Genomic DNA, 52,497 nt, shown 5'->3' with positions numbered 1-52,497 from the left:
AAACAACATTGAATGTGACACTTGTGTGTATCAGTTCAAGTTGTCACAACCAATTAACATAAAGAGGTAAAATTGTCAGAACAAGTACCAGAGTAATAAAGGTAGTAACAGTATTAGTGGTGGCACAAACGATCAAACATAGACAATATAATTGAGAAAAATATGAATTCATGAGGTGAGAAATCACAAGATAGTTAGAAAATTAGAATCTAAAGGGGGGAGGGAGAATGAATGAATGAATCTACGTTCCTGTAATAGAATGTGCGTCATGTCACTCTCAAAGTTTTCAACCAGTGACAACGATGATTGTGTGAACCTATATCAAGTAGTTTACACCCCTATAGTTTCTCCAAACCAGTTCTTCATAAGCCGTCGCACATCGAGGTATTCGGTGATTAGGCGCACGTAATACGTATCCTAACTGTCTCAATCAGTAAACGTTCATTACCTCGTCAATTGATTTTTCATTCTTGCTTAGAACCCTGCATGTAAGCTCAGATTCACCAATTGTGTGATCCTAAAATATACAAATAATGGTGTAGAGACATGTATGATCGAATATTAGTAGCCTGAAAACATCCTGTGTTTTAAAGGCCACGGAGTTAACTGGTGAACAGTATACTCGTCCTTTAGTTGGCAGGCAATAATCTCGCATACGCCACAAGTGACTGAAGCTGACAAAAATCATTTGAGATTTCTAAATTCGTGCCGAGATTTCGTCAGAATCTAATCAAAACCAGTTGATCAGACTTCCAAGATAAATGATGTGATCAGTACGCTCAACTAGTTCGCTTCCTGTCCTTATTTCAAGCGTTGATATACACTAGTCCTGATGCAACATTTTGTATTTAGATGGAAAGAACCGCATTCTGAATATGCTTTCGTTGTTTCTCAAGGTGGTTTTTTCATCTTTCCATAGTCTTCTCCCGATAGAGCTATATCATCTGTGTATTCTAAGTCAACAAGTGAGTCTCCTGGGATATTGATTCCTGAAAAGTCAGACGACAAGTGTTATCTCTAGAAGGGATGCCTATGAAAATTGGGTAAATGGATTACCCTGACGAACACCACTTGAAGCTATGAGTTCTGGTGTTAGTTCTTCATAAAGTTTAACTCGAACAGTAGTGTTAGTTTGTAGCTCGGTTTCAAGAGACCGGTAATAGCATTTCGTGGTTTAAAGTCGTTAGCATTGATTGATAAGGTGGTGAATCCTCGTCAACTTAAGTGGTTGAAACTTATGTTACGTATGCCTAAATACCGCCTTCCTCGACGAGCGATGCTTAGTAGTGTAGAAGTAGATTGGAAGAAAACCAGAGATGGTTAAACCAAAATATGACATCAGTCTGTGAATTCATTAACTTATGTTTGGAACCATGTTATTAGATCAAGACTACCTAATTTGTATATTCATGGTAAATACGTTCATTGTTTTAAGATGTTAAGTGACGTGGCTCAGATCGCCACTAACCATTAAAATGTAAAATTTTATTTATATCTTGTAAATACGTCTAACTTTTATCTTGTAATCATTATAGTACTGTCTTCCGACTTGTATACACAATAAGAGCAAGATAAAATAACCAAATAATAGATGAAGTTGAAAGAATACTTACTTTTCATATTATTTGGTAGTATATATGATACTCTATTAAATGTAATAATAAATTCCTTTCTCTTATTGATCATACTTGGTCACCAATTATGTTTTTTTTTGTTTTTACAAAAACATTCCAGTACGAACTGTTCAAGGGGATTCTGCACGTCGTTATGCAAAAATTTCTGAAAATATGAATAAAATCTTATCGAATATACAAGATCCAAATCATTCAATGAAAACAAATATGTTGCATAATTTAGAATCACGTGTTAATGCCTTGCCAACTATAACATCGGATTGTATCAGACGTGTACTACACGAAGAATTATTAAGAGTATTTTCAAATAGTAAGTAATAGTAATTTCTTTTTTTTCAACTGTTGTTGCTAGGCTCTATTACGATTTTGGAAACTCATATTGTTCATAATAGTGGGGAAATGGCACTCAGCAATATATGTTTGTGAGAAAGAGAAAAAAAAGTGAGTCGATACATCAGTAAATAAGAGAAAGAAAAAAAAACAATCACCCACAAGCACTAAAACTAGGATTGCTGGATAATCAAAATAAGTGATTGAAAGACCAAGTCTTTAAATGGATTCTATGTCATATAATTAAATAATCATATTTTTGTTACAACAAGTAGAATTAAATACTCATTGGTAGCCTTTTGACCTATATATTCAATGGTTATTTGGTTAATAATCTATTCCCATGTTAAGTCAGTTGAATATTTTGTATATAAATAATAGTTACTGTGTTATTTGGATGAATCAAATATGTATTTCGCAGTTGGAAATTGTAACAGTTATCGTTATATTTTCTCGATCCCATTATTTGTAATTGATTGAACTGCAGTCTATATATACAAAAAACCTAAGCTAACATTATTTCTATGACATTGATCGTAGTTGCTACCTTAAAAATAGTGGTTGGATATGTGTGTTATGATAACTTATTCGATCTATTTTGACTAGAACACTTGTTTCTTTAAGTCTTACCACACCTGGTAAATTGGTTAGAGGACAGTTGGACTAAAAATTTCAAACTCATCTGAAATCGTAGCCGACGTGCTGACTGTACCAAGGAGTATAGTGACATCAAAGTGTTTTCCCCAAACAGCAAGGATCTTCACTGATACTGCCTTTTCATAGTTCATAGCTGAAGGGAGGGGCTAGAGATGGATGACCCTAAAAATACCTCACTTCACCTAACCCCTATGTATATATGACTATACTGCCCATTGTTGTGTCTGTTATTTTTCCTTATCTTACAGCTGTCTTTTCATTGTTAATATTCTGTTGCCTTTTTTTTTGATTAATTAGATTTATCTCGAATTGTTGAACCATTGCAACAATCTCTATTTAATGTGTTAAAAGATCATTTATCTTCATTGCCAACAACGTTAACAGATAATGTTCAACGTACTCTACGTGAAAAGGTGAGATTTTAACTAAGAAACTAATTAATTAATCATTCAGACTTATTAATTAATTCTTTGTAACATGATATATGTGTATTGGTAATTATAATATTCAATTTATATGTATGTACAATTTCATTATATTATGATTGGTAGTCCACACATTTACATCAAATTTCATTGTGCTAATAATCTTAGATCCTTCTAGTCGAATTTGAGCTCTTCTTCGAGTATGAATAGAGGTATTATGATAATTCTTACTTCTTGCCTTACTAAACCGTGAAAGTATTTTTTGAGGTATTTGAAAATGAAAGTGAATTGGGCGCAGTCTCAAAATGCCGGGACTCTGACCTCGAATGCTCAAGAGATAGCTGTTTGAACTTGGTCACACACAACCTTTTTGTGAATAGTTTTTAGTATGTTAGCTCTGTACTCTTATGACCTTATCATCGAGGACGTACATTCATGGCCAAGATGAGATTTTCCATTTTCAAACCTCGCGTTTTCTAAACTCCCACTTCCTTGTGAGAAAAAATCACCGCTACAGATGTGTGTTCTTTAAAGAAAACAACTTACCACTCACTACTACTACTACTACTTCGCCCTTAACATTTAATTTGCTGCTTTTAGTTGTACAACTCTTTGACTAACCTCCTTGATATGATAGTGTCTAAAAGAGATAAGTGTCCTCACCAACATAGCTCGATTAATTCATTACCATATCAAGATAGCATCTATGGTTATGTGGAAGCTTACTGGTGTTAAACACATAATGGTATTCGATTAATAATAAAAATTGATGTGGTCTTTTATCTCATTGAATATGTCGTAATACCATACATCAAGCAATTCCCTCGTACATCCCAATAAGCAACATTCACGGATGGAAAAATGACTGAAGTTGGTGAATACAATATATTTATTGAACAGTCAAAATCTTGTAGATAATCTCAGCCGAATTAAACAACATAGGATTCGGAACATACAAGTTAACTAGTTGAAAACTTGATTACCTAACAACTTTTTATCCACTTTTATATACCTATATTATCTTTATATTTGGAATTATGTATCTTTGTAACAATTAATTTGTTTGTTTCTATATATATATATATATTTTTCAGAATTTCACTACACAAATTGTACGATCTGCATCTGGAATATTGTCTACGGAACTGTCTAATGCTTATCGTGATTCATTAAATAAAATTTATGTTCCAGCCTTAGAAAAATCCACTAAGAAATTATTCACAGATCTTAATAATGTTTTTCAACTTGGTACACAACAATGTATGTTTTACTTAGAAAATTTGTAAACAGTTTTTTATTATGTAAGGAATTTCATTAACCGTATATATCTTCGTTCATTCAACAGGTGAACAAGAACAGTTTAGTATGTTTTTTATGAGTTAGTCATAATGATTAAGGTAAATTTTGGTATAAATATGTTCTAGCTCAAACTATCACATCGACACAGTAAGATGAGATTAATGGGAGAAATGGATAATTAAAATAGAACACTCAAGATGTAGGAATATGCTTCTCAAGGAAGTGTTGAGAAACATGTGTATATGGATGAATATTAGAACTCATAATTTAATTGGAGATGAAAGCTACATAAATCTGTGACAATTCAACAGATTCCCAGTCATGTTGGGAAGCATAATACAATGAGACACTCCTGGAGTTCTAGTGAGAAGTAGTGACCAGTGGAGTTCAACCAGGTCTGTTGTAAGATATCAACTCACTGAAGACAATGGTGTACGGTGGTGCAAATTCGTGGATTAGTTGAAGTTAGACATTAACACCGTTGGATGCCGGCCAGCTCAGTGATCTAGTGGTTAAGTGCTCGCGCGCGAAACCAGTAGGTCCTGGGTTCAAATTCCGCGAGGTGCGGGGTCGTGGGTGCGCACTGCTGAGGAGTCCCATACTAGGACGAAACGGCCGTCCAGTGCTTTCAGGTTTTCCATGGTGGTCTAGCTTCAATTGACTCATGATTTCAACTTGTGATAATACAATGAGTTTTATCCATTTTTTAAAACTCCGGATAGTGTTTGATTTATGTGTTCATTTTAATAATTTCATCCTTCTGGTGACCCATTTGTAACACATTTCTGCGCTACATCTGTCGATGAAGATTCATAGTCTTCTGAACAACAGCTTAACCATCTTTGATTGTTACCCTACATTTTATGTCAGCGTTGATTACCTCATTTTGTTATTAATTCTAACTTTAACGGAATAACGAAGTAAACTATTTTGAGTGTGGCATTTGCCAAATATTTATTTATTTAAACACAAAAATTGGTACAAGGAGGCACCAGATAGATATGCACCGCATAAATCATTCGATTTGTGTGAGGGTTAGGATACCGCCCAGGTTCCCAGACCTAAGCAGGTGGTTTTCTTGGGGGAGGGTGCACACGTAGCCTTCGACCTAGACGTCTGTTCCACAAAGCGGTGGGGCATCGTAAGAAGATGCAGTCATATGGTAGCCGGTGACTAACGATTGGTTCATACGCCATTCGTTTCCTGAGGATTCGGGAGCCCATGTGCATCACTGGTTTGGAATCGGAGTTTTCCAACTGCCCTATGTAAACTTTCCGTGTCAATAACCTGGCAAAAGTGCCGGACATTCGCTTTCCGTCCTCTCAATTTCGTAAACAACAGTAATGGTGAGAGAAGGCAATGAGTAGGACTTCCCTGGCGGAGGCTATATACTCGCGGCCATTTGAGAGCATTTGGAGTGGGAGAGCTGACGCTCCCCACTCTCGGCCGTACCAGGACGTTTGCTAAATAACGATACTTAGTGCTCACCATTATGTGTACGTAGCTACTGTTCACTCAGGCGCACTGTTCATATGGCTGACAACTGACTAGGTAAACATTCTGATTGTTTCTTATAAATTACTCCTTTACACATGTATTTAACCTACTGTACAACATTTGGACTCCTGTATAATTTGACGAATGTAATGTGTCTAGTTTACACTGATATCAGTTCTTTGCTTTCTTTCGTTAACAAAATCTTTATTTTTACTTGTGATCCTCTAATTATTGACAAACTTTTTTTTTCTTCTATTTTTATAGATTTAAATCAAATTTCATCTCGTATTCAAACTCCATCATTTGATGCTACAAATTTTACACCTTTGATGAATCAAATATCATCTATGATAAAAGTAAGCAATGATCATAGGCCTAATTAATCTTTATTTTTAACTAATCCAGATATCTGAAAACAAAGTTTTGAGTAATGGGAGTCGCTAAAACGACATTCATAAAATGTATCCAAGCGCGTTGCATTCATCCTAAAGCTGATCTTTCAAGATCTTATCATAAATTAAATTATGTTATACAGCATTAGCAGACGTTAGCATCATTTCCACAATGCTACCACCATGTTCAAATAGTCATTCGAGTGTATCGCTTATTTAACGCACAAAGCTATTGAACATCTCAGATATCAAAGAATCGATATATGTGGGACGCTATTTTGTAGATGGTTGAGTCGGAATTTATTATCTGCTAACTATTGCCTTCGTTTTTGTAACACGTTTACTTTGACAGATTTCGCAGGCGTTACGTATAGATTTTGTAAAACTTTTTTTTAAAGAAAAGACCCATATATATATATATATATATATATATATATATATATATATATATAACACAATTTACTATAATAAGGGAGAAAACTGTCTTAACATAGCAGTATTTGATAGTCAAGATGTTTTTCGAAACTGTAAGTGAATTCATTCATTCAATCATGTCTCTATCTTTCTAGTTGATAGAAGATTACAACCATATTGATCGATTTACCATCTTTACCCATAGTGCTCTACCTCCTAACATCAGTGTTCATAACTCAATTATTGCAATATACACATAAGCAGTAATTTAAAGATATCCACTATCTGATACAAACAATTGACATACCTTTGCTTTTAAAGATCATTTCTTATATTCGTCACGTATTTCAAAAATGATTATTTTGGATTATATCCTCTTTTTGATAAACAAAAAGATATCACTCTCTTGCATTATTAGTTTTTTATATCGCTATATGGATAGGTTAATTGTTACTATAGATGATTACAAAACTATATTTAGTTAGTGTACTCATCGAACAAGTGGCCTGTATCATGCTTGTACTCCAAGTCAATGATGATAAAATTTAAACGGGATCAGGGATGCATACTGATGAACAATTCCATATTAGGATAAAACGCCATCCAGCGCTTCCAGATTTTCAGTGGTAGTCTACCATTGATCAATTCATGATCTCAATTAAAACTCAACAATCTCCACAACCGTGTACTGATAAAATTAATGAGTTATTTCTACGAGTATATCGTTGAAGAGAAATTAATGAATAACTATTGTACTAATTAATGTAACCGATACACAGTACAGGTAATGTACTACTTTATCTCCATTTGCGATGGCAGATACCTGCTAGACACCCCCCCCCAATTAATGGGGTTAAATGATACTTTCCAGTTAAATAATGTAGTTAAAATCGGATGATAGTGACCAATATAATGTTATAGAATATATATAGTGATAAGTAGGTATTCTTTTAGTGTATCATCTACTGTCAGATGTAAATACGATCATCGTTACCATCATCGATCTGATTTTTCTCCAACCCACTATTCTCTGTATCTTGACTAGCCCTTGTAAAATGCTAATCACTATACACTACAGAATTAATGTTTCCTTTCATTTTATGTGTTCTTTCTTTGTAGTATTGTTGTGTTTTCCTTTCTCTTTACCTATTTAGTCAACTCTTACTGAAACATTGAAAGAAGTTGAAAGCAAACGTGGTAATTCTTCTTCTCTTAAACTAAATCAATCATCAGATTCATATACAACTAATACTATTGATCGTAATGATCATTATTCAGATGTAGTATTCGACAATGTAAAGCATAAACAATCCAATTCAACAATGTTGGATAAAACAGCTGTGAATAAAAAATCATATAATCGTCATTTAAATAAGTCAGGTATTGTCAATACTCCTCTTGTTAGTGGTAGCAATAATAACAATAATAGTAATAATAATAATCCTAGTGTAAAGAATAAAATACAAACAACTAATGAGAGTCCATATTCATCAAATCTACTTCCACAACCACCACTATCAACATTAACAACAACAACACCAACGACATCGTCATCATCGTTGTCATCATCAATGAAGCAAGATAAATTGACACGTTTATTTCGACAAGCTCAAGTGTTGATTCATTCAGATCGTTTAGTTGATGCTTTGGAATTGGTAATGTTTAATTATTTTCATTATAATATAATATAATAATTATAATAATATTGAAAATTCAATCACTTAGATATCAGTGAATTAATTAAAGAGCTACATATTTCACATATTAAGATAATAAAATATACACTATAAAGGAGTAAGTATTCAATAGAAATACTTATCTGTCATTTGTGTACGTTAAGATCATTCGAATTGAATAAACATTGATGATTACTTCGTAATCAATTCATATGAAAGATTTCAGTCCTATAAAAGGTTAATCATAGTCTAAATTTCTTTAAGATAACGTGGCAAGGATTTGACGAAGTGAAGTTTTAGGTTCTTTATGATTTCAAATACACTTGACTGACTAATGAAAGCTAACTGGCATTGAAAGCTAGGTCAGATAGTGTTTCTTGTCAGTTGCCTTCAACTGTCTTAAATTTAATATATATATGTATAACAGATGGGTTTTGTGGATATTATAGTAATTTCAATGGTTAAGATCATGGGTCAGTTGAAGCTAGACCACCATGGAAAACCTGAAAGCACTGGACGGCCGTTTCGTCCTAGTATGGGACTCCTCAGCAGTGCGCACCCACGACCCCGCACCTCGCGGAATTCGAACCCAGGACCTACTGGTTTCGCGCGCGAGCACTTAACCACTAGATCACTGAGCTGGCCGGCATCCAACGGTGTTAATGTCTAACTTCAACTAATCCACGAATTTGCACCACCGTACACCATTGTCTTCAGTGAGTTGATATCATCTCACAACAGACCTGGTTGAACTCCACTGGTCACTACTTCTCACTAGAACTCTAGGATATACCTCGTGAAGCCAGTTATTAGTGAGCATATGTTGATCAATATCAGAAGGAGTTTTTGTAGATATTATAGTAATTTCAATGGTTGAGATTATATATATATATATATATATATATATATATATATATATATATATATATATATAACCTTTTAGGAAATAGACGATTAAATTACTGGAGATTTGTTTTAAAGGATTGGACATTGTAACCTATATTTTACTGGTATTCTCAGAGAGTTTATACAAATGTCGTGATCATCCCACTAAAGTGTATTCTTATTTAAATTGATATAAACTACTTAGTTGACATATTAATGTTAGATATCTTAATGGTTATCATCAAATGCCCTGGTACGGCCGAGAGTGGTCAAAGTCCGCTCTCCCTCTCGAAATGCTCTCACATGGCCACGCCTATATAGCGTCTGCCAGGGAAGTTCTACTCACAGCCTTCTCTCACCAGGGGTATTGTTTACAAAAATGAGAGGACGGAAAGCAAATGTCTGGCGCTTTAACCGGATTCCAAACCAATGGTGCACATGGGCTCCAGTATCCTGAAGGAACAAATTGCGTATGAACCAATTGTTGGTCACCGGCTTCCATGGGACTGCATCTCCTTACGATACTCCACTGCCTTGTGGATTAGACCTTCAGGTCGGAAGCTCCGAGTGTGGTCCCCTAAGAAAACCACCTGCTTCGGTTTGGGCACCCGGGCAGTATCACAGCCCTCACACATATCGAATGAGATTTGTGTGGCGCATATATATTTAGTACCTCCTTTTACCAATATCTATGTTAAAATAAATAAAATAAAAATTGGTTTTACTTACATCTTAATGAATGTTTTAATAATAAAATTTTGATTGGAATTTAACATACTATTTTATTGAAATCATGAATCGATCCAAGTTACGCTTACTATTAAGAACCTGGATCAGTTTATGATTTCAATCATTAGGTAATCATGGTAAATCAGCTTATGCGGTTGTTAATCTTCATCGACTGAGATGGTTGGGCCACGTATTACGTATGCCTGAATACCGATTACCACGTCGTGCAATGCTAACGGGTGTTAGATATGGTTGAAAGAAAATTAGGGACGGCCAAACCAAAAAGTGGCATCAGTGCTTGAAGACACTAACCTCTATTCTGAGCCATGTTGGTAGATGCAGACTACTTGGTTAGGGTCCGCGTAACTATCGTAACCAATGGTTGGAGACTCTTGGTGACATGGCTCAGAATCGATCACAATGGCGTCGGTGTATACACTCCCTGTCTTCCCTTAAACAAAGAGATTAAAATCACTTCACATCTTTCTTTCTACTAACTAATTCTTTCTTCCTGTATCCTCATATGCAATCTTTCTCCTATATACTACCACCATTGACTTAACCACTCCTATGAATCCGATGTTCACCTTGCTGTGCTAATGCGGTATGGCAACTTGAACCGATGCATATATGTGCCTGGTCCTACGTTGTAGCTGAGTGACTGACTTATGATTTCAATGAAATTCAAAAATCTCCACAACCCCCATACTGAGTATTATTTTATACAAGTAATGTGACAAGTGTGTATCATCATGAAAGAGCCTATTGAACTTGGGGTTAACCAAAATAATGACAAAGTTATTACAAAAAAGAAAACTTTGTTTGTTAATATACGAAACATAAACTATACACGAAGAAAAATATACTTGACGTTATTTAAATTGTCAGGAGTAGGTGTGTTCAAGTTTGTTTGTTTTTTGGTCTTGTATTACACAATTATAAATAGTTAGTCATTACAACTATAATCCAGATAAAGCATGTAATGAGGTTATCTCTATGATCTGTAAAACATAGACAACAAATATATCAGAGTTCTGTTATCATGATAGGGTATAATTGAAAATAAGAAGTATATATGTACAGCAGTGTATTTATCAGCGATAAACAATGTATCATGCAAGAAGCATTCAAAACCAGAAGAGAAGGTTAAATTAATTCATAACTAAATTCTTGCTTTCTGATTGACTAATGATAAATCTCTATAATCGTTTATCAGATTATTAAGCTTTCAATTAAGTCTAAAACATTGAATAATATTGGTTATAAATAAATGTCATAAGTACGTAAGTTACTATAGTGTTGATTAAAAGAATGAGAAGAAACATTCAGATATTAAAATTAAAAATTATGAATATCAATAAATGTAATCATGAACAATATATTTTTATATAAGCAAAGATAGATAGTGGCTCGCAGGGGAATCCAGGACGCACGTTTTGTCCTTTTTGAGACTCGTCAGCTGAATGTACCTGCATCTCAGAATTGACGTTCACTCTGGGACTCGAACCCAGTACTGTTCGCTTTAAACGCCATTACGTTATGCACTTAGCTACTGAATCCTGATAGCCACCTGCTTGTGCAATGAATTGAAGTTATATTCACTTGATGTGAATATATTTATATAATTTTAAAAAAAAAGGAGAATTGCCTTACTTTACTTTGTCCTCTGTATAACTTCAGATTTACTTATGATAAGAGTTAATATTAAACATATCAATTTATTAATTATTCCGGCTATATCTCCTGTAAGATAAATGATACAATGATCAGTAAACAGTTATTACGACTAATTGACCTCTCTATTGATCATGAAGCTACTTCCAACTTAGTGTCTAGTCAAAAGATTAAATTTGGAATAAAGATATCTTGTCTATTGTACTTTATTTATTCATAACTCAAGATACATACAATAATAATATACGACTTGAATTGTCTGACCCACATATTAACACATACACACACACACACACACATAGAAGGAAATGGCAATGCATGCAAAATTTATTTATAAGTGATTTCAAAAAACGGAGTATTAAAGGAATAATTGATCAATTAATAATAAATCTTAAAGAGTAAAATAGATAACAACGTTTATCTTGGTCGAACAAATGCTTTCAAATAGAGAAATATAGAAAATATTTATGAGAGTTCAGTATTTCTCATTATTTATTATAACACATAGATATTGGTACAAGGAAGCACCAAATACATATGCACCACACAGATCTCATTTAATGTGTGTGAGGGCTGTGATACTGCCCGGGTGCTCAGACCGAAGGGGGTGGCTTTCTTAGGGGGCCACACCCCGAGTCTTTTACCTGAAGGTCTAATCCACAGGACATTGGAGGATCGTAAGGAGATGCAGTCCCATGGAAGCCAGTGACCAGCAATTGTCTCATACGCCATTTGTTCCTTCAGGATACTGGAGCCCATGTGCACCATTGGTTTGGAATGAGTGTTTTCCAACTCCCCTAGATGGACTCTCCATGTCCACCAACCTGATTAAAACGCTGGATATTCGCTTTTCGTCCTCTCAATTTCGTAAAAAAAACACCCGTGGTAAGAGAAGGCAGTGAGTAGGACTTCCCTGGCGGAGGCTATATATGTGTGGCCATGTGAGAGCATTTCGTGAGGGAGAGCGGACTTTCCCCACTCTTGGTCATACCAGGGCATTTGGGGGCTCATTTACTCCTCTTTATGCCAATAAGGATGATGGAAATAATAATAATCTATGATTTTTAGATCATGTGTTTGGTTAGTAGACGAAAAACAATAACTAATTCTAACTGCACATTTATTGTAAATCATGTGTATTTATCCATTACGCCACAATGTTACTATTCTATAATCGATTTAGAAATTCCCTATTTAAGTACTTTCTTTGTATATAAAGTGATAGCGAGTGAAATTATGAGCCCCGAGTTTAAAACCCAGGACTGATCTTATATAACATAGTGGGTGACCGACCCGGTCTTTGCTACCGTCTAGGTTGTCTAGCAGAGTTGTCTCCATTACCCAGCTGCCATATAGAGAAATAACATGTTTGTAGATGTAGTTAATTATTAGTATAAGAAGCAGTTGTGTGTTGCCTTTATGACTGAGGAAATAGCTTTTATTAATATTATTATTTCAGTATTCAAAATGGGATAGATTGATCTCTAATACATGCATATATTTATGAGGTAATTATTGAAAACCAAAAGTCACTGAACAACTATTTCTTGCTTACATGAAAGTATTGCTTAGTAATTACACATCCACGACTCCACTAGTGACTGCTGAACCCAGGACCTCCATATTTCGCAGCAAATGCTTTTTATCCAAACTACTGGGATCTCATTCAGTGGTTTTTTTTTTATATTCATTCCTCTCTGATTTTCAGTGTTTTATTTATTTAACTAAAGTCACTTGGTGATGTAAATCTTCGATTTTAAAAATTTCCACAGCACCCTATTGTGTTTCTCGTTAATAGTTAAAAAATCTCCATAACTCAAAGGGTAACATATCAAATTGTGTAAGATGACAAATGTTCAAATCAGTTTCTTACAAGATCGATGATATATCTTGTCGACATATGTGACAAATCAACATGTTAAACTCTCTGGTTGATCAAATGATCTCTACTAATTTAGATAATGTCATATGTAAAGTTGAAGAGGTTAAACAGAACTATATTTGATATATGCCCATTAGATTTCAAGTACATTGACTGATGATACATGAACTTATTGATACATGTAAATTCTATAAATAAAAAATGTTTAATCAGACAAACAGAGATGATCATTAAAAGAAAAAAAAACAATATAATTAGCATTATTCTGAATATTGAAAGTTAATCAATATTACTACGTTTGAGATTGGTGTAAGTACAAACAGAATAGATTTAAATTTTAGTTTTATTAAAAGGGCGGCCAAACCAAAACGTGGCATCAGTCCACAAAGTCACTTACTTCTAGTCTTAATCATGTTGGTAGATGCAGACTACTTGGTTAGGGTCCGCGTGACTATCGTAACCAATGGTTGGAGACTCTTGTTGACATGGCTCAGAATCGATCGATCACAATGGCGTCGGTGTATACACTCCCTGTCTTCCCTTAAACAAAGAGATTAAAATCACTTCACATCTTTCTTTCTACTAACTAATTCTTTCTTCCTGTATCCTCATATGCAATCTTTCTTTTATATATTACCACCACTGAATTAACTACTATGAATCCGGTGTTCATCTTACCGTGCCAATTAGGTATGGCAACTTGGACCGATGCATATATGTGCCTGGTCCTACGTTGTAGCTGACTGACAGACTGACCTAGAGTCACTCAGAGTTAGTCCTCCGAAATATTGACTTTTCGCTTAACCCAGCCGGTTCAGTCCGGAACGTCAATATTAGCCTCCTTTATATGAATCATATATTTCACACATAATTGGCCTATATACAAGCCAAATAGACCACATCATACTATAAAATAGAAAATAACATTTGTACAAGATCAAGGCGAAGGTAGCTATGGTTGTGAGAGGCTGTAACTAATAAATTGGGAATAACTTAAGAATAGTAAGTCTAATCATTGTAGCCACTATGTCAAATAAAAGCTGATAATAAAAGGTATATGAGTGTACATATATTATGGTTACTCAATAGTTACCATTCACTTATTCTTCTTCCGGATATAACAATAATAAAATCGTGTTAGTAGATTGTATGAATGACACTAAATCCAATAGGTCTAGAGCAAAATAAAAACTGAATAACATTTGTACTGTATTGAGCAAGAACACCAGTGTGGACAATCGAATGTATTTGACACTAAATTACAGAGCATCTCAATAAAATCTGAGAACCACACATCCATCATATCTAACTTGACTGTTCCTGTTGCAAATATCAATCCATTGTCTCAGATTTCGTTGTTCATGCGTTTTCATACCGATTGCGTTTCATTCCCGTTCTTTCCTCATCGATCTTTTACTGAAATACATTCTACGCCTGACCACTGTCATATACTACTTGTGTGGATATAAGTAACCCACACCACAGTACTACTTTAACGGTGTCATGTCTTTCGTAAATTTTGACTATCATGCTTGATATGTCAACCTACTGACACACCTCATTACCTATATTCAGAGATTTCTATCCAATGATATCGCACACATTTCTGGTTGACTGTGAACGTTAGCCTTTTTTAAACATGTCTCTATGCGTAACCATTGCTAAACATCCCAATAGACGGTATATCCTTCTGTTATAAACTCTTTTACATCTATTAGGTGAGTATATTTTTCAGTTTATTTAGACGATCAAAGCAAAATATTAGGTAGTTCATCTAAACATCAAAACATGAACTGATATTTATATTGATACAGTCATTCATTCTTAATATCGACGCACTCGTTTCAAGTCAGTAAGTTCTATAGAGTTTAGCCAACTAGATGTTTATTTTCATGGGATACTTTTGAGAACATAGAACACTAGATATTTTTTATTTTTATCAGTTTGGAACTCTTTATCAACGCTCATCCACCATAATGTCAAATGGAAAGAAGCTCAAGATTTTTATGTCACACGACAAACGTGACTCCTCAATTATAATATAACTTCCTATTTTCAGCTTTCAGTCAGTTTGTAACAGCACGACGATAACCTTGACAATAGTTATCTTCTAGAATATTTGAACTTTATTGATCACAGATAGTCACACTTCGGGAATTGTTCGTGAAGACAGTTCTTATTGAATACATGATGATTAATTGGTAAATTGTTGAGTCTGTGGCAGTTGTTTTACTCGACGATATATTATTTCATTTTGTTTGTTTTTAGGCTTTAGTTTCTACTGACCAACCACTTCTTCTAGATATCTGTAATGATATTGATGTGAATAAACTTTTCAGTTCTGGTGATCATACAATAGGTCAAAACATTTTATTGTCTTTAATTCATCAATTAAGTTGTGGTGATTTAAGTGCTCAATTGGATTTAAAAGTCAAGTGAGTTTTCACATATGTTTATGTGTCCTATTAATTAGTATGATGATGTTGAGCTATGTTAAGCTTACAAAATGTTTATTTCATCATAGTTGGATACTACTTCAGTTGAATTAGCCTTAGTCAGTTAAGAGACACAGTGCAAGTATTTGCTGTTCCAAGTTGTTAATGTTCACATACGGTCGGTGATTAATAGATAGAAGGGAAATTAACTGGATTAAAATCATACGAATCAGAAAACCAAGTCCGCTTTTGCAAACTTTGCCTTACTTGTGATGCGCAAACGAGATATCCGTCTCTTAACTACTTTGGACCTGTGAAACGTAAATATTTGTAGGCTACTAGTATTTGTTCATAGGGGTCTCTAATGTCATTGTTCGTGTATGTTGAGATCATCAATTTAGCTATTCTGAGGTTATGAACACTAATAAGTAAGGATGGCAAATCAAGTGACGAAGTAGTTAATGTTTATGGACTGAGAACATGTACTAAGTATCCTCGACGTACGATGGTAGCTAATGTATGAGCAGTTTGGAAGGAATCTGGGGACGGCTGATGCATGAATTGGGATCAATCTATCAAGACATTGACTGTTGGACTGTGTGATTTAGGTGGGTGGAAACCACTTAGTTGGAGTCTGCGTGATTATTATAACCATTGATTAGAGAAATCGGATAACGTAGCTCAAAATTGTTCGTAACGGCATAGATCCATTCACTCTTTATCTTTCCATAAATCCTAAGTTTCTAAGTAATATAATAAATATTTCTACTACACTAACCCATACTTCTCGAATAATTTCACTGGTTTTTTTTATCCTTTCTATTACCTCTAATACTGTCAGCAATATACCCGCTGTCAATTAATTTCAAATTATTGCAGCATTGGGAGCTGACATAGCTTCAGATCACTACCTGCTTGTGGTTTTCAAAATGTATCTGAAGCCAAAGAAGCACTGGATAGCTGGAGAAACAGTACTGCAAGGTTTGATACAGCCTTCTTTCGTGATACTAACAAACTCAACAAATTCAAGATAACATTACAAGAGGTTCCAAGCCCTACTACATATACTGGAAGAAGAAACTACTGTGGCGGACAACTGGAAAGAGATCAAAGTAGCGCTAACTTCAGTGTATCAGGAGGTTCTGGGTCGCAAGAAGCATCATCATAAGGAATGGATCTATTTCGAAACTCTAGCCAAGGTTCAATAAAGGAAGAATAATAAGACAGCAACTGTTCAGTCAACCAAGAGGAGAGAAAGCCAAGGCACACGACGAATATACAGAAGCGAACAAGATTGAAGAGGAACGTTAGAACCGACAAGCAGAACTGCGTAGAAAATCTACACTGCAAAGTCGTGTATGGAGGACAGCTCATAAGCGCTTTCCAAATGAGGACCGAAGTCAAACAAGGCTTCTCAATTCCTCCCTCTCTTTCTTCTGGTGGTTGACTGGATTATGAAGACCTCTCCATCTGAGGGGAAAGCATAGAATACAGTGGACAGCTTGGATGCAACTAGACAATTTGGACTTGGCAGATGACCCAGCTCTACTATCCCATACACACGAACAAATAAAGGTCAAGACAGCCAGTGTAGCAGCAGTCTCTGCAACGGTAGGCCTCAACAAAGGCAAGGGAAAGAGCAAGATCCTCAAATCCATCGCGGAGAAAACCTACCCAATCACACTCGCTGGAGATCTGGAAAGTGGGGAAACTTTCACGTGCCTGGACAGCATCATCGATGAACGTGGAGGATTTGATGCAGACGTAAATGCGAGGATTGGAAAAGCAAGGACAGCATTCCTGTAGTTGAAGAGCATATGGTAGTCAAAACAACTCAGTCAACATCAAAGTCACAATCTTCAATGCGAACGTCAATATAGTTCTACTAAAATGTGGAGAACTACTACAACTATTATCAAAAAGATAAAAGTGTTTATAAACAATTGTCTGCGGAATATACTGAACGTCCGTTGGCCGGATACTATTAGCAACAGCCTATTATGGGTGAGAACAAACCAGATTTCCGCTGAAGAGGAAATCAAGAAGAGACGCTGGAGATGGATAGGACATACATTATAGAAATCACCAAACTGCATCAGGAAGCAAGTCCCAACTTGGGATCATAAAGGAAAACGGAAGAGAAGGAGGCCGAAGAACGTATTACGTCGGAAATTGGAAGCAGGCATCAAAAGGGTGAATATCAACTGTTAAGGATTGTCCAGAATAGGGTTGAATGAAGATTGCTGGTAGGTGGCTTATGATCCTCCACGAGGAGTGACGGGCGTACGTAAGTAAATATTGCAGTATTCAGTATTGGGACATCTCAATAATCCCAAATTCTTTGTAAAGTACTTAGCGATACATTGACACGTATTTTTCACTCAAAATAAAATAAATTCATATTATTTTGTATTCATTGTTCTCTCTTTACCTAAATAAGTACATACTATTCAACAATGTTCATAGATTTCACAGATTGAAACCATGAGTCAATAGAAGCTAGACCACCATGATAAACCTGGAAGCACTTGACGGCCGTTTCGTCCTAGCATGGGACTCCTCAGCAGTGCGCATCCGCGAGACTTGAACCCAGGATCTATCAGTCTCGCGCCAGACGCTTAACCAACTAGACCACTGAGCCGGCCACTGATAGGTCCAGGGTTCGAATCTCGCGGGGTGCGAAATCGTGGATTCGTAGTGCTGAGGAGTCCCATACTAGGACGAAACGGCCGTCCAGTGCTTTCAGGTTTACCATGGTGGTCTAGCTTCAATTGACTCATAAATTCAGCTAGTGAAATTTCTAAAATCTCCACAAAACCCCCTTCTGATAATGTTCATAAATGTTTATTTTCATATAATTTATTACTTTTTATTTCATTTAAAACAGATATCTTCAAGAAGCTATTCTTTGTCTTGAATTTGATGATCCTACTACATCAGTACATGGACCAGCAATATTACACTTACTTAATACACGTCTTGATACTTTACTAAATTCAACAAATAACAATAATAATAATAATTCAACAAATAAAAACAATAATAAAATTACCAATGCATTACGTAATCGTGTTATTAAATTAAATCGTACAGTGAAATGTTTATTTAAAGAAATTGCCTTATCTGATGACAAATAATAAATAATAATCATCAGTTTACCTACCCATTATTGTATGTTACATAATAATAATAATAACTTAATTCATTTGTCTTTCTTGTTTTCGCTTTCATTGTTACACTATTCATTTGGTTTAGATTTTATTCTTGAATACAATAATCAATAAATAAAACCTACATCTTGAGGGTGAATGTAAGTGACCGGTTTTTACAATTCCACATATACGTATCAGTACATGTTATTATTATTATTATTATTATTATTATTATTATTATTATTATTATTATTATTATTACTATTGTTTTTGACATTTTGAAAACGAGAACTAAAGGGGTTTTTTTGTATGTGACGATTTCGTAATCATCTTGATGATAAGTTTATTTGTGTACTTTACTGTTTTGTTTTCATTTCTCAAATATAATTAATTAATTATTATTATTATTACTATGATTACTAGTTCGTATTACATTTCTCAGTAATGTTTAAAAGTTTAATTATATAATGTCATTATAAAATTACGTCGATTATGTAACTTACTTACTTACGCCTTTTACTTCTTGTAAAGGAGCATAGGCTGCTCACTAACATTCTCTATCCAACCCTGTCCTAGGCAATCTTTTCCAGTTGTCAATCATCCTTTTCATATCTCCTTCTATTTCCCAACGTAATGTGTTCTTTGGTTTTCCTCTTTTCCACTTCCTTTCACGATTCCAAGTTAGGGCTTGCCTCATGATGCAGTTTGATGATTTACGTAGTGTATGTCCTATCTATTTCCATCGTCTTTTCCTAATTTCTTCAGCTGGAAGCTGGTTGGCTGATGGTATCCGGCCAATGGATGTTGAGTATCTTGCGTATACAACTATTTATAAATACTTGTACTGTTTTGATGATGGTTGTAGTAGTTCTCCAAGTTTCATCTCCATACAGTAGAACTGCCTTGACGTTGGTATTGAAGATTTTGACTTTTGATATTAGTTGAGAGTTGTTTTGAGTTCCATGTGTTCTTTAATCGTAAGAATACTGCCCTTGCTTTGCTAATCCTCGCCTTTACGTCTGCATCTGAACCTCCTTGTTCATCGATGATGCTTCCCAGGTATGTGAAAGATTCTACATCTTCTAGAGTTTCGCCATCAAGAGTGATTGGACTGCTGTTCTTCGTTTTGAATTTGAGGACCTTGGTTTTCCCTTTGCGTATTTTGAGGCCTACTGATGCAGAGACTACTGCTACACTGGCTGTCTTCATCTGCATTTGTTCATGTGTATGTCGATTATATAAACACTTAGTTTATTAATTGATAGTGTTCAAATTAGCTTCACCTACCGCCAAGGGGTCAATAATATAACGACTATATTCTTTGTTGGTGAATTCCCCTTCCAAAAACTCAATATATAAGTGAATGAAATGGTTCTCAACATTTTCATATACTTCTATGCATCCAATTCTTTATATGAGTCCCATTCATGAAGCTATATGGCTAGTTAGAGCTGAGGATCTCATATGAGATTGGAGGTTCGCCATTGGTATTTTGGATGGTTCAGCATTACTTTGGCAAGTTTTGTTGACTGTTCATGTGCAAAATTGGTTTGTTTGTTAACCGATTTCATTCATACTGGTGGTTGCTTTTCAGTGTTCTCAAGAGTCATTGGGACATTGTAAGGCATGTTGCCATTGCTAACATTAATGAGTTTGACTGTCGTGTAAGTGGAATAGGTCAACTTTGGCCTGTTCGTGCTGTGCATCGTTGATTCACGCGATCATTGATCGGAATAACTATACATATGACGTGAATGCGGATATGAATGGTGCGAATGGTCCACCAGGGTGCTGGCATCTGTGTTGTTCCGCCACAGGATTGAACTGTACTTTTCAGATTGTAGCGTCAAAGCCTATATGGTGTCTGGTTCTCCTGCGAAGCGGGATTGAGCTGTGCTGCTCGAGTTATAAAGTTTGAGCTTGGATGGTGCCTGACTCTCCTGTTAAATGGGATTGAGCTATACTGTTTGGGTTGTCACGTAGGAGTCTGGATTGTGTCTAGTTCTCCTGGAAACCAATGTAAAATTACCCTGACCCACAAGGGTATATTATATAACCATATTCATTATGACATATTTTAGTAGCTGGACACGAAGTTATAAATAGTGAAATTTCAAATCTTTGGTTTAAAAAGTAAGGCTGATGTACAGTTAAAACCAAACATAAAATATGACCCTCGAATAGCTCTTAAATCAATGGTAGAAATCTTTCAGCTAGTCATCGTGTTCACTCAAAAAAAATGTCTTTCCATCTTAAAATATACAATAAACAAAAATATCCTCATTACATTGTATTAATGGCTTCATTTTCATAAAGTATTTTACTGACCAATCGGGAAAAACAAGCGTTCTATTTATAGCATGTACCTCGTCGTAAGTATATTTATCCTTTCGTTTCGGTTACTTTAGATCTGGATTAATTGAAGTCGAACAGCGAGACAGTTGGATGCTGGCTCAGTAGTCTAAGGGTTGTATTTGTGTGCAGCATCGACTGTCTTAGGTTCGGGTCCCGCGTGAGAGATTGTGGATGCGCACTACCGAGGAGAAGTTCCATGGTAAAACGAAACGGCCATTTCAATGTTTCCAATAGTTATCTAACTTAGACCGATTCATGATTTCAATAAGGGAATATTATGTTAGATTAGCTGCTATATTGAGTTAAATTCGACGTTCAGACTAAGTATTGTTGAAAAAGTATCCTCTAGGTTGAAACTTTATATTATTATAAAGCTTACGCCTTTATCTCAGGTAGGGAATTATCTACTACAACTTCAAAAGGACGTGAGCACTGATTATTGTATAAAATATGTCCTAAACTACTTGGCACTGGCAACATGGGTTCATACTAGCTATTGTGTCAAACTGATCCTTGACCATCTTTTCGTTGTATGGCCGATTGGAAATATATCTGGCGATATCAGGTATTTAGACATTACCTAGTATTCTTACACTTTTGATCCAGATTTTTATCAGCTGTTGTCACGATTGCAGGCAAATAAATTATAAGGTTCCGTAGGAAAACAAATTGGTATTACTTACCATACCTTACACCAACACGGATAACAGAACCATGTGACCTTCACGATATAGAGCAAGACGAGTAAGAACTGTTTCTTCACTACGATTACTGTTTCCTATCCATTTAGTTGAATGTCTAGCTGGAGATTACAGTCTCGCTATGTATCCTCAACTAAATATATTTGAACTTTCATAGTTGGTTCTTCAACAGTTGTAATAACCATATCGCAAGAAAACTGGCCCTGATCCAAGCAGTTGGACTAAACTGAGACGAGAGGCGTATCTTACGGTGTTGTAGATCAGCGAAATGATAGTGACGACCGTCTGCTGAAACTATGCTCGGGTGACCATCTATTTCCAGCAAGCACCAACTCAGGCCAAAAGGAAATAAATTTTCTGACGTGGCGAACCCCACAATCAACCCAGACAGACCACAGTCACCAGCTATTGCAGAAGAGGTTCGACGGGAAACCGCCGCTTATTCTGTAGCATATGTTTAGACTCGGACCATTTTCTTATTCGAGCACGTATTTTTCTGCACCTTACTGGACGTAGAAAAGCCGCAGCAAGAAATCTGGGTTTCATCGGCGTCTACAAAACTGACCGGTGCACGGAAACTCATCCTAACTGGCTCAAAAGAAGAGAAGCGGAGGCAGCTTAAACGTAGGTTGATAAAAAGCTCGCGCATTGATCGTGAGCAGTCGTGGATAGCAAAAACGGAACAGACGGGAAAAATAGTAGATAGCTGTTCAGACTTATTACACAAATGGGTATCAAAAATCCGGCTGTTAGTAAGGCCATCTTGGAAATATACGGGACTACCTTTCACTTAACCCAGCAGATTGGACCGATGGGCGGAACATTTAAGGTAACAGTTCGACTGGCCTTCAGTTACTCACTATCTCTAAGCAACACGAGTGGCGAGTTGACGAAAGTTCTCTAAATCTCGACGGGGTTGAAAAGGCTATAAGCAATCTAAAGCGAGGAGGAGCAGCAAAACCTGGTTAACTGGAGCCTGAGATTTCTAATAACAGTCCAGTTCTGACTATTAAATTAATTGAGATTTTAGCCAAACTCTGGTAACTGGACTTAATACCATTTAAATGATCCCGATCGCTGACCGTTACAGTCTTATCACCTGAAGCAACAATGCAAGTAAATAATGGAATGCGGTTAGACTTTTGACGACATGGTTCAAAATCGTCTGCGATGGCGCAGGCTCGTCTTCTCCGAAATTCTGATACTAGATTCTTCATGACTTCGCTTTTGTCTCACTAATTAACGTTTTCTTGGATCGCATTTTTGATGCTTAATGTTTCCTGTTACCACTGGTACTGTTACTACGTACCATTCCGGGATTTGTACAGACAATTTTATGCCTCTATGCTAACGAGGTATAGCACTTTGGACAGGTATCCAGAGTACTAGGTTCTACGTTGTGGCTGACTGGTGTGGATCAACACAACTATTGAGATGTGAGACGGCGTTTGACCTCCACAATACTGTAAATTGCAAAGATGCCTGAAACCACGCGATGTTACTCACTACTTTTGGAAACATCAAGCTTCTAATTACCTTTATACACTTCCTATATTACAAGAAAGCCTTCCATATTATTTAGACATTTTTCCCACAATCAAAAGGACTTGAGATCTGAACTACAGTTATATTTTAGACTTCCTAAAAGCGTCTTAAGATTTCAAGCTCCACTGGTAACCAACTTGTCTCCAAGGAGAGCAGTTCTCTGATCAAAGCCTTCCATTCCGAAATCGTCTACTTTCCAAGCAGTGGAGAATTCCGGTTGACCCTAGGACACATAATTATGTATTCTGAAAACTTACTGGCCACATTTGCCTTCTATAAGCTTTAGATTTTACTGCCTTGGCGCACGTTTCCCAGTTCTGAGCAATGATTAATGTTAAATACGTAACATACATCACAGTATTTGATACGATACCATGCGAACCAGAACAATATTAATGTACATGTAACCTTCGGTATAGCAGCACGAAAGTACCAACTTCTATGATCTCCCTTAACGTGAAATAAAATTGGATGCAAACTTACGATTATGGGTCTAACTAGATTTGTAAGTGCATCAAAAGGCATTCTATATATTCTTCGGAATATATTGACACGCGTCCACTCGGGAACATTTACTGGTTCCCTTTCTGACAATAACTGATCTTTAAGATACTGTCTTCTAGCAGCGCGGTCTTCATCTGTGAAAGGTAGTGCCAAACGATGGCGTTGATGTTTAAATGGCTCAATATCTATCGGAAGGAATTTGCTCCCTCTCTTAAGATCATATTGTTTTAGTAAAAGTTCTTTATATATCTTTTTCTGGATCTCTAGAACTTCTGGGTCGATCTTAAGATTAGTTTCTGGGGAACTAGATGTCATAATCCCCACTAAGAAGTGTACCGTTAATAGTCCTGAGACTCCGTAACGTAGTAACTTATGTTAGGCGCTGTACAATAGGCAATCATCACTAACTTTAAACTTTGATGATTTGCTGAGCCTTATTAGGTAGCCCTATGAATTTCTTTTATCGATCTGCCATGAATTTTTCCAGAGTGAAAGCATCTGCATATCGTGTTGATGCGGATTATTCCAAAGTATGAACCAGAGGTACTCTCCTGCATAGCTCTGCAAGTTTTTGACCTATGTGTAAATGTCACAGTTTCTAGTTGTTCAGTATTTATTCATGGAACAATATCCAGTCCGCTTCAATAAATGTTCCGGAATTCCGATGAGCTAGAGTTTAATGAGTGACAAATTTTGAGATATACTCTGGTCCAGCAGGGTGCTGGCATTTGTGTTGTTCCGCCACAGGATTGAACTGTACTTTTCAGATTGTAGCGTCAAAGCCTATATGGTGTCTGGTTCTCCTGCGAAGCGGGATTGAGCTGTACTGTTTGGGTTGTCGTGTGGAGTCTGGATTGTGTCTAGTTCTGAAAACCAATGTAAAATTACCCTGACCGACAAAGTTATACTGTTTAACTGTGAATTTGGCACTGAACATACACTCGCTACATATAAAAGGTGCTGCAGGCTATTATCATGTTGGCCGTGCAAATCATGTTGTTTTACAAAGTCTGATGGTTCTAAAGACGATTGAGCTGCTGAACATAGCCAGAAAATTGCCCTCAGATAAACACGCAACAGTAAATGAGTAGAATTTTTCTGTCGAGAAAGTAGAGAACTTTATCATAAGTCGAGCTCTGGATTTCAATGAAACCATAAAGGTGGACTCCATCGGGGAAACAGATAACATGCATACGGATATAGATATTGTCACAAAGAAAAAATCGCTTGAGGAGAAGAAACTACTTGTAGACTGTACTAAGGTATGTGAATCTAAGGTTTCAGTTCGGGATTCATATATTAACGCAAAACGAACTATGGGTAAGCCAAGTCTGATTGGTGTAGATGATGTGACCAAGAGATAAAATAAGGTAAATGGGTGGATCGCAGTCACACCCAGGTAAAGTGAAGTAAGAAGACAGAATATAACCTCAGTGTTGGACATTAAATTGGGATCAGATTGCAGGGAACAAACGATATCAGGAACTAATATTCCACAGCGCGTTAAGAAGGACCCCAATGAGAGGTTAGTCACTTTTCATAAGGTGAGAGAATCTTCTGAAAAGGAACGGAAGACCAAATTTGAGCACGACCTTAGTCATATCAAGTCCTCAATAAGCAAGCTACTCCCAGAAACACTTTATGGGTTAGTATTTGTAAGCTTTATAGAATAGGAAAAATGTGGTATCTGAAAATACTCGAATAAGCCGCTTCTTGAAAGTAACCTCGGCTATGGTTTATGAAGGAAGCGCGATACTGAGAAAGTCACGTAAATTGATTGGATCCGGAATATATGTCCGTGAGGATCTAAGCCTGGTTGGCCGTATTAAGCGACGAGCTGTGGAAGTAGAAATAAATGAGCACCGCTGAAACGGTGAAAAAACCTTATGTTTAAGGGTTTTTAAATTGTAAACGTTCAGAGCAAGACGAACCTCAAAGCACTATGAGTGGTAAGGGAAAGTTCTCCGTAGATTCAAGGTCGTGCTACACAAACGCCTGCAGCCTCCTAAATAAAATAGCGGAGCTGAAGACTATGGTGTGCATAGAAAAACCGGATGTTGTCGCCAACTCAGAAACATGGTTAACGTGAGAATTATTCGATAATGAGAATCAGTTGATTTATTTTTTATCCAGTAGAGCTGATATATTAAACCGTATGGAAGGCGGGGTTTTCCTGTACACGCAAAGTTCCTTAACCATAGAAGCAGTTGATACAATGGCCTATGACTCAGGGGAATGTGAACTGGCGCGTTGCTAGCTGAAATGTAGACGACAATATATTGAATTGATTGTAGTATATCACAGTCCAGAATGTGTAGTCGATGACTTCTTCCTGAGCTGACATAAGTCCTGTTGTAATACGAGTAATTGCCTTAAAGTATGGGACTTAATGCATCATATATAAACTTGGTATACTTGGAAGTAGGGTCATCGATAATACCTTTCGATTGCAAACTGTTAGAAACCTCAATTGAAATATCCTGATTCCAATACATTAGAGTTCCCACCAGATATGACTGACGTAGCCTCGCTTCCCTATTGGACTGCGTCTTCAAACACAGTGATCACGTCGGTCAAATGACATTTCTTTTATATCTATGGAGAAGCGATCATGCAATCTTCTTATTCAAGGTTATGTCTGGGATGGCCTGTCAAACAGTTGCGCAGCCCGCATTAACATTTGGAAGGCAGACATGGAGGCGAACAACTCTGCAGCATCGGTTGAAAACTGTGACTCGTTCCAGGCAGTTATACAATCGGATGATTCAACCATATATACCCTGGACAATACCAAAAACGAAGCACGGTCATTCCTGGATAGGTCAGGATATTCGACGTTTACTAAGACAAAAGAAGAAATGTTGTAATGTTGCCATCAGTATTGGAACGGCAGGTACGATGGAACGTTACAGGGTGGTAAGAAACAATGGTATAATTAAAATCCGGGGAGATCAGAGTAAATATGAAATGCAGTTAGCACAACCTGCACTCAAGCAGCCTAAGAGAATATTCTCGTACATAAATTACCGAACAATGATTCGTCAGTGGATTCCTAACCCACCTAAAGAAGGGAGTAGGTCTGAAATGATAGAGGAAGATCAGGAAAAAGCAGAAGCTATGACAAACTACTTTTGGTTAGTTTTCACTCAGTAAGCTATTCTAGACGAAGAACTAGACCCAACTACAGAGACAACAAATCGCCGGCCTACCGTGGACTTTGATCGAGACGATGTACTTAAGGCTATTTGCACCTTGGGCATGTAAAGGTCAACAAAACTGGGTAAACTACACCCCAAAACCCTGAGACATATTGCACATCTCGCAGCTTTATTGATTGTGATGTTCAATATGTCACTTGACCAAGGTGTGTAACCTATGGACTGGAAGGACGCAGTCGTCACTCCCATACATAAAACAGTATCAAGACAACTTCCATCGAACTACAGACCTTTAAGCCTCACCGGTGTTGTAGTTAAAATATTAAGAAGTTGAAAGCGCCATAATGACTTTTATGGAAACCAACAACTTGTTAAATAGAAAAAAACTGTTCCAGAAGGGCCCTATCATGCACTTTAAACCTCTCTATGGCAATGGGACAGCGAACAAAAGCGACAGACAACGGAAACTAAGTGGATGTTGTCTACATAGATTTCAGCAAAGCATTTGACAATGTGCCTACAAATATACTGCTATTAAAGTCAGGAAATTTTACGATTGTCGCACCTCTCTTAAAATGGCCCAAGGATTCCTAAAGAGAAAGTAAGAATAAATTTCAAGTGATCCATCTGGAGTACATCAAGGTTCTGTCCTACGTCCTTTAATTTTTATACATTCAAGTATTGTACAGTCCCTAGTGTTATTATACACTGACGATGAAAAAGTCTGGCGGGTAATAACTGGAGGCGCTGATGCATGTGCTCTTCAAGCAGACTTAAATAATATGATTAATTGGTCTACAGAGTGGCTGATGCATATTAACGCGGCAAAGTGTGTCTGCATGCACATTGGAGACACAATGGTTAGTAGGTACAGCATAGGGGAAGTGCCAGTACCCATGATCCGGCCTCATAAGGATCTAGGGATGACAGTGAGTCATAATCTTAAGACGACGGTCCATTGCCGTGAGGTCTCAGCTAAAAGGTTAAGAACCATCCGAGCTTTTATACGGACATCCACTTAGTTAGATACTCCCATGTTCACCACAGTATACAAAACCTTAGTGAGAATTAAGATTGAGAATTGTGTTCAGGCTGCAAGCCCCTGATTAAAAGGTGAATCGGATATCCTGGAAAAAACATAGAGGGCAGCTATCTGTGCAATTCCAGAACACCGGGATTTACCAAACGAAGAGCAGCTTGAAAAGCTAGAACTCATTACTCTGGTCTATCGCAGACTAAAGGGAGATCTAGTTTTGATGTACAGAATACTGAGAAATGATTTCGGACCCAACTTATTCTCTCTTTTTCGTCTCACTAGGTGGGGACATCTCAGAGGACACAGCAGGCGAGTGGAAAAGTCGAGAACGAATAAAATACCCTTGGCATACATGTTTTCACACCGATTCATCAATTCTCGGAACCTGTTTCCTGAATCAGTGTTGTGCGCACCTTCAATTGACTCATTCAAAGAATATCGGACACTCACAGAAGCACACTAGAGAAGGAATAACATATGCCGTAGGTCTTTTGTCACTACTACACAAATCTTTACTGATATCAATGTACTACATGATTGCCGGTTGCTTCTAGACACAGATGTGGAAAACCTTAGAAAATCTTACAAATATTAAGTTTACAGCCTTCTTCTTGTGAAGCCATGTTGCAAGACGTCAACTGGACCTTCTCTTAGTATATGTCCGGATAACAACCTTTTTTCAATTTCTTCAATATCTGTAAGACGACTGTGATGACATTAGTCTGCCTGTAGTTCTTGGCCCTGAATTTTGTTGAGGGTTGACACATTTTACCTTCCATGCTTGAATGTATGTGTCAGCTACTAAATATAGTGTACACATTTAGGGAAAATAGCATCTGTAAATCTGGTCCTGCCATTTCGTAGAAATTCAGTCAGATTTCATCTGCTTCCCAGAACGCGCTCGATTTGCATAAGGGTTTTAATGGGAGCAATGAAATCGGTGAGGGAAAATCCAGTGTTGATGAGGTTATTCTCTTTGATACGAATATCTGATGCACGAGAGATTCCTTTAGTAGTTTACAGATGACATTATGGTCATCATATGTTAATCTATCATGCTATGCAGGATAAATTTAATAATCTACACTCTATTTACGTATTTCTTGATGGGAAGTAGAAGTGAGTAATGGACATACTTGAAGATGGCACAGGTATTCACTGTTTGACAACGCTTTTACCAGCAACACCTAATATAATTCGTACCCACCAAGAGAAATCAAAAGACAGAGCCGAGGAGATCGGAAGAGTGTATTTGGCGATAACCAATATATCGGAATTGCCTGATCTAATCTGGCTAGCGATTGCGGATGCATGACCAACTGCCTTCAACTAGATGAGTCCACTAAAACTAATCTGGTCAGCTTCCAACGTCAAAACTTACAGAGCTATTTTATTTTGGGGATTTATTTACCGCTACATACTGATGGTTGCTCATATCTTTCATACCGACTTCTCACATGCACAAGTAAACGTCAGTTTGATGCATGACAATACCGTCCATTAATTCCAAACACGTTTATGTTTTCGTAGCTTTGCCTTGGTTTTCGCTGATACAAGGAGTTATTTTCCTAAAAATAGTTCTTGTGAGGGGAAACGTGTCCACTAAATATTTATTTGTAATAGTGAACGTACTTTGTTTCCGTTTGTCACTAATTAAAAATTTGCTCCAATCAGAGTGCTCTGTTAGGATTTGACATTTTTTCCTCCCAGCAGATACAGCCTCTACATTGAAAAATCTGTTTTCGTTTCGGATAGATTACATTTCGCAAGATATGGTAAAGTCTTATGATCATTGTCACGCAACATTTTACCGACCACAATGTATGTCAGAGCAACGTCGTGACAGAACATGAAGTTCGGAATAGTGTGAATATTTGGCAAGTGCATTCTTTTCTGCCAGCCATGCATGTCTAAGCATATAAACCTTTTTTAAAGGGTATTACTCCAATATCCTTCTAATAATGTTTAGCAAGTTGAAATCATTGCAGACAAATCTAAATTTGAACGAGAGGATGCGACCATGGCAAAGGACTCATTCATAGTGTTTCTAATTGAATCAGGATTGTTTATGCCACTATAGGTAGTGAGTTATAATCACGCATATGTGCACTATGTATCAACTCGAGTTATTAGCAGACGAAAGGAGTACTCTATATATGACTGTTCTCGTTTTTCTAGACGTGTATCCAACCACCACTCCAAACTTTAGGCTGGGATGGAAATAAACTTAGCATGTACAACGTAAAAATAATTAAAAGGTGCTGTCACAGAAAAACAAACTTCACTATCACCATTTTGTCATTACGTCACAACTACTCCCGCAATTTACCCGTCAATCCAAGCTACAGTAGAATTGAATATCTCTGGCTAGTGTCTACATTATGAAAGATGAGTACGCTCTCACACGGAAGAACCGTTTATCTGGAAGACATCTAGTGAACGATTTCGAGAGCAGTCAGCCACATATACAACTTTCAGCGTCTCATCTTGGTAACCCTAACAGTTTTACACTGGCAGTTGAGAAGCGAATGTCAGCCTAGAAATACTTGGGGGCGCTAGATAAGATGACATGTCATCAACTACTTTAGTGTATCCAATTGCCGAACACGTAACGATGGCAACAAACCTAATGACTTATAAACTAATGTGGTAAGATTTAAAAGCTATGTATATATCCCATACAGACGAAATTTAACGCAACTCCAAGGTAATATCAAATTTCATTTTATAAAGTTAGTGAAAATAAATTAGGCCTATATAACACAACAAATATCATTTTTTCTTCGCTTGAAGACCGGCACCAGCATTGAATTTAAACAATATAATATCCCCATCTTCAACAATATATTCCCGTCCTTTCTGTTTGTATTTGCCAGCAGCCTAATAAAACAATAGAGTAGAGAACAGATTGACCAAATAGGCAAAACTGAACAACAATAATGAAACGGTCTAATATATAACGAAAATTAAAGTCTGTATGGCGTTTAGCAAAGTATCATATACACTTCTGTTTTATATATATACTGACGAAAATTTACCATTCCAGTAAATAATAAGATGTATGGATGATTGTTAATTGATTTTACTACTTGGATTTCATTCAGTAGGTCACAAGTCCAATTCTCTATCCACCTATGGAAAATCAGATCAATATCTAGAATACAATTTGAATCAGAACAATTAATCTTATCTCGTGTATTCTTTTCTGTTACACCACTTGATAATGGCAGTATATATTCTTTTTGTATAAAACCGCATAATTTTAGCAACTAGATGAAAGTAGTTGTTTTCACTTTGATTAGTTTGGTCGAATAATGTAACTCAACCCATATTGATTAACCAAAAAAGCATACACCATGTTCGTTAGACGGAAAATTCAATCATACAAAACCTATAAATACTTGGCCCCCAAATGCCCTAAATATGGCCGAGTCCGCTCTCCCTCACGAAATGCTCTCACATGGTCACGCCTATATAGCCTCTGCCAGGGAAGTTCTACTCACTGCCTTCTCACACCAGGGGTCTTCTTTATGAAAATGAGAGAGCGAAAAGCGAATGTCCGGCGTTTTATTCGGATCCAAAACCAATGGTGCACATGGGCTTCAGTATCCTGAAGGAACAAATGGCGCATGAACTAATTGTTGGTCACCGGCTTCCATAGGAGTGCATCTCCTTACGATGCTCCACTGCCTTGTGGATCGGACCTTCAGGTCGAAGGCTCGAGTTGTGCCCTAAGGAAACCACCTGCTTCGGTATGGGCACCCGGGCGGTATCACAGCCCTCACACATATCAAATGAGATTTATGCGGTGCATATATATTTGATGCCTCCTTGTACCAATATCCATGTGTTAAAATAAATAAATAATTGAAAAAAAAACACTATGTATAGTTACTTTGACAGCAGCTTCAGAACCTTCTGCTTTGAAATCTTCATATGACATAACTTCAGCCATGATAAAACCTTTTTCCATATCTGTATGTATTCGACCAGCAGCTTGAGGAGCTTTTGAACCTTTCTAGAACAGTAAAATATAAAGACAATTATTTAGTTGATTTAACTTATTGTTAACAATAAGGTGAACAGAAACGAATACATTTTCGGCTTAACAAAACAAAATCATTCAAAGCTTTATAATAAGGAAATAATAAGTTAAGGTTACACTTTGACACACTAAGGTTTGTTTAGAATACAAATGAATAGAGAACCCAAATAATCTAATTTATAAGAGTTTTTCTAATCATTGCCTTGACTAAGTTTTGGATCAAGGCAGATATATCCAAGTAGGTTGGTTTCAAGTAATACTCTAAATGTAAAAACTACTGATACCACCCGAACGTACAACTTAGTGACTGAAAATTAAATACCATAACCATTGAGAAACACCACGTAGTAGAATGATCGATGACTTGTTGTTTACTATTTATTAACAGTAGAATTCAATCGATCAACTTGTAAGCTAGTTATTCAATATAATGACTGTATTGCAATTTGATTAACATTAAGAATAAAACGAACATTATATTTGTTAGTACTACTCAGTGATCAGCGGGTGTAAATATTTCAATCCTACAGGTTACGGGTTATGTCTGAGATCGTATTACTGGATGACGAAAGAAGTAACAATTCATTTGAAATTGTAGATATGCTTTGTTGATGTATGTCAATCAAGACGATACAATAGTTTCAAATTTTACATTGACAGCTTTCAAACTGTTCCACAACGTACTATACAACAATGATTACTGAATTGCTGTATTAAACACATACTATCAACTGCAAAACTGATTTTTTTCCCCGGTAAAATTCTTCTATAACAAACCTGTATAGTCCACGCTTTAACTTCATCTTTACCACATGTGAAGAAATATTGTAATTGTAATGTTTGATAACCGATACGAATAATTTTTGGCAACATGGTAGTGAATTCATTTTCTTTCATATAAGCCCCAGCTTCTTCTGGTGACATTTCACTGAGTTTTTGTTCAAGATCAGCAGAGAAAGGAATAATCGCTGCACCGGAATCATGTTCATCAACCCATTCCTTGATTTTTGGTAGCCTGTTGAAAAGAAAAAAGTCAGAATAATAGACAGGATACTATATCAATCATAAAATTAATAATACTTTCACGGGAAATCACTAGTTTATACTTTGCGTTAAAGAGGAGCATAAAGTCAATATGTCAGTCAACACAGATTAAAAAACACTACAAAAAGGATAACAGTTCAGTTTGTTAAAAGAATCACCGATCAATAATAACCAGTAAATAATACGGTCAGCTAGTAACTGTATTATTAATTTCATACCCGGATATCAAGAGACAGAATAACCCCCACATTTGTATTTGTTACTTTATCATAGTAAACATGTTAGTCTTTTGTGATTAACCAGTTCAGCTATTTGACTTATATACTTTTTTCGTGAGACCCTACTCTGATGGACAGGTTGGTTGTAGAGCTGTACGACTAAAGACATACAACTAGAATAAAGTGCAATGTTCTCTACAAATAAACAACATCGCCAGTGACGCTATCATTCCAAAAAGGAAACAGAAAATGATCATATTTAAACTTGGCCCAAGGATTTCCAATGGGAGGGGTTCAGGTTTGAAAAGTATAAGGATAACGCGACCAAAATTGCCACCTATTATTTGTCATAGTATTCCCTTTGTATCTGTCGTCACACTTCCAAGTTGGCAAAACTTTTAATATTAATATGGTGTTAAGACCTGGCGAAAACGACTATGGGGTTTTCGGCTGGTGGACAGTAAATTTTATTTACGAGCAACGGACGAGAACGCAAGTAAACTCAGATAGACCGAATGTCTGATACATGACATTTCAATGTGATTATTAACTTTTAAGAGAGCGTTATATTAGAAACAGAAGTCAAAAATGTAAAAGAAACAACTTTGTTTATAAAGTAACATACAATAACCTTGAGGCACATAAAGTTAGCAAAGTAAAAGCGATTGCGACAACACTATGAATTACGAAAATGTCACCGAAGTTATTATTTTAAGAGAGAACTGAGAGTTAATAATCAAAACTAAACAACTTGAGCTATACTATACATACGGTCATGTATTTGAGCCCACTGTTATGTCCCGATAAGTATAATGGTGACTTTTGGGATTCATTTATTAACAAGTACTATACATATATTTTTATCGTATAATTGTTAATTAACTAAGCTATTCATATTCATGTCCCTCTTATTATAAGCTTTATTCTGACCTATGAACTATTATTATACGATTTACCATTCTTGAATTATGTCCTGACTATTAATTACTACCTCCCACATTCACAGCCACATTTGGCTAAATCTTGTACACATGTTGTTTCCTATTTTATGGTCGGTGTGGTCTGTTTGGTTGGTATATGTACTCAGTATGTTTGAAATAAATGATTCATATCGCAGAAGCTGAGATTGGTGTTCTGGTCTTAACAGGTTGGGCTTGGCAGTAATCAGGACCGATAAGTAGTCTAGACTACTCGTACAGGTTTTACGCGTCTTTGGTCCGATCGATAATTCACTGCTCTCTAATTGGCAGTACCATTACGTATACATTAACAGGGCACACATGGCACAAGTTACAACACCTACACAGAACAAATATTCTTTAAATATGTATAGTAAGAAGTGTTTTCTATCTGTATACAGCTTAAAAGCAATCCACTAACTGTAGACGAATACCAATTTGAATTATTTTTAGGAAATATAAAGTTTAAAGATGTAAATAATATCTGGCAAAGATAAAAATATATTTGATGTGGGTACATATATATGTGTATAAAGCGATAGCCTGTTGATCAATGAACACAAATATCAACCCATACGTTTTGGGTTCGAACCCCTCGCCATTACCTTGATTTGGATAGGCAAGTGATAACATTAGCTATTTTATGTATAAAGAAGTAATTTCCAAAGTAGGATACATAAATCTATTATTAGTAAGTAAATTCAAATAAATTTTATCAGGTATAATAATGGTAGCCAATTATCTGCTAGGATCGCCGGGTACGTAATAGTGAGATTAGACACCAGGGTATTAAGGAATGATGGTAAATCAGTTGATGAGGTTATGAATCTTCATCGACTGAGATGGTTGGACCACGTATTACGTATGCACGAACACCGATTACCACGGCGTGCAATGCTGACTAGTGTTAGGGATGGTTGAAAGAAAGTTAGGGGTGGTCAAACCAAAATGTGGCATCAGTCCACAAAGTCACTGACTTCTAGTCTGAGCCATGTTGGTAGATGCAGACTACTTGGTTGGGGTCCGCGTGACTGTCGTAACCAATGGTTGGAGAGTCTTGGTGACATGGTTCAGAATCGATCACAATGGTGTCGGTGTATACACTCTCTGTCCTCCCTTAAACTAAGAGATTAAAATCGCTTCATATCTTTCATTCTACGAACTAATTCTTTCTTCCTGTATTGTATCCTTATTTGCAATCTTTCTTTTATATATTACCACCATTGAGTTAACTGCTTCTATGAATTCGGTGTTCATCTTGTTGTGCTAATGAGGTAATGGCAACTTGGACTGATGTACATATGTGTCTGATCCCAACCATAAAATACAAGTTGAATGCTATCCACTTTTATAATTATCTAAGTCTAATGTATGTGAGTGTTGGTGAGAAGCCATGAAATACATGTGAATAAGTCGACTGATTTTGCTGTAGAAAATACACTTTTATTCTCTTTATAAAAGTTCAACTCATAAAACACAGATCATTTGAATATAATGTTATTATTACCAAGGTAGAATACTGACCATTGCATTCTTTAATCAAGCTCAAACGGTTGGTTTATTATTAACAATTACTCAGCAGTTAGCAAACGAATCGAGATGCTTGATTCTTATTGTGAAATGTGTTATGTTCTTGTGCTAAACAATATCGTGAAATATGATTTGCCAATTTAGATACACTGACTTATAACAAGCAAACTAATGACGCATAAACCTGTATGAGTAGTCTAGAGTTTCGATTGGTCTTCTTTCCACCTAGCCCTGCCTGTTAAATCCAGAATGCTAATATCAGACTCCGCGATACGAATCATATATTTCAGATATACCGGGTTTATATACAAACAAATCCCATCATAAAGTAGAAAATAACAATTGTACAAGATCAAGCCAAAAGTGGCTGTGATTGTGAGAAACTGTTACTAATAAATTGGGAATATCTCCAGAATAGGCTCTTGGAATATACTATATAAATAGAAAAGTATTTAATACCAACTAACCATTTACTTTTCTTCTTTAAAAATGCCTTCTCTGACATATTAACCAAATAAATCACTGGTTTCGATGTGATAAATAAGTGCTCATTAAGAATCTCCACCTAGATGAGGGAAAAATCAGAAACATGGTGACAAAATAGTCGAAAGGTTGATTATTGTCCGAACTATTTAAAGAAATTTTACAATTTGTTGAACATTCTGCTCAAATACCATTGGGTGGTGGGTAATGCCTAATGTCATATGATCTAGAAGAGAGAGATTGATTATGAATACAGTGGTCTTAAGTGCTGTTAGAGGTATGAGGGCGGTTGTCACTTCCCGGTTGCCCACATCGTGGAAGGGTTCTTCTAGAGGTACCTGGAAAGGAAATTGGATTAGAGGTGGTCTTAGTGACCTGAAAGCGTGACCGTAGTGCCCAATGGACAACTGCTTGAAGTCGGTCACACACGACCTTTTTATGAGTAATTTCTGTGTTAGCTCCGTACTTGTTGAGACCTTGCCGCCGGAGGCGGCATCCGTGGGATAAGGTAAGGTGTGCATTTTTAGGGTCGATATTTTCTAACCCCACCCCTCTTTGTGGAAAGGCAGCATCGCTGTCAAGCTGGTTGTCTGGAAAAAACACCTTACTGCTGTCACACCTATATACAGTCAGCAGTACGACTTCGCCTTCGGACCTTGGGTTTGTTGCTTTCAGTCTTACCGCTCTTCAACCGACCTGTCTGACATGGTAGGACCTTGAGGAACGGTTGTTCCAGCCAGTACAGCTCGGTTGCTTCATCACGATAGCCAAGCCCGACCACCACGTCAAGGTAGCAACAACGGTCATGTGATCTAATTATGCAAAGTTTCAAATAAACTCTCTCGATTAGGCTTGACAATTGAAACTACACTGTTCAACAAAAAAGTGGTGTTGCAAGTCATGTCATGTTGGTTAATCAAGTGTAATCATAGCAATAAACTCTAGAGTTTCATGTAAATTAGCACGTAAAAAAATGCTAGCCGATTAGATCTATCTAACATAACAATATATATGAGATTGTTTCCTGTTTAAATTGCAAATTGATAATGCTTTTGACCTTAAGAGTTTTACAAGTGTTTTAATTATGAAAAAAAATTACTATTTGTAATAAACCATGATTTGATAAACGGAATTTTAGATTGTTCAGTAAATAAGCCCAACGCCAATCGATAGATGAGTATCATGTACGCATTACTTTTGTTAGAAGTATATAAATTGGATTAAAGTACGTTCCGTGTACGCTGACCGCTTATTTCTTATCCAATCAGCGCTAGTGGATGCTTGGAGAAGACTTTAGAATCTTCTCATGTAAAAACTATAACTATACTAAAGTTTTTCTTACTTCCATCTACCCTCGTTATTTGGGATATAATTTCGTTCCTGTTCAACCGTGTTCTGATTTGGGGACTTGTTGAGTGAATTGGTGTCCAAGACTACTAACCAACAGGAATAGATGGGTCGTAATAAGAGAAATTATAACACCTTTAAAAGACACTGATCTCATCTCTGTTGCCACTGTTATGGATGAGGTTTTCTTCAATATGATTTAACAAAAATTTTGATTGTTGAAATTAATGAATACAATGCTAAGCGATATATGATATAGTGTGACCGAATGACGGCTACTCACGAGACTGCATTATTAGAAATCAAAGACAAGATAAGCAGCCAGATGGGTAGCTTTTACGTAATAAAATAACATATATATACGAAATTGAGAGGACGAAAAGCAAATATCCACCGCCTTAATCGGGTTGGTGGATATGGAAGATCTTAATAGGGGTTGTTGGAAAACCCTCACTCCAAACCAATGGTGCACAGCACACGGTCTTCAGGATCCTGAGGGAACAAATGGTGTATGAACCTATAGTTAGACAATGGCTACTATGAGACTGTATCTCCTGATGTTGCCCCACTACCTTGTGGGTCAGACGTTTAGGTAGAAGACTCCGGGTGTGACCCCCTAAGAAAACTATCTGCTTCGGTTTGAGTACCCGGGCAGTATCCCAGCCCTCAAATAAATCAAATGATTTATGTAGCGCATGTCTATTTGGTGCCTCCTTGTACCAGTGTTTATGTTTAAATTATATATAAGTATATCTTTCACAAAAATCAAGTATCTCGATAAATTTGTAGATAGAGATCACGATTTACAACACCCCAAATACACAAGTATCCTGCTTAACAATTAAGTTGAAGTTTTTACAACTTTGAATTTGTTGTATTAAAAAAAAATTAGACAAAAGCACAACCAAACTTACTTCAGTTGGAGTCCAATCACCGAAACGAACATTTCGTTTATCATTGACTAACATATTTTTAACTTTTGTAAGACACTCATAAGCAGGCATTTGTTTTTTATCATTGCCTCGAATAACTACTTTTTCACATTTCTCCCACTCTTTAGTAACATATTCAATATCTTTGAGACGTAATTCTTCATCAATGATATCTAAATCACGTACAGGATCAATATCACCTTCAATATGAGTGATGTCTTCATTTTCAAATAATCCTTTTTTTTTAAAGAATGCATTAAGATTTTTAAAAGCTTATGAAATGATCATTGTGTATACTAAATAATAATTAATTTTTTTCAAAATTTATTTGGACAAGTCAAATCTAACTGGGAGGTAGAATAAAAGACAAAGATCGAAAACTTACTACCAAATTACTAGAGATTGGTTCGAAATATCGTTAGCTAGTAATTCCAATCCATAAAAACAACGTGCCCCCAAATGCCCTGGTATGGCCGAGAGTGAGGTAGGCCCGCCCTCCTTCTCGAAATGCTCTCACACGGCCACGCGTATACAGCCTCTGACAGGGAAGTCCTACTCACTGCCTTCTCTCACCAGGGGTGTTGTTTACGAAAATGAGAAGACGAAAAGCGAATGTCCGGCGCTTTAACCGGATCTCAAACCAATGGTGCACATGAGCTTCAATATCCTGCGGGAACAAATGGCGTATGAACCAGTCGTTGGTCACCGGCTACCATGGGACTGCATCTCCTCATGATGCTCCATTGCCATGTGGGTCAGACCCTTAGGTCGAAGGCTCCGGGTGTGGCCTCCTCAGAAAACCACCTGTCTCGGTCTGGGCACCCTGGGAGTATGCCAACCCTCACACAAGTCGAATGATTTATGTGGCGCCTATGTATTTGGTGCCTCCTTGTACCAATGTTTATGTGTTTAAATAAATAAATAAATAATAAAATCAACGTGGGTGCATTCCTTTCAATTTCCTTGAAAGTTTAAACAAATAAATACATTACATTTATGTTCCCCTACTTATATATCATTAGTATTTATGTGTCGTTGTGATGTGATAATTGGAAAGTTTGAACTAAAGTATAGTTTTACGTTGTTATTTTGAACTATTTTTTTGGCTCGATCAATGACGTTGGGTGAGAATCATATTGAGTAACAGAAATTCTTAAACTCGTGTCTGATTAACTAACAAGTTATATATCAGGCTGAAACAAAGTCATCTAGATGACATTACACAAACGATCACAAGTATTCAACCAATAATTTCTTTGAAGTATTGTTCATACAATATAATTCCAGTTGTCAATATTAAAATCAGGCCTAAAGTATTAGGATGCCTCTAAAAAAAATATAGTAAAACGATCCTAAGTAAAAAAAGAAAGCTAAGAAATAAGTTGTAACCTTTTGAATTACAAATATTAGCATTGTAGAAGGCTGTTAACTAAGGATACAGGGTCTTTAAAATAAATGGAGTTGGCATTTGAAATTGATCAAAAGTACGATATGAGTTAAGTTACTGCAACGTAATTACATATGCTCTTGTATATCTTCTAGGAAATGGGTATATACTTATACATTATAAAATTCCACCTTTGAAAACTGTCCCTACTAAGGAACTGAAGTCAATGTGCATTTGTAAACGCTCACGACTCAAAATACGAAATGAACTTTCAAACATTTATACGTCGCGCACTTTGATTTGTAATCCTTAGCACTAACATAAACCTAGAGTCAGGAAAAAACTATGTTTTAGGATGTTACTACAAACAAATTTAGCAATGTTGACCTTATCATCCAATGATCCTAATTACTATTTACACGTATTTTTATGCAACATGTTTTCGTGATTCTGATATTCTGTTTAATATGTATAAAATGCAGTCCACTAGTTATAACCTATAAAAATTGATAAGATTATTTAGAAACCATATCTGACTTCTTATTGAAGTTACAACTACATATAGGCATACTTAGACGGTCAGATACCACTTACGTGTACTGTTTACAAGCCAGGATAACGAGAACTACTATGCTGCAGTGGTGGACTCTAACATTTGAATAAAGATCTCCATAAAATGGCTAGGAAAAATCATCAAACACTAACTAAATTTCCTGTAATTTGAAACGATATTAGTTAATCACTCCATAGGTTTAAATCATTAACAATTTAGCATTTTTATCACGACATGAGAATAAGATGTCATTAAAAAAGTGAAATCTGATAAAACCTGACAAAGTTAACCAAAAGTATAATACTTTACTTTATAAAAAAGATATACAAACCATAGATATTAGGAAATATCTAGATAAATTCTTATCGTATATTTTGAGAATAGTTTCAAAAGTAAATCAATAATCTTTTAAGTTATAATTTAAATTTACTTACTTAACATATGGAAAATTGCATCAACACTGCGGATATGCGAAAGAAATGCATTTCCCAAACCTTGTCCTTCATGTGCGCCTTTAACTAGACCAGCGATATCAACAACATTTAAGTAAGCTGGTACTCGACTAAATTATACCAAAATGAAAAATGAAAGTTATCTGATTAAAACTGGCTAAATTGAAAGGTGTTTATGAGTAGACAACTGTGTAAAGAAGACAAATATCCACTGGTGTTGATGAATGTGTGAATTAATGAAAGTGGTTTTAAGATTTAGTTTAGCAAACTATTCTAACTATAAGCTTCGATCTGTTTTATTTAACCCCATTATATTCCAATAATAATATCGTCTTATTGATGAAAACAAACCGATTGATGAGATGACTGATATCTCAAGATGTGTATGCATATACAACTACGCGCAATGGTAACTGTCGTAAAAAGTGGAAGAAAGTCAAGAACAGTTTGAGTAAGAGGTGATTGCAGTTCATGGAGTCACTAACTATGAATAGAACAATTTTTAACCGGAAACTACCTGGTTGGTCCCCGTATATTTGTGATAATTGGTTGGATAACACATTAAGCTAATGTGGTGTTGTTGTGCCGATGCGCATTTATATATCTTCTGTTAATTATAACCGCATGGTATGTAACATACCCATGTCCTTTATCATAATAGTCTACGCATTACGGTCATAAATTAAGTGAATTCGGCGCACAACAATAAGCTTTTCGACTGTAAGGTTGACATCTCGTCAATTGTGCACACATATCAATAACTCGATTTACCAGTTTTAACAAATAACTGGATATTTTATTACTTACGCCTGTTACCCCTCATAGAGGACCATAGGCCGCTCACCAGCATTCTCCACCCAACACTGTCCTGGATGGTCCTTAACAGTTGACATTCACCCTTTTGATGTCTGCTTCCAATTCCCGACATAGCACGTCCTTTAGTCTTCTTCTCTTCCTTTTGTATTTAAGATTCCAAGTTAGGGCTTGCTTCGTGATGTAGTTTGGGGATTTCTATAGTGCATGTCCTATCCACCTCCAGAGTTTTTCTCCTGATTTCCTATTCAGCTGAAAGCTGGTTTGTTCCCTCCCATAGTAGGCTGTTGTTGATGGTATCCAGCCAAAGGACATTCAGTATCTCGTAGACAATTGTTTATAAACACTTGTATCATTTTGATGGTGGTTATAGTGGTTCTCCACATTTCAGCTCTATACAGTAGAACTGTACTGACGTTCGCATTGAAGATTGTGACTTCGATGTTGGCTGATAGTTGTTATGACTTCCATATGTTCTTCAACTGTAGATATATTCTTAGCCTACATATATAAGCCAATTCTAGGCATTATTAATACTGAAATCTTTTCTTATCATGGAGTTCATGATCATATCTCTGAATTGAGTGCTAATACTCTGTATGAATTTTTGCGTTCTTTTCAGTGCAGACAAAGATGCTTGAGAATCATTGAGTAGTTCCAAATGATCCTTAAATGGGTTTTGCTCCCGAATGCCCTGGCATGGCCTAGGGTAGGGAGAGTTATATTTCCCTCTCCAAATGCTTTTGCATGGCTACGCGTATACAGCCACTACCAGGGAAGTCCTACTCACTATTGTTTACGAAATTAAGAGGACGAAAAGCGAATATCCACCGCCTTAATCGGGTTGGTGGATATGGAAGATCTTAATAGGGGTTGTTGGAAAACCCTCACTCCAAACCAATGGTGTACAGCACATGGTCTCCAGGATCCTGAGGGGACAAATGGTGTGTGAACCTATCGTTAGTCAATGGCTACCATGAGACTGTATCTCCTGATGTTGCCCCACTACCTTGTGGGTCGGACGTTTAGGTCGAAGGCTTCGGGTGTGGCCCCCTAAGAAAACCACCTGCTTTGGTTTAGGCACACAGGCGGTATCACAGCCCACATACAGATCAAGCGACTTGGGTGGCGCATATGTATTCGGTGCCCCTTTGTACTAACATTTGTGTTCAAATAAATAACTAATTAATTAACTGGTTTTTAATTATATATGCAGACAATATGGCATAGTTGTATTGATGAATAGGTGGTTGTTGCAAAGGGTGTGTACGAGAAAAATACTGAGAGATTACGTCCAGATCTCTTGAAATATCTTATTTTTCTTTGATAATGTTACTGAATCTTTAAATTTAGTCCCACGAAGTTGGAGTAACCTATACATTTAACTCTGATCCTAACAACAGTCCATTACTGAGTAGTCTGGGAATACAATCAGCCTTTCAAATGATTGCAACACTTTAATTTACACGAAACTTTTGGTCCAGACAAGGCTTAAATGATTGCCACTTACTAATGAGTCAAAAAGTGTGTTCCTTCGGCTTGGTTTTACTACGTAGCAGGAAATTAAAGACCAACAAATTAGTCACAAGACACTTGAAAAGCAAGCTGTGTCTTGTCGTAATTGCAGAAACCAAATAACTCAAAGAGAATATTTTAAGCGTTGACAGTGAAAAGAAGACAGGAACTAATTCGCTCCATGTATGCATCACACAGTCACACAGTGGATGTACAACAACAATAGCAAACGAGTAAAGTGACTACGTGCACTTTGAACATTTTTAAACTGGATATTGTATTTTATCATGTCAATTGTAGGACATAAGAAACTCACCTAACAGGTTGGTGATATTCACAAAGCCAATCGAATCTTTCATCTGGAACTGCAACACGACCTTAAATACTTTAATTGGCTTATTCATGTGAATAAACTTACTTTCATTAGGATTAATAGTGCAAAATGGAAAATTCTCGGCGGGGACTTGACTTTTAGTGAGAATATTGAAGAATGTAGATTTTCTAAACTACATTAGAAGAAATTTTAAAGCGACCAACCCAACGTTCGGGAGGCCAACTACACCACATTTCAGATTAGTACCGATCCTCCCAAGCAAAACAGCTTTTTTTGGCACATCGCCTTTCTTCTTAGACATTGGTACGAGGGTTAAATGAGGGCCAAAACCTTCAAGGCCGGCACGAATCACGTTCAAGTTGCCCCCCAATCTGTAGTAGAGAGAGTACAACGTCAAATGTGTTAATCCATGCGATTTATAGTGCTTAAAAGGATCTATCTCACTTTAGTCTTTATACCGTCTGAAATTATCTCCCAAGTATAGTACAGTCCTCAATGTTATTATACGCTGACGATCTAAAAATCTGGCGGGTAATAACTTGAGGCGCAGATGCATGTGCTCATCAAACAAACTTAAATAATATGATTAATTGGTCTACAGGGTGTCTGATGCATATTAACGCTGCAAAGTGTGTCTACATGCACTTTGGAGACAATGATTATTAGTTACAGCATATGGGAAGTGCCAGTTCCCATGATCCGGCCTCATAAGGATCTAGGGATGACAGTGAGTCATAATCTTAAGACGACGGTCCATTGCCGTGAGGTCTCAGCTAAAAGGTTAAGAACCATCCGAGCTTTTATACGGACATCCACTTAGTTAGATACTCCCATGTTCACCACAGTATACAAAACCTTAGTGAGAATTAAGATTGAGAATTGTGTTCAGGCTGCAAGCCCCTGATTAAAAGGTGAATCGGATATCCTGGAAAAAACATAGAGGGCAGCTATCTGTGCAATTCCAGAACACCGGGATTTACCAAACGAAGAGCAGCTTGAAAAGCTAGAACTCATTACTCTGGTCTATCGCAGACTAAAGGGAGATCTAGTTTTGATGTACAGAATACTGAGAAATGATTTCGGACCCAACTTATTCTCTCTTTTTCGTCTCACTAGGTGGGGACATCTCAGAGGACACAGCAGGCGAGTGGAAAAGTCGAGAACGAATAAAATACCCTTGGCATACATGTTTTCACACCGATTCATCAATTCTCGGAACCTGTTTCCTGAATCAGTGTTGTGCGCACCTTCAATTGACTCATTCAAAGAATATCGGACACTCACAGAAGCACACTAGAGAAGGAATAACATATGCCGTAGGTCTTTTGTCACTACTACACAAATCTGAATTGAAATGTGATCTTGGTTTTTGATTTTTATAGAAATGTCATTAATATTTGAATGGAAAATATAGTATATACCAATATCAGTGCCATCATCCAGAATAAAATATCTAGATATTCAGTCTTCCCTTTACAGATTTGATGATATGTTGAGGCCTCTCAGCTAGTCTTCTTACGACTGATAAAAAAAAGATTCATCACGTTATTCCCTCACCATGCATCTTGCTTCAGAGTATCCCCCTTGACGTTTGAAACAAGGGGTCATCATCTTATTCACATGATCCAGGTTCATTCGGATAGAATATTTCAAACATCACCCTCACAAGCTTCAAAAACCTTTCCCGAAACCATGTACATCCTTGTCTTAAAGGTCATTTCCTTCCACATAATTTAAAATAACCACCCGAATAATCTCTACCATTAGTTTGACAACTACACTAGTTAGACTAACAAGTCGATAGTTACTGACTGAGTCTCTACTCGTCGCTTTATAAACCAGGCTGATAAATGTGTATTTCTAGTCTCCTTACAAGTTAGACTGCGTCAAAGATATATCATCCAGTTTATTCAGAGGTTCAGCTTTCATGATTGTAGGATAAATATTGTCAGAACCACTGAAATCATTTGGTTTGAGATGTTGAAGTGGTAGTAAGACAACTCCCTTATCAATAACACGGAATTCGCTAACATGCTGCTATTATCACAAATAATTATCGGTCTTTCACAATCATCGGTAGAAAATAATTTCCGAAAATATTGTGGCGAAGTTCCAGCTTTTGGAACATTACATCTTGACAATGCTAATGGATTTTCTTGTACTAAAAGTGGCATGATCACATTGCTCCTCTGAGTTCGCCTCTCTGCATACGAGATCTACTTTTTCAGACTATTCTCACAACACTTGCCAATTGTTTTTACATGAAAGTCTAGTCCTACTTATCGATTCCTTGTAAACGTTCGCAGCCTTATAATGAAAGGATCGGTACTGTTCAAAATCTGTAGGTACACATGTAACAGTTTCGTTTGGTTGGTTAAGATTTCACCTCAAACAACTAAGCATATGTCAAAACAATATAGTTCAAGTATTAATTCACTTTATTTTTGTATAGGCGTTATATTTCCTATTATCTTATATTCAATGTTGAGAGGCTTTGTTTGTCTTAACAAATAATCCCACGCTCCACTGTGGGATCTATCAATAGCATGAGGGTTACCTAGGGGTATCAAACACACACTACAATGCTATTTCCTGAGTCAGAGAAGTATTTTAATATGTTTAGTCATTCATAGTGGGCAGTTACAACATCCACGTGCTACCAAGCATGGTATAAGCGGAGACGTAGCTAAGTCAAGTGTGCCTTTAAATGTGGACCTTGCTTCCTCAATCTTTTAGCTGTTTACTGACCACTTTGCTGTTACAGCACATTACTTTATAGCTATTATGTTTGCTGCTCACATACCTAGGTGAGGTCCAACCTGATCGCATACTGTCATGAGCACCAAACATAAATAATAAAACGCAGGGTCGCTGTTTGCTAACGGCGGAGGAATATTTAGATAGGGAAAACCCTCGGTCACATTGGAAGCACGTGATGATACACGTTTTATTGGTAATTCGGATTGATGTCATGAATGAGCCCGGACCCGCACATTATCAAAGGAACTGATATATTACATGTAGAGTATGGATTTGCAACAATCTGCTATCTCTCCACTTTCATACAGTGATCATGAGTAGTCTACGAAGCAACAGGACTAAACTTATCTTACGCGTGGAAATTCATCAACTATCTCCTGAAAATTATTTAGGAACAAGAGAAGTTTGTTTACCATCAGTCTTCTAGACAGTCCACTTATATTATCCTAACCACCTCAGGAACTGGAGGCTTGACCGATTGCACTAGATATTTCCCTGACGGTGTAAATAAATAGTCCCTTCAATTGCGTGTCATCGTGCCTAGCAATGTTATGTTATTTTTGGGATGTAATACAATTTTTAGAGAGGCGTGCAAAACGACAACTTTCCGATAAACAATTACGCAAAAGAGAATGGGATGTTTGCACCGAAGCGTACTCCAAATGGTTTTAAACAATGTTTCTAGGATTTCAGACGTCAACAGGCCACATAACTATGCGAATACTACGAACTCATCCAGACCAACTGACACTCAACCAACCACTAGCATTTCGAACTTAAATATCAGCCATGAACAAAGTTGTGGTAGAGTCAAATTTGACCTGGGCCTAGCTTCTCATCCATCCCAAGATTTTTTCGAAGTGCTCCACTCATCTGTTCCTCTGTTCATGCATCTTAGTGATTCTTCTTGACCAGTTTCTCTGGTCCACTATGATTCTTTGCTAGTCTCTTTGTTATATCGTATAGTTGTTTCATATTTCCTTCTTTTGCAGTTTTTCTGCTGTCATTGCCATGTCTTCCACATATTTCTGCTTGTCGGCTCTAATGCTCTACTTCACTTGTTTGTTTGTTTCTGTGTATTCATCTTATGCCTTGACTTTTTCTGCTCTTGTTCGGCGTTGTTAATTACTGTCTTCTTGTTCTTCCTTTCCTGAATCTTATCCAGGATTTCCATTTAGATCTGTTCCTCATGATGACACTGTTTGTGGCCCAGCACCTCCTTACACTTTGAAGTTGGTGCTTCCTCGATACCGTTCCATTCGTCTTCCATAGTAGGTTGTTCTTCATTCAGTAGATTTAGTAGGGCATGGTAGCTATTGTTGAGAGTTATCTTGAATTCGTTGTGTTTATGTATTTAAAAAGACTATATTAAACCTCTGTAATGCTGTTTTTCCGAATTTCCGTTATCTCTTTAGTTTCAGTTTCGTCTTGACCACAACCAATCGGTGGATCTGAAGCTATGTCGGCTCCTCATCTGGTTCTCACGTCTTCCATTATCCTTCTGAATTTTTTACTGATGCAAATATAACCGATGTTGTTCTGTGTGGTGTGTTCTGGTCAGACCATTGTAGCTTGTGCATGCGTCCGTGTGGGAATATTATTCCAACTACAAAAATTCTGTCGGAGGCACGTTAATTTCAAAATCTCTCTCTATTTTCGGTCTTTTCCATGTCGTCCCGTGATATTTTCATACTCGGTGTTATTCGTTCTGACCTCAGCCCTTAGTTCTCCCACCGAGATTGTCATGTTTTTCTTATCCAGAGAACAAAATCACTTCCTTTGAATCCAGTCCTCACTGTTCAGCTGTGTCTAATATGTTTAAATTATTCTTGGGACCGTCAAATTGTATCTCTTCATTTCTTTGTCTATTTAATTGGTTTCGCCGTTAACCCTCTCTGTTCGCACGTTCTAAGTATAGTCAACTGTGTACCAGTTATCAGGGTCCTAAATTTCATTCATGATCGCACAAATGATGATCCGTTAGTTGGTAGCGAAGGCTTCAGACATTTAGGATTCAATCCTATGATTAACCACATTATACTCAGACAGTTTGAGAGGTATAAAGACGAAATTGATCCTGTTAATCTTAGTTTACTTTGTGACTTGTTTAAAGTATCTGGATGTGTACCCAGAATCTTGTGGTGTCACACTGTCAAAGTATAAACCGATGAGCAATATAAGGCAGATCAATGAGCTTCATGCATTTGAATGTAAATGGATTTGAGATTCAGACTACCTACCAAGCAGTGCGTATCAGTAGTCTACGTACGAGGATTTTTCGGCTAAATGTCTAGAATGTAGTGGGTTATTAGTTTATATGAATTTAATGACCGTGTATTTTATGGACTATAGAATTCGAATTTTCCTTGGTTACCGTTATGATTTATGTAAGTGGCTCTGTGCTATAAAATGTTTTACCTAGTTCAGAGGAATATTAATATGTGTGAGGAAGTATGTGAATGATTTGGTTCTATTTCTCTGGAAGCGGTGATCCGAAAGGTAATCTTTTCTTACAATGCAGTTGCAAATGATTTCAAGTAGACAGCAATACAAGAGGTGGCTCGATGGTGATATGCTCTTTTCTGAGAGCAATATGTAAGTTTTCCATCTCGTGTGGAGAGTACTTCCTAGTTTGGGTAGACCAGTAACACAAGTCAGGTTCAAGACAAGAAAGGGAATCTTAGTAAGAGACATTAAAATACCATGTCTTCGTGAGGTATTAGACAGTAGGCCGTTAGTCGGATCCTCAGTCGTATTGGTATAAGTACTAGTGATCACACAGTCATGTATGGTTTCAAGTATACTGTTGTAAGTAGTGAGGCCTGTATGTCAATGAGTGTTTATTGTAACGGAAAGAACACGCTGAAAATCCTTCCACAGTGTTCCATTGGACAGTACTGTCATTTATTTGTTCATTTTCCCTGTCTTATACTTCATCCTTCATTTGGATTTCTCTTAACCTCACTTAATGTTCTTCACTCCTCCTAGTCTGAGCTTTTATGATGTGGCTTTGATAAAACACTTGTAGAATTGTGGTCTACTTCGTTATTAGTACTGTTCTAATGATAGAGCAAATCCTAAGATTGTAAATCTATCATGATGCAACCACCTAATCTATAAGGTCACGTCATTGTCTACCCTGACTCATCGTATTGTAACAATCATTAACAGATGATGAAGGACATATTAAGGCTAGAGATAGAACAAAATATTTAATGTTGATAACAATTATTTTACATAATAATGACCACGCCTGCAATGCCGAGCCATACCATCCGATCAATATGAATTAATATGAGTAAAAGCAAGTTGTACACAGTAACCACGCCTGAGAGTTTGGGCCATGCCACCCTATTGGATTCAAATAATACACTCTTCCCGACTTCTCCATCGTTGGCTTTTTCTCCGTGTTAAATGTTGGATATATATTTTCCCCGTTGTTTCATGCTCAGCTTTGAGGACTGTGTGGTTAGGGCCCAATGCCACTACATAGTCATCTTTAATATTATCAATTTCGCTTTTTGGATGTACTCGTTTTACTTGATTTTTGAACCTGTCTCTTGGTAATTTTAGCCTTCAATGTCTTCGGTTTCACATTGTTCTGGTTTGGTAGTGTGAAAATTTCTCTCCGACACCTAAAAATTGAAGGCTTGTTGTGTAGTTGTTATAATAGATATTAGATGTGGGTTGATTACTTTCAATTCACGAACGTTTGGTACATGAGCGGAAATTCGGGTCGCTAGAAAAGGGTGGATCAGTCGACCGAGCTTAATAACAGATAAGAACAGAAGTTGGGCGTAACGTTGGGTCTAATTCTCTCAACAGTCCAATGTCACCTGTTTTTTATGATAACGTCTAAACATTTACTTAATCACTATCAAACCTAAGTACTCATTGTTATTTCTCTTATATGACTTTCATTTTTTAATTTCATCTCATTTAGTTACGGAAATGAATTTGACTAGAGTTGGTTAAAGTTCCAACATCCGTGAGGTGACAACAGTGGAATGAACAAGCCGATCGAGCAGGTTATATAAATACAAGGCTTTTATTATTTTCTGCTTTTTAGGACTTGTCATTCAGAACAAAGGTAATCGCAAAAACTGAGCTTGCATTAAGGTCTTATGTAACTCTAAGGAGCATGGAACAGACAGTGTTCTTTTGATGAGGAAGACAACTTATCACCACTTCCATTTGGGATTGTGGTGGACCAAAAAGTATAATAACCAACAATTAGCAATAAAGTTATTGCGTCCAAAAGTTAATGTAACAATAACAATTTATAAATTAGTAACACAAAATAAAAGTTCAGGGACGTTACTTAAATCAGCTAGTTGTCGCGTATTCCTTTGAGTTTTTGGCACCAAAATCCAAAATTATGAATGAGCAATAACTCCGATGAGGTAAATGTGACTCCAGTAAGTTTCCGTGACTTAGGATGTAATAGATATGATACAACAGTCTAAAATGTGGATAATATTCGATTTAGAATGCAATTGGCTCAATAACGCGTGAGAATAGAACAAGAAGTGTGCGTGTGTAGTAGTGTATTTGCGAACAACAACAAGTGTGTCACGCTATGTCAGTATCACAACGGAAAGTGTGTTCAAGGTCATTTACTAAAACAACAGGTACAATCATTTAATGATAAAATATACAGACAGTGAAAGATTGACAAAATAAACACAAATAATATTAAAAACTATTTACAAAATAAGCTTGTCAGGCCTATCTTCACAGGATTATCACTTTCTATCTTCGATAATAGTTTCTAGTTGAAACCTTCGAATAGCGTCATTGTTAGTTAATTTAATCATTAAAAGCGGAAAGAAATGCATTCAAGTTATTAGGACATGTGGGGTCAAACCTAGAAGTAATTTCAACTAGGTAAGTGCTCCGATAAACACGTAAAGGTATGATATTTAGAAGTAGACGAATTGATGCGCTAAGAATTTTCGGGATAATGTGACTTAGTGTAGATGGAACTGGATGATCACAAGTGGACGTATCATATCTAGAGTTCGTAACAAGCGAGCAATCAAGTAAAAAGGAATTGTATTGGTATTGGCTCCTGACTACACAATCTTTGAAACCGAGCATATAATTACTCAAAAGATGCATACTCAACTTTGAACGCTAAGAGAAAGCCAACATTGGTGAAAGTGGGGACATTCAATTGGGTGGCGTGGCTCAATCCTGCAACCGTGGTCATTTTTGTGTAGATTATCTCTTTTATTCAGATTATATATATTGTTCTCTCTCCAGCTTGAATGTGTCCTTTAGAAACGTTGAACATTATATCGCCGATTTTTGCGATAGGACGGGTTAGAATAGACAATGGCGCGACTTAGATTAGGTGGTCACGTCATGACAAATTTATAATTGTAAAATTGGGTCAATTATTAGAACGGTATAAATGACGAACTAGAACATAGTTCTACAGAATCATTACTTATTACAAATGCCACGACCGTTACTGATTGAATGGGAGTGTAGTGATATTGCCCGACCGTTGTTGCTACCTTGACGTGGTGGTCGGGCTTGGCTATCGTGATGAAGCAACCGAGCTATACTGGCTGGAACAATCGTCCCTCAATGTCCTACCATGTCAGAAAGGTCGGTTGAAGAGCGGTAAGACTAAAAGCAACAAACCTAAGATCCGAAGGCGAAGTCGTACTGCTGACTGTACAGAGGTGTGACAGCAGTAAGGTGTTTCCTTCAGACAACCAGCATGACAGCGATGCT

At 36.7% G+C, this 52,497-nt stretch overlaps 3 protein-coding genes across 7 annotated transcripts in view; 1 reads left to right on the top strand and 2 right to left on the bottom strand.

The window, feature by feature from the left end:
• EDC4 (enhancer of mRNA decapping 4) overlaps positions 1-19,487 on the top strand; it is a 59,420-nt gene extending 39,933 nt beyond the window's left edge. Inside the window, exons 16-22 of one of the 2 annotated variants that reach the window (XM_051210196.1) lie at positions 1,735-1,944; positions 2,919-3,034; positions 4,141-4,306; positions 6,107-6,198; positions 7,803-8,303; positions 15,763-15,929; positions 18,817-19,487. In XM_051210196.1, coding sequence (XP_051070162.1) covers positions 1,735-1,944; positions 2,919-3,034; positions 4,141-4,306; positions 6,107-6,198; positions 7,803-8,303; positions 15,763-15,929; positions 18,817-19,066 — 1,502 coding nt within the window. In that variant the 3' untranslated portion in view covers positions 19,067-19,487. Of the gene's footprint in view, positions 1-1,734; positions 1,945-2,918; positions 3,035-4,140; positions 4,307-6,106; positions 8,304-15,762; positions 15,930-18,816 lie in introns of both variants that reach the window. The other variant, XM_051210194.1, reaches the window with a different exon arrangement.
• A 4,263-nt stretch (positions 19,488-23,750) lies between these two features.
• Positions 23,751-24,563, bottom strand: NDUFB6_1 (NADH dehydrogenase (ubiquinone) 1 beta subcomplex, 6; the record flags this gene model as incomplete). 4 transcript variants are annotated; one of them, XM_051210191.1, is made up of 4 exons in its annotated part: positions 23,751-23,905; positions 23,940-23,999; positions 24,034-24,132; positions 24,166-24,501. In XM_051210191.1, 4 exons carry the CDS (start codon positions 24,499-24,501, stop codon positions 23,798-23,800), a joined length of 603 nt encoding a protein of 200 aa, XP_051070161.1. In that variant the 3' UTR covers positions 23,751-23,797. The 4 variants fall into 4 exon arrangements, with proteins under 4 accessions (XP_051070161.1, XP_012802360.1, XP_051070160.1 ...); XM_012946906.3 differs by having other exon boundaries at positions 24,034-24,501; XM_051210193.1 differs by lacking the exon at positions 23,940-23,999 and having other exon boundaries at positions 24,034-24,563.
• Positions 24,564-29,610: 5,047 nt separating this feature from the next.
• MS3_00002595 (uncharacterized protein) lies at positions 29,611-51,339 on the bottom strand. Its single transcript, XM_012941832.3, has 10 exons — positions 51,074-51,339; positions 44,196-44,363; positions 44,077-44,159; positions 43,975-44,035; positions 41,313-41,440; positions 38,921-39,174; positions 36,644-36,741; positions 33,203-33,440; positions 32,276-32,398; positions 29,611-31,260 (listed from the first exon to the last, which is right to left on the bottom strand). The coding sequence occupies exons 2-10, from the start codon at positions 44,291-44,293 to the stop codon at positions 31,153-31,155; spliced, it is 1,191 nt and encodes a 396-aa protein (XP_012797286.1). The 5' UTR covers positions 44,294-44,363; positions 51,074-51,339; the 3' UTR covers positions 29,611-31,152.
• Between the last annotated feature and the right edge of the window lie 1,158 nt (positions 51,340-52,497).

The sequence above is a fragment of the Schistosoma haematobium genome, chromosome ZW (assembly GCF_000699445.3).
Source record: "Schistosoma haematobium chromosome ZW, whole genome shotgun sequence".
NCBI lineage: Eukaryota > Metazoa > Platyhelminthes > Trematoda > Strigeidida > Schistosomatidae > Schistosoma > Schistosoma haematobium.
The sequence above is the reverse complement of the archived record's forward strand: the minus strand, read 5'-3'. Positions and strand labels throughout refer to the sequence as shown.

Coding starts and splice junctions, on each gene's coding strand:
- MS3_00002595 (XM_012941832.3), bottom strand. CDS start 44,293: ATGTCTAAGAAGAAAGGCGATGTGCCAAAAAAAGCTGTTTTGCTTGGG. Junction 44,160..44,195: donor GTTGGCCTCCCGAACGTTGG/GTTGGTCGCTTT, acceptor AATGTAGTTTAG/AAAATCTACATTCTTCAATA. Junction 44,036..44,076: donor CACTATTAATCCTAATGAAA/GTAAGTTTATTC, acceptor AAAGTATTTAAG/GTCGTGTTGCAGTTCCAGAT.